At 36.8% G+C, this 60,948-nt stretch overlaps 1 protein-coding gene across 1 annotated transcript; it reads left to right on the plus strand.

Annotated features, from left to right (window-relative positions):
• The first annotated feature begins 17,700 nt into the window (after positions 1-17,700).
• On the plus strand, positions 17,701-57,788 carry LOC149827388 (caffeoylshikimate esterase-like). Its single transcript, XM_090019331.1, has 9 exons — positions 17,701-17,811; positions 18,085-18,275; positions 18,451-18,480; positions 19,434-19,560; positions 19,658-19,804; positions 56,612-56,742; positions 56,827-56,964; positions 57,093-57,191; positions 57,317-57,788. The coding sequence occupies exons 1-9, from the start codon at positions 17,745-17,747 to the stop codon at positions 57,542-57,544; spliced, it is 1,158 nt and encodes a 385-aa protein (XP_089875457.1). The 5' UTR covers positions 17,701-17,744; the 3' UTR covers positions 57,545-57,788.
• Positions 57,789-60,948: the final 3,160 nt, after the last annotated feature.

Genomic DNA, 60,948 nt, shown 5'->3' on the forward strand with positions numbered 1-60,948 from the left:
TGTTTGCTTTGAATAACTGAAACACTTAGAATAGATATCACATGGAAAATCGTGAATTGGGATTTGAAATATTGTATTTGAGAAAGTGAAAATTGATTTCTGAAGTATATAAGAGATTTTTGTGAAAATCGATTTTCAAAAATGTGAAATAACTTTGAAAAACTCGATTTCTTTGAATTCAAACTTTGAAATTAAAAATATAACTTAGAAAATCGAATTTGGAACTTGGGAAATACTTGAAATATCATTGGCAAATCCATATTTTGAGAAAATCGATTTCTTCATATGACTTAGAAAATTTTGAGAAAATGAACTTCTTTGAATTGAGATTTGAATTGGAATGGGCAAATGCATGAAATGAATGAATATGGATTTGAGGAATTGAGAAATACTTTTTGTATTTTTGAGAAATGCAGTGCATTTTGAAGTTAGCCTAAGAGTGTAGGCTGAATGTGGCTAAAGTGAAGATCATAAATCTAGATATCCTTCATATTCTGACTATAGCTATAAATACGAATTCCACCAAGTTTATAAACTTCATAAACGCTAGTGTATGTTCCATTCGTGTAGACCATAGTGAGTTTGAATATGCATGAATCATCATCCATCACACATTAACATTATTTAAAAAAATAAACTATATGCAATGCTGCCTAAGCTAAGCAGGAAATGTAAATTCTTATTCCAAAGTTTAATTTAGTTTACATCACTATTGAAATTTAAATACATGAAAAATAAAGTCTTCAATGTACCTGCAAAACTAGAAAGCTTGGTTAGTGAATATATGTTGGCTTTTCTAGGTTTATCCAGTAATATCTAGAAATTACTGGATTTTGCTAGATATAAGCCTTTTTCATGATTCCCTTAAATAAAAATTGATAAAATATGAAATAAGATTGAATAAATAAGAAAGATAGGATATGAAATTTCTAAATTGGGGTCAAAATGACCAAAATACTTCTGATAGCAAGACTATGGCCTTGAAATTAGGGTTTTCAGAAAGATATTTGGTAAAATGCAAGTTTTGAAATACAAATAATGATAAATCAAACTAAATATGATGTGACATGATTAAAATTATGGAAATTAGGGTTTAGAATTTCGAAATTGAGGTCAAATGACCAAATTGCCCCCAATAGCAAGACTATGGCCTTGAAATCAGGGTTTTCTGAAATAGATTTTGGTAAAACTTAGGTTTTATGCACTAAATGAAATCAAATGAGCATCAAATTAAACCTAAAGTATCCTAATAGGATTATAAATATGATTAAACCCTAAAAATATATGTTTATGCACGAAAATCCAAGAATATCACAAATTTTGTGATTTTTGCAGTGTTTTGGAATTCTTCGGGTGCCCTATTTTGCAATTCAAGCCATTCAAACATCAAACAGATTCTAAAAATCCTCAAAATTGGTACCTGCACTTGTGATAACCCTAATATCAAATTAGAATTATAAAAATATTTTTTTGACATTAAATTAATCCAAAAATAGCATCAAACCCTAAAAATATGCTATTTTTGACCTAGTTCACCAACCAGTCTCAGTCCAAGACCCGAACCAAGGGTCAAACCTCCATGAAAATTTTTGATTTTTGACAGAGACCAAATAGACATAAAAACAGAACTTTTCTTTTTTACAGATATGAAAAAGCACTTAGGATCAAGGAGATCCCCTACCGGCAATCCGGGCCTGAATATTGCAAACCAAACATGAGTTAAAACAAACACTGCAGATTACAAATTCCGGGATAAATATCAATACTATTCCAAAATATCTGATATTTTAACAGTGAATAGTTGACATAAAACTAACAATACTCACTTTTTATAGATCATGAATCAGATCTGTATTTTGGGATTTACGAATAACACAAGTCTGATTAGGGTTTTGGTAAACCCTAACGAGTTTTAAATTAAAAATCAGAGTTTCTGACAGAAGAAAAATAATAAATAGTGATCAAAAATTCTGAAAATTTCACAGTAGATAGATCTAATCAACATGAATCCATAGCAATTTACAGATCTAAAATCGAATATAGGATGAGAAAAATATCATCACAGCAAGTTACCCTCTTGATTTTAACAACGATTTTAAAGTTTTAAAAACCTGACTTGATGTCTAGTTTTTCTGACAGGGTTCCCGAAGTCCAAAATCTCTGATTTTTTTACAGTAGTTCAATCACATATGCATTCATCACATATAAAAAAATCAGAAATTAACAGCACATATTTCAATCCGAAACAGCATGCTCTTTTCTGTTCTAAACTAAAAACACACAGAAATCTAATAAACTTGAGAAAATATGCATTAACTAATGAAAAACAATAAAATAAACCATAAAACAGTAAATAAAAATTATTTCTATGCTGGAAAACGTAAAATAAACATGAATAAATAGATAAATAAATAAAAGCTCAGGAATCAATGGCTGAAATTTGCTTTCACCTTTGAAATCATGGATTTAACCCATTTAGTGGGTAAATCTCACGTTTCGTCGGTTAAGAACATGAAAAACGTACCTCTCATCGATTCTAATGGATTAGAATCATTGAAATCACCCTCAAACTGAGTTAGATCACCTTCTTGGGTCGATTTTGGGGTTCTTGGATGAAATCCATGGTTAAATCCATGAACACAAGAGTTTCCATGGTGAAATCTATTGAAAAATCATAAAAAACTAATAAAATAATATTAAATAAACTCACCTTGGGGCTGCAGCTGCAATGGAGGAAGGTGGAGGTGTTGGAGAGGAGAGAGAGGCCACAAAAATTTGAGAGAAAAAGAACCCTTTTTTGACCTCTTGAAGTCCCCTATTTATAGGTTTTCAAAACCTCCTTAATTAGGGTTAATTAAGGAGTTTTATTTTTTTAGAACTCTTTCTAATAAATCCAATAAAGGGGGCAACGATTTTTTGGAGAATTATGGCCTAGGTGGGACTCTAATTAATCCCTAATTAGCCCCTAACTAAACCTAGAAAACCCCCAAATGTGATGCCACTTGGCATTTTTAACATTTGAGTTTTAAAACACCTTTTAAAAACCTTTAAAAACACTAGTTTTAAAAACTAAACTTCAAAATGGGTTTTCAAAATGATATTAACTCTTCTAAACCCCTAACACTAACCAAGACACTGACTAACCCTAGTCTAGCCCTGACTTACTCGAATATGGCGCCACCCCGAGTGGGCCCTACTTGAGTTTTTCAAAAGGCGATTTTAAAACTTGAAATTGAAGGAGTTTTCAAAAGATTTTCAAAAGTAAGCTTGAAATTAAAAGTTTTGAAATGACATAGGATTCTAACTGGGTCAAAACCCCTCTGGATATGGTTTCAACTGAGTGGGCCCACATCGATTTTTGCAAATTTTGAAATAAACACTGAAGACGGCTTTGAAAAGGGGTTAAAATCAATATTTGAAATTCAAGATTTTTGAAAATAGGGTATCAAGCAAACTGGAACTCCGAGTTAGAGTCCTGAACTCTTAGAACTCTGAGATTTTGGATTTTAAAAGCAAAATGAAAGAGTTTTCGAAAGATTTTATCAAAAACTGACGAAATAAGTCAAAAAAACACAGTCAGGGGTAGACTCCTAACTCGATCGACCTCTAAAATAGAGTCTTGAATTAACTGGACTCTGTAAAATGACCTAAATTTTGAAAACAATAAAAATGAAATAAAAACAGACTTCAAAACAGACTCCTGACTGGACTAGGACTCTAGGACAGAGTTCTGATCGGACTGAAACTCTAGATTTTTGGTATTTTTCTGAAAAACAAATAAAAGAACTCGTCAAAACAGTGAAAACAATAACGAATATTGGAATAAAACAGAGTTCTGATTCAACTGAGACTCTGAGGACAGAGTCCTGATTGAACTAGGACTCTCAGATTTTTGGATTTTCTGAGAAAACAAATGAGAGAATTTTGAAAAACAGTTAAAAACAGGATAAAATCGAAGTTTTGGTTCAGAGTCCTGATCTGATTAGGACTCTGAGAAAGAGTCCTGATTTGATCAGAACTCTAAAAGATTTGGTTTTCTGATAAGCAAATGATGAAATTTGGGCAAAGCTTTTGAAAACTAGTGAAAATGAAGTGAGAAAATCAATTTTGGATAGAGTTCTGCTTTGATCAAGACTCTGGGGTAGAGTCCTGATTTGATCAGGACTCTGAGATAAAATCTCAGAATTTTAAAATTCTTTGATAAAAGTGTAATAGTTTTGGTAGATTGAAAGATTTCTGAAAGATTCTCTCAAAATTAAAATCAGGATCAGAGTCCTGATCCAACTAGGACTCTCTGAACAGAGTCCTGTTTTGACTAAAACTCTGAGTTTCTGACTCATTTTTAAAGATTTTAAAAGATTTGATTGAAAATGGATAAAATAGTTGTAAAAGATTAGAGTCCCAATCAAATTGAAACTCCGAAGAAGAGTCCTGATCCGACTGGACTCTTGAAGAAGAGTCCTGATCCAACTAGGACTCTGAAATTTTGGCCAAAACAGAAGATTTTGAAAGGTTTTCTTCAAAGATAGGTAAAAAGGTAGTGAAAATTAGAGTTGTGATCCGACTACGACTCTGGAAAAAGAGTCCTGATCCAATTAGGACTCTAAGATTTTTGAAGGAATCCAGAAGCGACACCGTCTAAATGGGCCTCATCTGAGAATTAAAATCAATTGAAATTGAGTTTGAAATGAATCCAGATCGTTTTCTAAGGAAGTATTTCAAAATATAAGGTCCTGGGGGTTAGAAAATGACAGAATGTTGAATAAAAACCCAGGTTTTGAAATTGATTTTTGAAAGAAAAAGTTTTAAAACTCAAATCTGAATTAAATATTTTAAAAACATGAGTGTTGGATCTCGAAAATGAGATGCAATGACATGTAATGCTATGTAGTGCAATGAAATGGTATGTCAAATGCATGCAATGATATGCAATGACACATGAAATGTAAGTACTAGATGAGGGTAAAAATTTGGGGTGTTTACACACATACACAGATGTTCTATGTGACAAAAAAAACTTTTTAATTGAGTTTTACACTCTTAGCTTGTTCTTTTTGTAAATGGGTATTACGATTCAAGTATGCAAACATGTATGAGATACGTGGGGGCTACTGGTTTATACATTCTCTTGAAAATTTGTAGAACTGCCAGGTTTGTAGTGATTATTGGATATTTACTTTTATTATGTGCTTGAATGAAAACACGGGCCAGACTTTTATGTATACAACTTTTTTCACATGAACCAGATTTCATGTTTTTACTGTGCTCAAGGTTATATGCATATGGGTTGCAGAATTATGCATCCTACTCGGTATTTAGATTGGTTACGTATGCTCATGCAACTGAACATCATATTGACATAAATGTGCACATCATGAATACGTCATTTTTGAAGTTATTTTGATGTTGTATTAACATGATCACATACATGTTTGGGTGTTATGCATGAGATGGATCATGAAAGAAAAATGAATATTGTAAGCATTTATTTGTATGCATATGCAATTTATTTTATATGCACATTCTTGTTGTTTATGAATGAGTGTGGTCTAGGAACATGTGGTGCTCCAAGATTAGTGTTTATGCATTGCAAAATTCACTCTTGAAATTATTGACTTTCTAAATCAATTACACTGTTAAAATTATAGCGGGATAGGTCTGGTGTTGTGTTTTGCATGTTGATTTGCAAAATGATTCTTTGGTAAAGAATTTGACTTTTTTTAAAAATATAAAAGCGATAAACATCATAATTAATATTTTTATTCTTAAATGTCCCTTTTACAGTGTGGGAATCTTGAATGACAATTTTGAGAAAATCGTGAGGATACTAAAACTCCATATGCATCATGAACTCGATAGGGTGGTTCACCTCCCGGTCACGGTTTTAGAGAGTTTTCAACCACTTTGCCTAGGGTTGGTGTTGTAGACACAACTGTTGTTATTGGTATATCAAGAAAGTGACTATCTCTTATGGGTTACGGATCTCTCTAAGTCACCATCGGATTGGATCAGCAAGATTAATCATAAAAAATCAATAGGAGGGATATGCCATTTTCTTGGGGTCTAGCTTTATTTCTTGGTTTGTTCAAAAGCAAAACAAAGTTTCTTGATCACACACCTAGGCTGAGTATTGGTCCTGAGGAAGCTGCAGCTAAAGTTCTCTAGCTGCATGACCTACCTTCTCAAAGAACTTTGAGTTTCTCTTTTTCATCTACCGGTCTGTGAATTTGATTTTTCACCAGAGAAGCATGTTGGACATTATGGGTTATGGGTCCAACCCACAGTGTAACCCGGTTTGACACCCATTAGTGGGTCACGTTAGTGGCCATGTAATGGGGTTAGTGGGTGGGAGTTACGTGAATGTGGAGAGACCACATTCACGTAACAGCCTAATCTCCCATTACATAAGGGGCTAGCGGCTATGAGGATGATGAGACATTTATAGCATTTACCCTGCCAAAACAGTTCTGCATTCGGATACAGTGGAACAAGGTTTTGCTCACCGTCGACCTAAGGCCTGGGCTCATTGTGGGCGTCGACCGGCTGAGGAGAACGCCAAATTCCCTACACGCACAATGGCGAATTCAGGTACGCTTCCTGTCAGTGTTTATTTTACAGGATTCGTCAACAATGGGTTATGAGCCCACGACCACGCATTTTCGTTGTGCATGGCCATGTAGGCTCTTTCGGCGTTTCACCCCGTTGTCTGAATTTTGGATTCTTCGACAGTATGTCATTGTGGGGTGACATCCTGGCAGACTGTCGCAAACAGTGATGTTTGTGACAGAGAATGGAAATCATTTTTTCCAGCAGACTGTCGTCGTGGGGCGACAACCTTCATCGGCAACTGTCGCCACGGGGGCAACAACAATTTTTCAGCAGCGGTCGGCTCAGGCGACCCTCATTAAAAAAAAAGCAGATCGATGTATACCTGTGGCCGTCGGGCTGCAAGGAGGATCTGTCGTTGTCGGGATCGTCGCTGGAGTCATCGCCTGAGATCCCCTGCACCGTCAGGTTGTAGGGTGGTCGGCCTATGCTGAGGTCACTGGAGGAGTTGCCGGGGTTGAGAACGTCGGGTGGTCGGCGTCTGGGGTTTGAAAACCCCCTTTTATCTTTGTCCGACGTCCATCAGGATCAGCTGGTGCTGGGGCTGTCGTCGAATCAGACGATCGCCATGGGGCGATGCGCCGGCTGGATCGACTGTCGGTCTCCGGTAACCTTGTCGACGTTGTTGCACCAGTCATGCCCTTTTTCCTCTGCTCCTTTAGCCATTGGACTGAAGAGAAATCGGATGTCATCGTGGGGCGACGTCGTTTGCCGATGGCCATCGGCGTAGATGCGTCGCCTGAGGTGGTGAGCTTCGTCGGCTGGACACTGGCGTTGGTCGGCGATGAGCAAGCGACGTGGGTCGCCGAGGGATTTTAGGGCATCCGGAAACGGCAGCCGTCGTCGTTTGGAACTATCGAAACCGGGGGGATGTTGCCGGATTGAAGTCACCGTGGGGTGACGCAGGTCGCCGGCAACCGGCGTCGGTCGTCGTTCGGCGACGTGGGTCGTCGTGGAACCGAAAAGGAAGGAAACCCTTTCAGTTTCCCTAGAAATGCAAATAGAAATCCTGTATTTCTGTTTCATTTTTTTAGGGGACCGGATCGGGTCCGGCGAGGAGACCTGATGATAGACCTGATCCAAACCCATTTTTGGATGGATCGGGTCTGTCGTTGATTCTTGGATCTAACCCGAACCCATAATGGTTCCAAGTCTGGTTCGGATCTGGAAAGAATCGGGTCTCTCTCTCGGATCGGGTTAGAACCAGGTCCATTTAGGACCGGGTTTGACCCAGATCCATTATAAGTCTGATCCGATCCGGGTCTGTTTTGAACCGGGTCTAACCCGGGTTCTATTCAGACTGGGTCCGATCCGTATCAAGTATAGGTCGGGTCAGACCCAAATCCCATTTGAACCGGGTCGGATCCATGTTAAGCAGAATCCGAACACTATTAAGACTGAATCGGATCAGGAACCTGATCTGGAACCGGTTCATAGCCATTTTTGACTGGTTCTTTCTAGTTTTTCACCGGTTCCGAGATGCTAAGACCCTGTTTTCATAAATATATGAAGATACAAGGATTTTTGCATACAGTTATAGGGTTTTATGAACTTTTGTTCATATTTAGTATCGGTTCATAAGGTTTAGAACCGGTTTGGACCCTTTAATGACCGGTTCAGGGCAGTTTCAGACCGGTTCAGAGTGTTTTTAGACTGGTTCCTAGTTGAGAACTCTGGGTTTTACCCATATGAGCATGCTTTTGTTATTTTTCATGCTTTGTAAAGTATTTATTTTAAATAATGCATGACTTATTTATGTTAATTCATGTATTTTGCATTGGTTAAGTTATGCATGATGATTTTAAGCATGAATTATAATTAAATTCATGATAATTAGTTTATATATATTAGTTGAAGCATGGACTTATATTATGTCATGAATATACATGCATTAAAATGTGTGCATGGGCGTGCTTCATAATACGAATAGGATTTTCGGTAAAAGATCTTGATTAACCGATTCTTGTAATCACCAAAGTGATCTGAGTCGTGTTAATTAAGGATTCTTTGGACCGTATTAAGATTCGTAATTATGATTGTGTGTGAATTTATGAAACATCGATTCTACCCAAAGGTAGGTCGTTGTGTTCCAAATTTTTACAGGGTGTGATAGTAGATGTGTATTCCAGCCCATGAAGCATGTTCGTACCCAAAGGTACAGTGCCAAATTGCCTCTACTTACATGATCTGCTAGTTTCACCAACTGAAGTCAATTCCTTGAGAATTAAAGAGACGAAGCAACTATGAGTATTGTCATTTTCACCAAAGTGAAACGATAATGGCTCAACTATGCATGTCTCAGAAAAGATGAAAATAAAGGGTCTCACTTTTACCTTTTCAACACGAGTCTCGTCTGAGCAATAATAGTAATGTCTTTACATTTTTGTTCCTTATTTTATCAGGTTCCGTCCTTATCGACGGTTCTAGTAATATTCCCATTTAAACGGATCAAATTTTTCTGATTGAAAAGAAGTCATATTATTCACTTTGGGCTATATGGATTTAGATCTGACCCTTAGAATTGACGAACCTCCTGCTCTTACAAAGCAGAATACAGCCGATCAGAAAACTGCCTCTAAGAAGTGGGAGCGCTCGAATAGACTTAGTATGTTGCTTTTACAATCTCGAGTGACTAAGAATATTTGAGGCGTCATTCTGCATTGTAGGACTATGAAGAAATTTCTGGGAGCCATTGAGGCTCAGTTTGTCACTTCTAATAAGGCAAGGGTCAGTACGCTCATGTCCAAATTAGTGTCTATAAAATATATTGGTGATAGTCACATCCGACAACACATTTTGGAAATGAGAAATATTGTGACTCAATTGAATGACATGAAGTTCGTCATCTCTGACTCCTTCTTAGTCCATCTGATCTTAACCTCGTTACTTACTGAGTATGAACCCTTTAAAATCTCCTACAACACACATAATGATGAGTGGTCTTTTAATGACCTCTTGGCCAAGTGTGTTGAAGAATAGGAGAGATTGAAGGGTGAGAGGGTGCCAAGTGCACATATGGCCTTTCATAAGGATAAACAGAGGTCGAGGTCAAAGAAAAACTCATTCAAAAGGAAGAATCAGAAGAGAGCTACTCGGGAGAGTTCAAACTCTCAGGCGAAAGCTAAATCCCAGTTAGGAGGCCCTTCTATGAAGTGTTTCTTCTGCAAAAAGAAGGGGAATAAGAAGGTGGACTGTTTGAAGTACAAGAAGTGACTCGAAAATAAAGGTAATATGTCATTCATTTCTCATGAGTGCAATCTAATTTATGTTCCATTGCATAGTTGGTGAATTGATTCTGGTGCCATGGTGCACATTGCCAACTCTTTGCAGGCATTTCTGAACAAAAGGGAACCAACAGAGTATGAAAGAAGCATCTTCTCAGGAAATAAGATGTGTTCGCATGTCAAGACCGTTGGGACCTGCAAAATTGTGTTGGAGTCAGGATTTATATTGGATTTGGTCGATACATTTTATGTGTCATCTTATAGTCGGAACCTAATTTCAATTTCAAAACATGATGAGTTTGACTTTGTATTTAAATTTGAAAAATCTGAACTTATTATTATAAAAAATTCAATAAATATAGGTTCTGCATATATGTGTGATGGTTTGTATCAATTAAGAACCAAATTCCAAATTCGGGAATCTCACTCCATTGAGAACACAATGATTGACAATAAACGTGGCCTAAAGGATGATCAATCCTATTTGCTTTGGCATCGGAGGTTAGGACATATCTCGAAAGAGAGAATCCAAAGACTCGTGAAAGAGAGAATCCTTGGATCCCTTGATTTTACAAATATAGAGTCATGTGTTGACTGCATAAAGGCTAAGCAGTCTAACACATATAAGAAAGACGACAAACACAACAATGGAAAGTTAGAAATAGTGCATATGGATGTTTGTGGCCCTTTTTTACCGTGTTATATGGGTGAAAAATATTTTGTCACCTTTATAGATGATTACTCACGGTATATGTATCTCTACTTATTATTAGAAAAATCAGAGGTCTTTTAGGTTTTTAACGACTTCAAGAAAGAAGTAGAGAAACAAACCGGTGAAGTTATTAAGGTTGTTAGGTCTGATAGAGGTAGCAAATATTATAGTCGTTTCACTGAGATGGGACAAAAGGAAGATCCATTAGCGTGATTTCTAAAAGAAGAAGGCATTTTACCTCAGTATATCATGCTTGATAGTGCTTACCATAATGGTATAGCTGAAAGGAGAAACCGTACGTTTAAAGAAATGGTTCGAGCGATATTGAATCACTTAAACCTTCTTTTGACCTTGTGGGGTGAAGCTTTTAGGCCAACAGTGCATATTCTGAATAAGGTTCCTACGAAAGTTGTTCAAAAGACTCCTTACGAATTATGGACAGGTAGAAAACCTTCTTTATCATATATGCACATATGGGGATGTCCAACAGAAGCTAAATTGTATAACCCACATATAAAAGCTTTTGATCCTAGGACAACTAGTGGTTTCTTCATTGATTATCCAGAAAGATCGAAAGACTAGGTTTTATTGTCCATCTCATACACCACAAATAGTGAAAATAGATAAAGCAAGATTTCTTGAAAATGGTTCTGTTGGGATAGATGTGTCTCAAAATATTGATTTTGAGGAAATGCAGGATTCAGGTTTCACACCTGCTAAAGATAAAAACACGATTTTCTCTATCATTGTTCCTTCGAGTAATGTAAGAGAAAGTTCAGTCAATGAACATCAATCCCAAATAGATCTGGTTGTTGATGAAAATATACAACAACAACAGGATACAAAGGCTCATTTTGAACCACCTGTAGCACCTGTATAAAGGTCCACCAGAATTAGGAAATCTGTTATCCATCCGGATTATGTGGTGTATTTACAAGAGTCAAATGATTTCATAGACATTGATGAGGATCCCTTCACATTTGCAGAAGCCATTGAAAGTGAAAGATCAACACATTAGATTAATGCCATGAAAGAAGAGCTTGACTCTATGACAAAGAACCAAGTGTGAGATCTTGTACCTCGACCTGATGGAGTTAGACTGTTGGTTGTAAATGAGTTTATAAAACCAAAACAGACTCTAAAGGTCATGTGAAGAGGTATAAGGCTAAGCTTGTTGCAAAAGGTTTCACACAGATAGAGAGCATTGATTATAATGAGACTTTTTCTCCTGTCTCAATTAAGGAATCATTGAGAATAATAATGGCCCTCGTAGCTCATTTTGATTTAGAGCTGCATCAGATGGATGCGAAAACTGCCTTTCTGAATGGGGACCTGGATGAGGAGGTATACATGCAACAACCTCCTGGTTTCAGTATAGATGACTCGAATAACTTAGTTTGCAAATTAAATAAATCAATTTATGGACTTAAACAAGCCTCCCGCCAGTGGTATAAGAAGTTCAATCAGGTAATAATGAACTTTGGATTCACTGAAAACATTGTTGATCAGTGTATTTACATTAAGACTAGTGGAAGTAAGTTCATAATTTTAGTTTTATATGTTGACGATATTCTTCTTGCAACTAATGATTTGAGTCTTTTACATGAAACAAAAGATTTTCTTTCCTCCTATTTCGATATGAAAGACATGGGTGAGACCACTTATGTCTTTTGAATCGAGATCTGTCATAACAGAACTAAGGGTGTCATTGGCCTCTCTCAGAAATCTTATATCCTTAAAATTCTTAAAAGATGTGGGATGGAGAATTATTCTCCTTGTTCGGCACCTATAGTGAAAGGGAATAAATTGAGCTTAAAGGACTGTCCTCAGGATGATATTGCGAAGGCTCAAATGGATGTTGTCCCATATGCTTCGGCAGTTGGGAGTTTACAGTACGCGCAAATCTACACTCGACTTGATATAGCATTTGCTGTGGGAATGCTTGGTAGATATCAGTCAAATCCAGGCATTGCGCACTAGAAGGCAACGAAGAAGGTCATGTGCTATTTACAAGGAACAAAAGACTATATGTTGACCTACAGGAAAGCTGACCACCTAGAGATCGTTGGATACTCTGATGCGGACTTAGGAGGGTGTATTGACAGTAGAAAATTCACTACTGGATACATTTTCCTTTTAGCGAGTGGTGTTGTCTCATGGAGAAGTGGAAAACAGTCTACCACTGCTGCTCATACCATGAAGGCGAAATTTATTGCTCTAAACGAGGCTTCGTCACAAACCATTTGGATAAGAAACTTCATTATGGGTCTTAGTATAGTGGACTCTATTGAGAGACCACTAAAGATCTTTTGTGACAATGAAGTAACTGTGTCCTTTTCAAATAACAACAATAGCTCAACATCGTGTCGACACATAGAGTTAAAATATTTTGTTGTTAAAGAAAGAACTGAGAATCATCTGGTATGTATTGATATAATTGGGACAAAGGAAATGACTGCGAATCCTCTTACTAAAGGGCTAGCGCCGGGATTGTATTCTCAACATGTAAAGGGGATGGATCTTTTTTATTCCTTCTAATGTATGACAATACATTATGTGATCACATTTGTGTTTATGTTTTTGTTTCTCTAAGGTTTTGTGTAATTGTTAATTTTACATAAAGAATCTATCATATGGGTTAGAAAGAATAGCAGAATAACAATATTAAGAAAACCAATAGAATAAGTGAGAGACCAACCTATTCATAAAGGTAATTTTCTACATGCCTAAGCACTGAAGGTGAATTGTAGTATAGTACATGGAAATATGACATTTCATAAAGGGGTGTTCATATCCATGACTCGTACGATTCATCCTTGTGATAAAGGGTGGCATATGAACCCACATGAAGAATTAAATCGAGATAACGATATACACCTCGATTTAGTACACTTTTGGTGTCAATGGGTCAAGTGGGAGAATGTTGGACATTATGGATTATGGGTCCAACCCACAGTGTGACCCGGTTTAAAACCCATTAGTGGGTCACATTAGTGGCCACGTAATGGGGTTAGTGGGTGGGAGTTACGTGAATGTGGAGAGATCACATTCACGTAACTGCCTAATCTTCCATTACATAAGGGGTTAGGGGCTATGAGGATGATGACATTCATAACATTTACCCTGCCAAAACAGTTCTGCATTCGGATACAGCGGAACAAGGTCCTGCTCACCGTCGATCTAAGGCCTGGGCTCATTGTGGGCATCGACCGGCTAAGGAGAATGTCGAATTCCCTACACGCACTATGGCGAATTCAGGTACGCTTCCTGCCAATGTTTGTTTTACAGGATTCGCCAACAAAGCAATCATATTGAAATAGATGTTCATTTTGTCTTTGATCATGTCCCTAATGATGCTCTTCAGGTTTGCGACATTATCATTGTTGATCAGTAGCTGATATTATGACCAAGTCTTTAGCTCTACTTGGTTTCTCATCTTGTGAGACAAGCTCAATGTTATTTCCACCATTGGGGTTGAGGAGATCAAAACTAAAGCTACTCAATGAAATCTAAAGGTCAAAGCACAAATTTGAAAACTGTGTGAACATGGTGCTTCCAGAGAGGATTCTAGAAGTACATCGGTAAAAGATTGTGTAAATAAATCTAATATACAACAAATGCAACTTCAAGGAATCCTAATGACCCCAATGTAAGTAGGTGGAATGGAAGTCCATCGTATCTAAAGAAAGGTGGAATGGAAGCCACCATATCCTATCCCATGAAACTTATATCATCCAAGAGAACCTCCCTTTTCATCTAATGTGAGAGGAGAGAGGGTAGTGTCTGTTGTACTTGTAGGCAAGGTTTTAAAACTCGTTGAGTCAACTCTATGACTCGGCTCGGCCCGGCCCTCCAACGAGAGTCAACCCAGCAAGGTAAACTCGTTTTGCGAAAACTCGGCCTTGACTCGGCCTGACTCAGGCGAGTTTTGGGCACTTTTTTCTTTTTTCATTTCTCAAAGGCTGTGGGCAATTTTTTCATATGTAAGTGTTCATTTTTCAAAGAACAAATAGCATAATAACAATAGGCTTATCAACTTAACCATGTTTTTTTCCCTTATGGGATTTAAATGGACATCAGAAGAATATACAAATACTTCCAACAGCTCCAGATTTATAATGTTAGCTTGCTGACATAAAACATTTCATTCTATACTATCTGAAAGTAGATGAAACCCAACCAAAACAAAAGGACCAGTAACACATCAAGATTTTAAAGACATCTTAGCATAATGAAACAAAGCTTACATAAGAATGACCTACTACGCAGAATTTTTGTTAAGTTAACAACCAACCAGAAGGTGTACATTGCAATGTAGCACAAATTCTCTTACTTGAAAAAAGGTAGCTTCGATTCTCTCATTTAAAAAAGTAACTGCTGCAACTAAATGGACTTGCAATAGAACATGAATAAGATCCTAGAAAGCTTAAGGACCATAATAACCATTATGAGATGAATTATAGTTAAGAACATAAAAATCCAACATTTGACAAATAAGACTATACAAAATGAGATTGAACGTTTAGTTGTGAGATATCTTTTATCGTATTATGCCAAATATAGTTTCCTAAGCCTTCACATAGAAGTATCACCATATGATGTGCAGAGTCCATGAAAAAAGCTAGAGAATTACTAATAAATTCTTGAAGAAATACACTGGTAGAGCCCTATATGCTGCACCAAAACATGCCAAAAACAAAGATTTACCAATAATAGGTCCGATGTCAAAACATGAAAGGCAGAACCTGATTATGTAAACCATACTATACAATACAGATAAACAAGATAACTGCTATGAAGAGAAGTTTGATGTAGTTATCCCACTTCTGAGGTAAATTTTATTGAAAGAGAAAAAAGAAAAATGCTTACAGGTTGGGAAGTTTGAGGAAAACTTCTACTGTTTCCAGCTGCTAAGTTATTGTATTGGGCATACTTTACAGGAAAAGCAGCATGTGGCATAAGAGAGTTGAATTCTATCCCTGGCTGAGCATCCATACAGGATTATTTGTAAGAAAATTTGAAAGACTTGTTCATGCTTGTGTAGTTTCTTTAGTAAATGTGAGATTTGAATTAAGAGTAGTTTTACTTGATGTTATTTTACTTATTAATCAATTAAACTAGTAATTAAGTCATTCTACACACCTTTATATATTTAAATGACAATTTATATATTGTCTTTCTTTTAAAATCAAAAGTTAACAAAACCCGGTCCGCGTCACCGAGTTGACCCGCCAAGTCACGAGTCAATAAAGAACGAGTCGAGTCCCGAGTCACTGGGTTTTAAAACCTTGCTTGTAGGTTCACCTTTATACATAAGTTTGTATTTTTGTTGTGTGAACACGCTATCATATAGTTTTTATAAGATCACATCCGTATGATCAGATTTATTGGGAAAACATATATATATATATATATATATATATATATATATATATATATATATATATATATATATATATATATATATATATATATATGTGGTTTTTTGAAAGTGAAAATGGAAGAGAGGGTTATTTAGTAGGAGGACCATCCCCCTTCTCATTCTCATAAATGTGAGAATTTTCCTTGGTCATTTATCGAGAATGACATTTGTGACTATGATTCATCAACAGCCTAGCAAACTCGAGTTTAATTGACCAGATTGATCAGAATTGGATCCACACCATGGGCTTCCTATGACGTTTACCTTCTTCCTGCAGTTTTATTCATTTCTTTCAACATTGATTGCCCTATGTATTTGGCTGGAAAATTAAATAGGAAAAGTGCAATAAGAAAGTATTAATGGCAACATGATGAAGCCTGTCCGTTACAATGTAGATTATGAGGGGCATAGTTGGCTAAGGGATGAACTTTAAAGCAACATATCTTGTCTGGTCAATTAAATAAATATATTTGGTTGGTCCACAGTAAAGGGTGCACATGTAAAAGATGTGTTTGGTAGGGTTTGAATAAACAAATATTGGTCATGATTTGAAAACTAACGACCTGAATTTGGATTCAAACTTGGATTTGGACTTTGACTTGAATTCCGTCTTGGTTGATGCAAGGACAAGTAACGTGACCTATCTGGCTTGTCATGAATGACTATGACTAGACTGATTAGAGGAATAAGAAACGTAAGGGGTAGCGTTGCTAGTCGATCAAGGAACTTGCTAATGAAAAAATGTAATATTTTTATTTTTTTTCAGTTTTATTATTATTTTTTACATAGATGTAATCTGCATATTAAATTTAGTAAAAACTGACCTTTGAATAATGTTTGTCTGACATATATGTCAGATTTTACTTCGGTTAAAAAATCAAATCACAATGTACCAAATTTTCAAACCTAAAAAAACCATATTTTTAAATCAGAAAACTATGATCCAAAGGCTAATTCCTATTATTTTTAGGATAGGTCAGATTTAGTCAAAACAAGCAGCAAAACATAACACTAATATAAACTAAAAGAATTGCACAACATGACTCTTGCTGGCAAGATTGGCCAACTTGGTCGAGTAAGATGCATATGGTGAGTGACTAAAACCTGATATGAACATGGTTTTGAAATTTTGCTACCGAATTCAAAAGATATCCAAATTCAATTACATGTAAACAAAAAAGCTAATTTGGTATGAGTTTATTTCATCATTAGTGTCTAATCCGAACATGAGACAATTTAGCCATCTGAATAGTTGGATCTAGTATCACTCACATCTGATCCAAATCTGAATGGCTTACATCCCTAAAGGCTCCTCTTCCATCCAAATCAAAATGGTTCGATGTTGCTAAACCCATAACCCATGAAAATGGTAGAAAAAAAGGGGCAAACAAAGCCTCGTGGTGTAACCTTGAATCTCTTAAGTCTAGGTCCAGTCAAAGACTTGGTTTGATTTTGACTTCGCAGCCAGACTGCATCAACTTGAGCTCATTGTTGCACTCATTTAAGCAACCAGGTGCTCGTTGATCTCAAACTTTGGTCTTCGGTCAAACCGAGCCGAGTCCATGTTCAGAGAGCTTAACTAGGTCAAACTTCACCGGGCTCGCGATCCACACACCCAAGCTTAGCCAAAATCAAAAGTCTTACCAACTAACACGTGAGACGGTAGCGCACGGCATCACATCTTTTTGACTAAAAAACGTCAAATAAAACGCGCGAGTAAAAAAAAAAGCGTCCGTTCGTGTCTCTGTTCCATCCACGTCCTTCTGCTTCCACGGCGAGAATGTCGTCAAACCACGCCGGAATCTCCAGAATATTCCGGCGATCCCACCCCATGTACACCCGCCCAGGTGCGCTACGACTACGTCCTCTCTCTCTCTCTCTCCTTTTCAAACCCCCCTTTTCCCCTACTTTTCAGAATTCTCACTGCAGTGAAAAGAGAAGTTTTTTTTTTTTGTTTTAAATTAAAAAAATAGTTGTTTGTTTCTTTCTGCTTCTCCTTCTCCTCTTTTCTCGCTTGAACGGGATTGTTTTGCTTCGTTTCGGTTGGATTTGGGGGATGTTTTGGGAGGACGATGGGAGGTTTAGGGAGGGATTGTGGTATGTTGGCATTGGTGTTGCAGTGGCGTTGGTGTGTCTGAAGGAGTTGTGGAGGAGGGGGAGCGGAGCAGGGGAGCCTTCCATGGCGTCCGACGGCGTCGACGATGACCTCAGGAAGGCCTCCGAGATGCCGAAGAACGATGCCTCGACGCGGAGGCTCGTCCGGGAGGCCTTCAAGCATGCCCAGCTCTCCATCGATCACTGCCTCCTCAAGGTGCTCTCTCTCTCTCTCTCTGAATTTGAAAGAAAGTGTAGGGATCGAAAAAGGGAAAAAAAAGAAAGGAATACCATGATTGTGCCAGCAGCCCAATTTCATTAATGTTTTCTTTCTGTTTCTTTGATCTACATGTTGTTCGTAACTATTTTTTTTTGTTCCCCTGTTTTTGCAGACAACTTATCCTGAATTACGCGTTGAGGAGGTATGCCAATTTTATCTTTGGTGTATCATAATTATCGATCCTCTTGCGTCTCTGAAAGATTTTCTTACTTGATCAACGTTTCAAATTTGAATCTTTGATGGTTAAAACTGTAACTGTCAGGAACTATGTGAAGATCAGTCACTTGGTATCCAACAGAGTTTAGAATGCTCTTATAGGTCTTCATTTCAAGCCGAGAATTCAAGAGGCAGGTGTATGTAGATAGAGATGTTTATATAGCCACCGTTTAGTGTGTTAATTCGGCGATTAGCAGAGCAGACTGAGGTTTTAGGTAGCCAAGCGCCTGAAGCTAACATAGTAATGCTGTATAGAAACTTTATTTTCTTAAACAGGTCTGTGGTAGTTTAGTTTCTCAAGATTAGAGTGGTATTTGAATTTCACTGCTGGGAGACCAACATCTTGGATTATCCTTTTTCCTTCTCAGGATTTTCTAAGGAATCCTAATCTTGTTGGTGGTGACAACTCCAATTACAACACTCTTTCTCTTCTTTTTTTGTGCAAACAGGGCAACAACATACGTAAATAGGAGTATCTCTCAATAGATGCAGGAAAAAATATGTGCAGAAGTTCTTCACGACCGATTGAATATAGTAAATTCACAAATTCAGTTGGCTAGCTCACATAATTCATGATATAGTGAAATCAGAATATCATTTACACATGATTCAACTTATTAAGAGAATGTTCTGTCATTGTTTACATATAGTTCTGCAGTCTGAGACTTGGCAAAAGCATTGGATATGTGTATTATCTCTATTCTTACTTCTCAATCTCCGATAATATTCCTATAGGAACTTGATATATAAAAGCATCATCCTAGTTAGTAACTGTTGTAGTTGATAATAGCATTTTATGACTTCCACCATTCTTGTCGTGCATTTGGCGGACTAAGTTTCTCAAACTTTTAATGTGTATATGCTTCCACTTTTGTATAGATGTATGAGACAAACTCTAGAGGAACAGAAATTTTCTCAAAATCTTGGATCCCCTCGTTATCTCCAGTGAAAGCAATGGTTTTTTTCTGCCATGGATATGGAGACACTTGCACATTTTTCTTTGAAGGTTAGAATTTAATTCAATGGTGATACTTATGGTTGAAGTTTTTTCATTAATTATTCAAACCTAGTGCTAATCTATAACTTGTAAACATGGTTTGCAGGAGTTGCAAGAAAGTTAGCTTCATGTGGTTATGGTGTATTTGCAATGGATTATCCTGGATTTGGTCTCTCAGATGGTCTTCATGGATATATTCCTAGTTTTGATAGGCTTGTTGATGATGTCATGGAACATTTTTCTAAAGTCAGAGGTCATGCTTTTCCTTCCTAAAGTGCTTACTTCATAGATATATAGCTTTTGTTTTTTATAGTTGATGCTTCTTTAATTTTTCTTAAATATGAGCGCACAAAATAAATTAGTGGTAACTCATTGCCATGAAAACATGATATGGATCTCTAGTGTTGTTAAATATTTGATGATTAATTGATGGAAAATAAAATCCTGATGTTTCATTTACTTGGACCAATATGGGAGTTTGTATCTCAAACTGTATGATTTCCCTATTAACTTTAAGAATGAGAGATTTGAGAAGCATGCCAGAATTTTAACTTGTTTGAATACGTTCCTGAATTTTTATATTTTGTATATGAAAATTTGGCATGGATTATCATTAGAGGACTCTTTCTATAATACCAATGAAAAGAAAAATTAAGGAATGTCATTTAGATGGTATGATGTTACACATAGACTTGAAAAAGCACCATTAACAAAGTATGAAAATATACATGTTAAAGGAGCTAGCTTAGGCGGCATGGCCAACAAAGACTGAGTAAAACAATAATTGGACTTGTGGATGTAATGAAATACGCGGAAATAAACACAATGTCCTATAATGGACATTCACACATAGAATGCAAAGTGCAAGTCCACAATACACAAAAACCAACAATGACTTGCAAACATAAAAATCTTATAAAAGCAAGAAATGGGCTTCAAGAAGCCTTACATTACAAAAGGGGTCTACCCCTTTATTTATAGGCAAGAGAGTGAGAGAGAGAGAGAGTGAGAGAGAAAGGGAGAAGGAGTGGGCATTGGGGGGCCCAACAAGGAGTCGTTGGGCCCCCAACGATCACATTTGTGATCGTTGGGGGTCTAACGACTCTTTGGTTGGGACCCTCAATGCAACATGCATTTAATGCATGTACAATAAAAATAAAACAGAAAAATAAAAATAATAAAGGGAAAAAGAAAAAGAATAAAAAGATGGAAAAGACTAAAATGCCCCTATTGGGCAGAATTACAGAAATACCCTTTATCGGGTATGATGGGATATTATATATATATGAATTACATATATTTTAACAGTGGAGACATGAAAAACTGTGGCATAACGTGCTTTATCTTTAAATAATGATAGTCATAGGATAAAAATGTAATTAGTTAATAAAAATGGGGGTTGGGTCTGTAGAGAAAGATTCATAATATGTTATAGCGTACATAGTTGTCCTTATATTAGTTGACTGATGTTCTTTAAATCCTTTTTGTACCTTTTTTGTATATCACCCTTAGTATCAAGGGTATAACAGATTTTTGGGTGTAAAAGAGGGGGTCTTATTAATAAAAATGAACAGGAGTGAGTTGTATTCTCTCACTCTCTCATTTTTTCTCATTCTTTCTTCTTCTTCTCTCTCTTCTTCTTCCTCCTTCCATATTCTCCTTTGCAGCTGATTCTAGAGGGAAATAGAGGCACACTTAGACATCTAATCCTCTGAAGATGGTATCAGAGCTTCACTACTGAGCCTAGCATGAGGTCAGCTGCTGACATCATGCCTGTCCAGTAGCAGTTGGATCTAAGGCTGGGACCAAAGGGCTTTTGAAGAACACATTTTTCAAAGATTTATGGTGTTTTTCTGGATTTTTAGGTAAGTATTTATTGTGCTGTTAATTTTCCTCTTCTTTTTTCTATTGCTGCCCATAGTTTGGGATTTTTGGAGTCTAGTGCAAATCAAAGGATATAAACTCGGTTTAGAGCCATTGAAAAGGTTGCTCTTGGTGTGTTAAGACTGTTATGACTGATTGGTAGCAGTTTTTTTGGCATAGTGGCTGAGATTTTCAATGTTATTGAGAAGTATGGGCTGGTGGTAGCCATGACAATCAACTTTCAACTATGAAATCGAGTATGCGAAAACCCTAGAGTGTGTACTAGGGTTATAGATACATGTGTAGGTATCGATCATACTTGGAAGTATGTTAAAAGATATCAGCTGATTCAAGATGATTAAGCCGGGAGTGCAAAATAGTCCTCATGCGGGAGAGTCAACAAGTGAACAAAAAGCCTCTAGTGGAGGGACACCCTCAAGTGAAATGATGAGCTTTCAGATTACGAAATGAAGTTCAATGGAAAAAACTACAAAACATGGTCTTGCTCCATGATGATATCAATTGGGCAAGAAAGAAACTAGGCTTCATTAATGGGGGTGTGAAGCCTTTAGAAAGTGACCCAAGCTTCGCAAATTGGGAAAGTGATAATTACTTTGTGATGGCTTGGCTGCTTCAATCAATGGAGCCATCAATTGCCGAGGCATTCATGAATCTTGATACGACGCAGGAAGTTTGAAAAGCAGTGCTTGATGCATGCTCAAAGAAATTAAATGTGGCAAAGAAGTATGATATTAAGGAGAGGATTCAAAGATGTAATCTAAGTGGATGGCCCATTAATGTTTACTACAATGAACTACGGAAACTATGGGATGATCTTGGTTTTTTCGTGAAGGTCAAGTGCACTGCTTGCTATGTCACATAGGTGTGGGTGCGGATGCGATGATGCGACACTTTAAAAAAAACTTGGGTACGGGGAGGGTATATATATATATATAATTTTTAACAGTTTTAAGTTAACACTACGTGTATGTGTGTGCATATATATATATATATATATAATATAGTTAAAACTGGACTTTGTTAGGGTTAACTGAATCTACTTTTGGACAGAAATGGACCTCAGTGTGGTTGACTTCAACTGACACAAAGGAGACCGTTTCCAAGTAGTGTGGTGCCCTGTTAGAAGAGTCCGTGTTACATAGACTGCTTGTATGAAAGAAATAAAAGAGTTAGAAGAAGAGAAGGTGTTTGACTTTCTTATGGGACTGGATGGAGAGTATGAACACATAAAGTCCTCTCTTTTGGGGATAGAGGGGCTTCTCCCACTTGGTACAAAGAGAGGAAGATCGGAAGAATATAGTTGTGTCAAATGAGTTAAATGTGGAGATGTCTGCCTTTGTTAGAGAGTATCATTCTCCTAGATCATCAAATGAGAGGGGTAGGGGAAGAGGTGGACCTAGTGCTAGAGGTCAATGTAGAGGGTATTCTACCTTTAAGGACAAGGACAAGCTAAAATTCAGACACTGTGGAAAGAGCAGACACACTAAAGATCAATGTTAGGATTTAGTGGGGAAACCAAGTGATAGAAGAAATTGTGCATATAGTGTTTCTACTAGCATGAGTTTGACTAAAGAAAGTGGAGGAGAGGAAATTGCACAACTAAGGATAGAGGAGATAGAGTTAAAGAATGTAGACCAAAGCAAAGAAGTAGCGGCTACATCTACTTTCACATCATTCCATGCTCAACTCAATTTGTCTCTAGCTCTTATATAATTGATTAAGGTGACACTGATCATATGATGGGTATGAAGTCTCTTTTCACTGATTATAGTCCTCCTGACCCTAATAGGAATTTGAGAATTGCAGATGGATCGCTATCTCCAATTCTTGGGAAAGGAACTGTACTTACTCCATGTTTCCCATTTAAATTTGTTCTGCATACTGTTAAAATGTAACATATACATATATAATAATAATATTATATATATTATTATTATATTATATATATTTTTCCATTTTTATTTTTATTCTTCTTTTTATTTTTATGTAATATATATTATCTAGTTCATATAGAACTAGATGATGTATTTTGGTCAAGTTCCGGTTGGAACTTGACCAAAACATTTAGTCATTGGAACTAGTCCAATAGCTAGATTTCTAGCCGCTGGACTAGTCCAACGACTAGAAGGGAGAGCTCCTTATGAGCTCTCCCTCTTGCTCTTGTATAAATAGGGGTGCAGCTCCTCTTGTAAACTCACTTCTTAAAATGCTTTTTAAGCATTTGTCTACATAAATAAAGGTGCATTATTTATTTGTGGTTTTCCATTTTTACTCTTTTATGGGTCTTGCTTAAAGTGTCTTTTAGACACTTCCTTTTTGAGTGATCTGATTGCATTTGTGGAAGACCACCATTTCATTACATGGTATCAAAGCCGCATGATTATTAGATCTTAGAGAAAGTTCATCTCAGTTTTCGTGCCCCTTGTGCAATAGGTGTGTTATCACCTTGTTCTTGCAAAATGTATCGTTACTTGGAGAGAACTGTTTTATCACTTCATTGTTGGCTACAAAACTTCATCATTTGAAGGGCTTCAACATATTTGTATTGTATTTCTTTCCCTTCTCACATCTTTTTTGTTTTTTTTCTTTTATCTTTCTTTCTTTTTTTCACCTCTTGTAAACGATGGATGACAATGATAAAGTCACCATCATCCCTATGAAATTAAGTGACACAAATTATGTAACGTGGGCTTCAATCATGAAGCATCACATATGGGGTAAAGGCTTATGGGGGATCGTGGATGGTTCCGATTCGGAACCCAAACTATCACTTACCAAGAAAGAGGGAGATAAGGAGGTCCCATTATCAAATGAGAAATGTTCTAGTCTTGCCAAGTTTGAACATGCCGATAAGGCATGAGAATATCGTAAAAATATGTATTCCCTTAAAGGCATTGCACATGTGTGCAATCTTCAAGTGAAGGTTTGGATGATGACCCAAGGTGACAAATCAATTCGAGAATATTACAATGGGCTATTCGAACTCTGGGAAGAACTATCTCTTTTGGAACCAAAATGGCACTGTGCCGAAGATATTGAGCTTTACCAAAAGCAACTCGATGCTGAACATTTCTACCAGTTTATAACTGGGTTAAAGCCGAAATTTGAATCCATCAAATTGGCTCTCCTTCACCGGGGAAAAGTTCTCACTATTGTGGAAACTATTGAAGAATTAACAATGGAGGAAAATCATCTCTGGAAAAGTTCCTCTAAAGCTGATGATGATTTCGTCCTAGCAGTATCTAGGCCTGGGAATCATACTCGCACTTATAGGCCACCCTATTTTGGGAGGCAGAATGGCGAGTTTGACAAAAGAAACGTTATTTGTGATCACTGTCATGAACATGGGCATTATAGGCCTCAATGTTCAAAGTTAAAGAAGAGAGATGAAAAGAAGATTGCATCAATTGAAGCCGAGCCAAAAGATCAAGATGCACCCGTTTCCATGGATCAACAAATGGAGATCCTTCAACCGCTTCTCCAAGGGATATCCTCTTTCGCTGAAGCCTCAACTGGAGCAACAGTCACATATGTATTCGGTCCAGGTAACTTTCCTTGGCTTTTAGATTCTGGTGCCTCATTTCATATGACCCCAAATTTCAAATGTTTATCCGAATGTCTTAAAAATAACTCAAATATTTTAAAAGTCTTTACAGCAGATTGAACATCTCTCGAAATAAAAGGAGTTGGATGTTTTGAAAAACCCAAAACTTTTTGTATTCCAAAAGTTCGATATATCCCAAAACTAAATTTAAACCTTTTATTTGTTTATCAAATTTCATGATTGGAGGAGAAGGATTCATGTGGAAGACCCATAATGATTTTCTTTTTTGGTTCATATCGCCGACCCCAATTGTTTTGGGATGAAGGCGTAGTTGTTGTTGTATTTGTTTATCAAATTTCATGAGATGAATCATGACTTTATGCACAAGATTCAAAAGAAAGAAATTGCAGAGGCTTTGAAGAAAATGAAATCAAGAAGGGCAGTTGGCCCAGATGGTATACCTATCGAGGCTTGAAAATGCTTGGGTGAGAAAGGTTTAGAATGGTTGACAAATCTTTTTAACAAGTTTTGGCGGACAAATAAGATGCCTAATGAGTGGAGGAAGAGTACTTTGGTGCCTCTATATAAGAATAAAGGTGATATACAAGATTGCACAAACTATCGTGGTATAAAACTCATGAGTCATACTATGAAACTTTGGGAGAGGGTGATTGAGTATAGGTTGAAGAAGGTTGTCATGATATCAGAGAATCAATTTGATTTTATGCCTGAAAGATCAACTATGGAAGCTATACATCTTCTTAGACAACTTATTGAGAGATATAGAGAGAGGAACAAAGATTTGCATATGGTTTTTATTGATTTGGAGAAGGCATACGATAGAGTACCTAGGGATGTTTTCTGGTGGATAATGATGAAGAAAGGTGTTTCTCTCAAGTACATTAGTATAATTAAAGATATGTACAAAGGAGTAGTAACCAATGTCCGCACTTGTGGAAGGGCGACAACTAATTTTCCTATAACGGTTGGGTTACATCAAGGATCTGCATTAAGCCCTTTTCTATTTGCTATAGTGATGGATGAGCTTACGAGATCAATTCAAGAAAATGTGCCATGGTGTATGTTGTTTGCTGATGATATTGTTTTGATTGATGAGTCTAGAGCTGGGGTTAGTGCTAAGTTAGAATTATGGAGACAGACATTGGAAGCAAGAGGTTTTAAGTTGAGTAAGAGTAAGACAAAATATATGGAATGTCGGTTTAGTAAGCAACGAAGTAGTGAAGCTTGGTGAGCAAGAAATACCGATGGATGATTGTTTCAAATATTTGGGATCTATCATTCAAAAGTATGGAGAAATTGATGGAGATGTAAATCATAGGATAAAGGTTGGCTGGATGAAATGGAAAAGTGCAACTGGAGTGTTGTGCGATCGTAGAATGCCATTGCGGTTGAAGAGAAAGTTTTATAGGACGAAAATTAGGCCCGCTTTACTATATGGTACGAAATGTTGGGCTACCAAGAGACATCATATTCAAAAAATGAGTGTAGCTGAGATGCGTACGCTTAGATGGATGTGTGGAAATACGATAAAAGATAAGATTCAGAATGAGGAGATACGTAAGAAGGTAAGAGTTGCATCCATTGAAAATAAGATGAGAGAGAATCGTTTATGGTGGTTTGGACATATTCGGCGAAGGCCTAATGATGCTCCAATTAGAAGGATGGAGAAATGGGAAAATATATTAGTTAAAAGAGGTCGGGGTAGGCCTAAGAAGACTTGGATAGAGATGATAGGAAAGGATATGAATGCTTTGAACCTCACCGAGGACATGGCATTAGATAGAAATGATTGGAGGAGAAGGATTCATGTGGAAGACCCAGAATGATTTTCTTTTTTGGTTCATATCGCCGACCTCAATTGTTTAGGGATGAAGGCGTAGTTGTTGTTGTTGTATTTGTTTCTCAAATTTCTGACTATGGATGTAATATATCCTTCTCTTCTGATGGTTGCTGGATACAGGATCGCCAGTCAGGGAAGCTAATTGGGGAAGACCATATAAAAGGAGGGCTATATTACATGAAATTTTTGGAACTACCAAAGAATGTATTTTGTTTAAATGTTCAGAAATTGGAAACAGACTTATGGCACAAAAGACTTGGCCATCCTCATATGTCTAAAATCCAATACTTTCCAAGTTTAGGAAAATTTTGTAAATCTGAAAATTTTGCTTGTAAAGACTACATTCTTGGTAAAATGAAAAGATTACCGTTTTCTAGTAGAACCTTTGTTTCTACAAAACCTCTTGAGTTAATACATTCAGATGTTTGGGGACCCGCACCAGTTATTTCTAAAGGTGGTTATGCATATTATGTCATCTTTGTTGATGACTTTTCTAGACATACCTGGATTTATTTTCTTAAACATAAATCCAAAGTTTTTGTTCACTTTCAAATATTTCGTAAAATGGTCACAAACAAATTTCAAAACAATATTTTTATTTTTCACACTGATTCAGGGAGAGAATTTATGTCTGGAGAATTTAAAAACTATCTTATTCATATGGCATTATTCATCAACGATCTTGCCCGAACACCCCTCAACAAAATGGTCTTGCAGAACGCAAACATCGCCACATTATGGAGACCACTCGAACCTTGCTAATAGCAAGTCAAGTACCAAAAGGGTTTTGGGCTGAAGCAACTCTAACTGCCACTTATCTCATCAATAGAATGCCATCTTCTTCTTTAGAAAATATATCTCCAATTGAAAAACCTTATGATTTAGCTCCAGACTACTCCAGATTAAGAGTGTTTGGTTGCAAATGTTTTGTATTTACAAACAAAAATGATAAATTCTCCCCTCGTGCAATCCCATGTGCCTTTTTAGGATATGCTGAAAATAAAAAAGGGTACAAATGCTATGATCTTCAAAATGATAAATTATGTGTCAAGAAATGTGACTTTTCTTGAAAAAGAAAATTTCTTTAAAAGTGAAAAATCCAAAGATTTTATTGAATATTTCTTTTTAATTGATTTAACTTCAAAATCCAACGAAGAGGATTTTGAATGTAACTTTGACAATGATCAAAGTCCTACTATCTCTGAAAATGATAGTGAAGATCAAACCAGTAGGGATGTTGGTTTACAGTATTCAAGAAGAATTGATGAGCAACACCCTCCATGTGCGTTGGAAAGATTTTCTGAAGTTCCTCCTCGCAGGACTTCTAGAATTTCTAGACCTCCAGGAAAATTTCTCTTATGAATCTTTTTCACCCTCGTATAGGGCAGCCCTTGCATTAATTCAATCCTATGTTGAACCTTCCTCATACTTTAAAGCCAAAAATCATGTAGAATGGATTGAAGCTATGAAAACAAAATTAGATGTATTAGAGAGTGTCAACACTTGGTCAATCCAAGACTTGCCTCTTTTAAAGAAACCTATAGGCTGTAGATGGGTCTATAAAGTCAAAACCAAAAGTGATGGGACTCTAGAAAGATATAAGACACGACTCGTGGCCAAAGGTTATACTCAAGAGTATAGCATTGACTACGAAGAAACCTTTGCTCCTGTAGCCCGAATGACCACTGTTTGAACTTTAATTGCTTTAGCTTCTATCAAAAAATGGCCTATATTTCAAATGGATGTCAAAAATGCTTTTTTAAATGGGAGTCTTGTTGAAGAAGTATACATGGAAGCTTCGCTTGGTATCAGTCTTTCTAAGGGTAAAATTCTTTGTCTTGAGAAGACTCTTTATGGCCTTAAACAAGCACCAAAAGCTTGTTATGATAGATTTAGTCATGTTATGACTGATATTGGATTTCGTTCTTGTTTGACTGACACTGCCTTGTTTATTAAGCAATCTGATGCAGGTATTATCATTCTTCTTCTTTATGTGGATGATATGATCATCACTGGAGATGACAAATAAGGAGTTTCCAATATCAAAACTCTTCTTAAAACTCATTTTGAAATGTCTGACCTAGGACTATTATGATATTTTCTAGCAATAGAAGTTGCTTATTCCCCTTGTGGGTATTTGATATCTCAATCTAAATTTGCTTTTGATATTATTTGCAGGTCTGACATTACAGATGATAAGAAAGCATACACTCCAAAAGTAGTAAATGTTAAAATGAAAATTGATGATGGAGAACAGTTTGAGGATCCCACTCCGTTTAGACAACTTGTTGGAGCACTTTCCTACCTTTCTATTACTTGACCAGACATCGCCCATGCTTTACACACAGCGAGCCAGTTTCAGCATGCTCTCACCTCTGTTCACATGTGAGCAGTTTTACGTATTATTAGATATTTAAAGAGTTCTTTCTCACGCAAACTCTTCTTGTCTGCATCGTCACCTTTAGATTTAATTGCTTATACTGATGCTGACTGAGGAGGTGATCCTAATAATAGGCACTCAACCACTGGTTTCTGTGTGTTTTTAGGTGCATCTCTAATCTCGTGGAGGTGCAAGAAACAACAAAAGATTTTTCTTTCCTCCACCGAAGCTAAATATAGAGTCATGACAACCACCACAATGGAAGTTGTTTGGCTTAGGCGACTGCTCGTTGATATGGGAGCTGAAGCAACACAAGCCTCATGAATGTGTTGTGACAACAAGAGTGCAATCTACATTGCAAGCAACCAAACTTTTCATGAACGCACCAAACACATTGAGATGGATTGTCACTATGTCAGAGAGGAGTACTTGCATGGCACCATTGATCTGCCATATGTTACATCAGAATACCAAGCAAATTTCTTCACCAAACCTCTCGCAACTCCCAGTTTCTACTTTTCTTTTAGACAAACTTTCACTCATTGTACCGTAAGTTTGAGGGAGAGTGTAAAATGTAACATATACATATGTATTAATAATATTACTATGTATATTATTATTATTATATTGTATATATTTTTCCATTTTTATTTTTATTTTTATTATTCTTTTTATTTTTTATGTAATATATATTATCTAGTTCATATATAACTAGATAATGTATTTTGGTCAAGTTCAGGTTGAAACTTGATCAAAACATCTAGTCGTTGGAACTAGTCCAACGGCTAGATTTCTAGCTGTTGGACTAGTCCAACGACTAGAAGGGAGAGCTCGTTATGAGCTCTCCCTCTTGCTCTTGTATAAATAGGGGTGCAGCCCCTCTTGTAAACTCACTTCTTAAAATGCTTTTTAAGCATTTGTCTACATAAATAAAGGTGCATTATTTATTTGTGGTTTTCCATTTGTACCCTTTTATGGGTCTTGCTTAAAGTGTCTTTTAGACACTTCCTTTTTGAGTGATCCGATTGCATTCGTGGAAGACCACCATTTCATTACACATACCCCAAAATTTCTTGTGGACCTTTTGTCTATTAGTACCATTACCAAAGGTCTTAATTATTCAGTAACCTTTTACCCTTTTTATTGTACTTTTCAGGACCTTTGGATGTGAACATGAGGATGGAGGCTTATACAAACTTGGGATGTCTTAGAAAGGGCCCACGAGTAGTTAGCATGTGTCATCAGTGATTGATTCAGTTTTGCTGTTGCACTTGAGACTTGGGCATGTGTCCCTCTCAAAGTTGCATATTTTGTATCCTGAGATAGTTAAGGGAGATGGTAGTCAAGTGTTACATTGTGATACATGCCAAAGAGCCAAACGATGTAGAGTGTCTTTTCATACCAGTTAATCGAGTAGTTCAGGTCCTTTTTAATTAGAACACTCGAATGTTTAGGGTCTTGTTCTTGTCATGTCTCTTTTAGATATAAATATTTTGCGACCTTTATAGATGATTTCTCAAGAATGACTACAATTTACATGGTAAAAATCCAAAGATGAAGTGTGCTTTATTTTTTCCATTTATCATAAGATGGTTGAGAACCAATATCAAGCCAAAGTGAAGATATTACGATCTAATAATGGTGAAGGGTATATCTCTCAACGATTATAAGGTTATCTTCACGAGCAAGATATTGAGTCTCAAACCACATGCTCAAATACACTCCAACAAAATGGGGTTGCTGAAAGAAAAAACCGACACCTATTGGAAGTAACTCGCTCCTTGATGCTGCAAATGAGTGTTCCAAAGTCATACTGGCTTGAAGGAGTCCTTACTGCTGCCTATCTCATAAATAGGATGCCCACAAAAGTCTTGAAAGGTAAATCTCCCATCAATGTTTTGAAGCCCAAGGAACCTTTATTGCATGTCACTCCTAGGGTGTACCGGCATGTTTGCTATGTACATCTTCCCAAGGTTGCCAGACTAGGAAGTGGAAGCCGGAAACGATACGGGAAGCGGAAGCGAGACATTTTAAAATTTATAGGAAATAAGAAGCGAAGTATCAATTTGAAAGCGAAACATGAATAGAAAAGGTAGCAATATGAGAACTGAATAGGAATCAAACAATAAACAAATAAAAACTAAAATAAAACTGATTATTCTTATATTTCATAATTTTTTAGTAAAAGAATTAATTTTTTGTTAAAATTTAACAATGATGGTTACTAATTTAGAGAAAGCACATCAGAAGTGAGTGGAAGTGCATGAGGAAGCACATGGAAAACATGAAAAGATGCGTGAGAAAAGCATATAGGAAGCATGAACAATATGTGTGGGAAGCATAGAAGAAGTGTGGGGGAATCAATATTCCCATAAAGTTTCAGAAGCGTGGAGTATCGCGCTTCTGAAGCGAGTTTCTGGGAAGCATGCTTCCCATCTACCTAAGAAGCTTCTGATAACTTTGCATCTTCCTGCTATGTATAGCGACAAACTTGATCCTAGAGCTAGAAAATGCATATTTGTTGGTTATCCACCATCTCAAAAGGGTACAAGTGCTATGATCCCGTTTTGAAGAAGAAATTTGTCTCCATGGATGTAACCTTTTTTGAAGAAATTCCATATTATACCCAAAAGATCAATTAGGGGGAGTTTCTAAATTGGGACAAAGAAAGGTATGAAACTCCCTACCTTCCTAGAGTTCCTCTTGAAAGTGAATTGAGGGAGGACTTGAGATTACAAAGGTTTACACGAGAGAGAGAGAGAGAGAGAGAGAGAGAGAGAGAGAGAGAGAGAGAGAGAGAGAGAGAGAGAGAGAGAGAGAGAGAGAGAGATGTCTTTCTATCCTCCATGTCCACTTCAGAAGAGACTCTTGACTCAGGATCCCAAGGAGATACACAGGTGCAAGAACCTAAGATTTCAATACCTCCAGTAAGTGATCTTGACTTACCTATAGCCTTAGGCAAGGAAAAGTGACAATGTGTCATTTATCCTACGTGCAACTTTGTGTCCTATCAATTATCAGATTTATGTATCAATAGATTTTAGCATATCCAAGACAAGAAGAGCAGATGAAATACACTAGAAGAGGGATTTTATAAATCACATTTTCCTAAAAGTGGGAATATTGTGAGATCATGTATATATATGTGCTTTAGTTACAAAATGCATTCAGTTACAATAATACCCCAGGTCAGTCACATACAAACATTATACAAGGGGTAAAACTGGAACAAAATAAAAAAATATAAAATAACAAGTCTACTTGGATTTGCATCTAATTGTATTATCCCTGATCCGAAACCAAAGTCACATCTCAATAGCCTCCCTTAAGTTGTACATGGTAATCACCATGGACAACTTGGACTTTAAATGCCAAATGCTCCTCTTGGTTAATCCCTTTGTAAACAATTGGGCTAGCTGATCTTTTGTTCCAATAAACCTTGCCTCCAACTCACCATCTTCTATTTTGCTTCTAATGAAGTGTTGATTGATCTCTATATGTTTGGTCTTGCCATGATGCCCAGGATTTAACAAAATTTTAATTGCACTTTGATTATCGCAAAATAGAATAAATCTAGGAATTCTTTCATTTAGATCACATAACAGATGTCTTATCCATGCTAATTCTGAGGACGCTGCAGCCATTGCACGATATTCAGCTTCCATGCTTGATCGTGCAACAACCTTTTGTTTACGGCTGGACCAAGAGATGAGATTTCCGCCCACAAATGCACAATAACCCGTTACTAACCTTCTTTCATCTGGATCATCTGCCCAATTAGCATATGAAAAGGCCATCACCATAAGAATATCTTGACCTTGTACTCTTTTCTTATAATGAAGTCCATCACCAAGTGTTCCCTTTAAGTAACAGAGAATTCTCTTTACAACCTCCATGTGACCTGTTCTTGGCTGATGCATGAATTGGGAGACTTGATTTACAACATAAGCTAACATAAGCTACATCTGACCAAGTAAAAGTCAAGTATTGCATCATACCAACAATACTCCTGTATTTTGTGGGATCCTTATACAACTCTCCATCATTCATGCTAAGTCTCTGGTTGATAGGTCTTGGTTCGATAAATTCAGCAATCTCCCTGTGCTTGGTTTGATAATTCAGCAGGGCAGCCATTGAGTTTGGATATCAAAGAAGTGCCTTTCTTCATACTCTTTTCATCAAAAGAGGACAATTTGTGAGTATTCTCATAGTATATGTTGATGACATAGTGGTTATTGGATATGATGAATAGGAAATCAAAAGATTAAAGCTCCATTTGAAGAAGGCATTTGGCATTAAGGATTTGGGAGTACTTCGATACTTACTTGGAATTGAGGTACTAAGATCAACCAAAGGAATAGTTATTTCACAAAGTATGTGTTAGATCTCTTGAAGGAGACAAGGATGTTAGGATGCAAACCAATAGACACTCCTATGGATCCTAACAATAAACTATGTCAGAACAATGGAGAGCCTTGTGGAGATAAGTTGCAGTGCCAAAGACTTGTGAGAAAGTTTATCTATCTTACCATAATCAGACCCGATATTGCCTATGTTGTAGGGGTATTGAGTAGGTTCATGCATGCCCCAAGCAATCTTCATATGCAAAGTGCATTCTGAGTGTTGAGGTATATAAAAAGGAATCCAGGGAAAGGGATTCTCTATGCCAACCATAATCATTGCAAAGTAGAGATCTACACTGATGCAGATTGCGCTGGGTTCATTGATGATAGAAGATCTACTACTGGATATTATACTTTTATAGGAGGAAATCTTGTTTCATTGAGAAGTAAAAAAAAGGATGTGGTGTCTAGATCTAGTGCTGAAGTTGAGTATAGGGCAATGGCCCTAGGTACTTGTGAAGGAATATGAATCAAGTCAATTTTGTATGAAATAGGTGTTCATGTGGCTGTTCTTATGTCCCTTTATTGTGATAATAATTCAGCTATCCACATTGCAACAAATCCGGTTCATCATGAAAGAACCAAACATATTGCGGTTGATTGCCACTTTATCAGAGAAAAGGTTGAGAATGAAACTTTCAAAATTTCACATGTGAAGACATAAAATCAATTGGCCTACATTCTTACTAAAGAAATTAACATGACAAGGCATGAAGAAACATCTTGCAAGTTGGGAATGATAGATGTATTCACCCCCAACTTAAGAGGGAGTGAAGAGAAAGATACATAATGTGTTATAAAGTACATAGTTGTCCTTATATTAGTTGATTGATGGTCTTTAAATCCTTTTTGTACCTTTTTTGTATATCACCCTTAGTATCAAGGGTATAACAGACTTTTGGTTATAAAAGAGGGTCTTATTAATAAAAATGAATAGGAGTGAGTCGTGTATTCTCTCTCTCCTTTCTTCTCATTCTTTCTTCTTCTTCTTCTTCTTCATCTCTTCTTCCTCCTTTATTCAATTTTTCTAGAGGGAAATAGAGGCACGGCATCTAACCATCTGAAGAGGGTCTAGTGAACCCAATATAGGGATCCATTGTTGAGTTTTTGAGGATGCCTAAGTAGATGTAATAAGTGAGATGTAAGGTGAATAAAGGGCAATAGGAATGAATTTAGGGCTTGGCCATGGAGGGTGTCTTCCCCTAGAAGTGAAGATGAATCTCTCTCTCTCTCTCTCTCTTCTTCCTTTCTCGCCCTTGTGGAATTGGGAATTAGAAAGGGAATCCATTCTCTCTCGTTTTCTCTCACAATGGGGAGGAAAAAGGGATCTACGCAATCGTCCTCTATTTGTCTCATAATGGAGTGGTATTAGAGCACAAAATCTTCGGTGATGAACATGGCATGACGGGAATGGCAGTCGAATGTTAAAATATAGTGTATATATTTTTATATCTAACTGATATACATATATTTATACAATATACATATATCAGGGGTATTTTGGTCATTTCATGACATAATAAAATATAATCCAATAGGGACTGTAGTGTCTTTTTTAAGAGACTTCTATGGTCTTTTATCTTCTATTTGGGCTGAATTGGCTATGTTGGAACCTAAATAAGAAGGTTCGGCAATTGAAATGATAAAATAACAAGTTGAAAGAGAATCTTTTCTCTTTCCTATATGGTCTTCGACCGAAATTTGAGCAAGTTAGGTCCTCTTTGCTTCATAGGACTTCGGCTCCTTCTATAAGTGAGACTCTTCAAATTTGTCAAGAAGAAACAAGATTTGGAATGCACAAGTCTAATGATGAGGTACTTGTCGTATCAAGACCTGAAAGTTTTGTAAACTCTTATAAACTGCCTCACTTTGAGAAAAAATTCAATGGAGAAGGACATAACAGGGGAGGATACAAGGGAGGTAAAATTATTTGTCATTATTGTAAAGAACCGAAACACATAAGACTGGATTGTCTCAAACTAAAAAAGGTGGCTGCGGTAAGTGAATAATCACATGAATTAAAGAAAAGAGGCAACTTCAATGATTTGACAATTGCCCAAATAGCATAGGCCATTCTACAAATAGTAAAAGCCACTCCCTCTACATCCGGTGCCGCCGTCTCCTCTTCTTCTCCTCTGAGTAAGTCCTCTTGGATTTTAGATTTTGGAGCTTCTTTTCATATGACTCATAATGAGTCTTTATAATCTGATTGCACTAATTCATATTTTTCATGTGTATCATCCGCCGATGACACTTATTTGAAAGTTAAAAGTATAGAAAATCTCAACAATGATTAAATTTTTTTTTGTTCCAAATGTTAGGGTTATTTTAAAACTAGATTTAAATCTTTTTTCGGTTTCTCAAATATCCGATTATGGGTGTAAAATATTCTTCTCATCTAAGGCTTGTTGGGTGCAGGATCTTCAGTCAGGGAAGCTATTGGGCATGGCCATAAAAGAGGGGATCTTTACTATATGGATTCCTTATGTCTACCTAAAACCTCTTTTTGTATTCATATTAAAGAAATTAATTTAGATCTTTGGCATAAAAGATTAGGACATCCAAGTATATCCAAACTATCTCTTTTTCCTTTCTTAGAAAAATTTTGTAAGGAAAAAGAATTTGTATGTAAAGATTGTATCCTTGGCAAAATGCAAATGATGCCTTTTGGATCTAGAACTTCTTTGACTAATGAAATCTTTGAATTAGTGCATTCGGATGTATGAGGTCTCGCTCCCGTTAGGTCAAAAGATGGTTATTCATACTATGTTACATTCATAGATGATTTTAGTAGACACACTTGGATTTACTTAGACTAAAATCCGAAGTTTTTCGTGTTTTAAAAATTTTTATAATCTTATTAAAAATCAATTTAAGACAAATATTGAAATCTTCTGCTTCGACTCGGGGGGAGAGTTTCTCTCAAATGATTTTCAATCCTATCTAAAGATTCATGGTATTTTGCATCAAAAATCTTGTCCTAGGACTCCTCAATAAAAATTGGTATCATATTATTGAAACTACTAGGATTCTACTAATTTCAAAAGAAGTTCCAAAAAAGTTTTGGACCGAAGCCGCTCTCACCGTAGTCTATTTAATAAGCAAAATGCCTTCTCAAACTTTGGAAAACAAAATTCCAATTGAAAAACTCTTTAAAATTTCTCCTGATTTGAAAAGATTAAGGATCTTTAGATGTAAATGTTTTGTACTTCTTGAAAAATATAACGAACTCTCTCTTAAAGCTATTAAATGTATTTTTCTTGGATGTGCCAAAAATAAAAAAGGCTATCGATGCTATGATTCTAAAAATGATAAACTTTATGTCTCTAGAAATATAACTTTTCTTGAAAAAGAAAAAGGATTTGATCTTGAAAAACCTAAGGAAGAATCTGAGTATGCCTTCTTGTTTGACTAATTGCCTAAGTCTAATATTGAAAATATCGATAATCATGATAGTGAAAATGTTGGGGCAAATGATGAACCAAGTGAAGAGAGAGAACCAACTCATAACCTTATACAATACTCTAGACAAGATAATGGGGAGTATCCATGTGCTTTTGAGAAGTATATTCAACCAACAAATATTGAAGAAACTAGTGTTAGAAGATTTGAACGAATACATAAACCTCCAAATAGGTTTGTCTCTTATGAATCATTCTCTCCAAACTATAGGGCATGTATTCTAGCAATTCATTTATATCATGAGTCATCCAATTATAAAGAAGCCAAAGACATAAAAGAATTGGTAGAAGCTATGAAAATAAAATTAGATGCATTACACAAGGCCCATACTTGAGAAGTCCAACATCTTCCTAAGGAAAAAAAGACAATAGGATGGAGATGAGTATTTAAAGTCAAAACAAAAATTAACGGGTCCCTAGAAAAATATAAAGCAAGATTAGTTGCAAAATGGTATTCCCAAGAATATGGAATAGATTATGAGGAAACATTTACCCTGGTAGCTCGCATGGCCACAGTTAGAGCTCTAGTTGTAGTAACATCCATTAAAAAATGGCCTATATATCAATCAAATGTTAAGAATGCTTTCTTAAATAAAAATTTAAATGAAGAAGTTTACATAGATCCTCCCCCTGACTATTGAAAATAGAATGTTTCTTCGTCTTTAAAAAGCTTTATATGGGCTTAAACAAGTTCCTAAAGTATGGTATGATTGGTTTTGTGGAATTATGTTGAATTTTTTATTTAAATCCTGTTATAATGACACTGCTCTTTTTGTAAGATCTACAACTACCTCTCTTATTATTCTGCTCTTGTATGTTGATGATATGATCATCACTGAGAATGATCAGAAGAAAATTGAAGAAATTAAGATTATGCTTAAGAAATCTTTTGATATGATTGACGGTTTTTTGAGATATTTTTTAGGAATTGAAGTAGCATATTTGCCAAGAGGGTACATTTTGTCTCAAATAAAGTTTGCAACTGATATTGTTGCGCGTTCGAGAATCACAGATACAAAATATACTGATACTTTTGAAGTGATAAATGCTAAAATGAGAGCTGGAGATGGAGTTTTATAGATGATCCAACTCCTTATAGGCAACTAATCGGATCACTAATATACTTATCTATTACTAGGCCAGACATTGCGCATGCAGTATATACTGCAAATCAATTTCAACATGCACCTACATTAGTTCACATGAGTGTCATGTTAATAATAGTTCGATATATCAAGAAAACTATATCTAAAGGGTTATTCATATCCTCTTCATTATCTTTAAATCTTATTGCTTATACTGATTCTGATTGGAGAGGAGATCTCAATAATCGTCACTCAACTATAGGTTTTTGTGTATTTATAGGTGATTCCCTCATTTCTTGGAGATGCAAAAAACAACAGAAGGTGTATTTATCTTCCACGAAAGCTGAATATAGAGCGATGACTACAATAACTACCGAGGTCATGTGGATGAGATCATTACTTTCAGATATGAGTATTGATGTTTCAGAACCTTCAAAATTATGCTATGATAACAAAAGTGCCGTATATATAGCCAGCAACCACACATCTCATGAACAAATGAAACATATTGAGATAGATAGCCACTATGTTCGAGAAGAATATCTGAATGGGACGATTACTTTACCATATGTTCAGTTCGAGTTTCAGATTGCGGACTTTTTCACCAAAGCTCTTCCTTTACCAAGATTTTTGTATCTTCTTAGCAAACTTTTGGTGATCTCACCCTAAGTTTGAGGGAGAGTGTTAAAATATAGTGTATATATTTTTATATCTAATTGATATACGTATAGTTATACAATGTATGTATATCAGGGGTATTTTGGTCATTTCATGGCATGTAATAAAATACAGTCCAATAGGGACTGTAGTGTCTCTTTTGTTTAGTTTTTTATTCTCTTTTTTTAATGTAAGTCAATGTGACTGTTGGGAGGCCGTCCAAATTGTTGTTGGATTGCCTCCCTTTCATTGTATGTGAGAGCCTCACCACTCCATATATTATATGTTTTTTCAAGCATATTTGCTGAGATAATAAAATCAGTTATTTTTACATTGTGCTCTTGTGGAGTTTTGTGCTTTTGTATATCTCTTTTATGAGATTGTTATCGGTCCATTAGAGACCATATTGTATTTGTGCACTTGTGTAGCCCTTCGTTGGCATTGTGATTGTGCACATCTTGTTTCATTTCATCGGACATGGAAATGCTCCAATCCCAACACCAAGAGTTGCAGACCTCTGTGAGAGATCAACAATAGAGTTTTCAAACATTGCTGATGGAGGGAGTTGCAGGAGGAGATCAGCCTGCTAAAAACCACTCTATAAACCGACCAATTCAGTGCCTCAATGGTGAATCATCAATTATAAGATGTGATCCATCAAATAAAAGAGGATCAAGTTAATTGACACCATAGAGAAACACCGTTGTGCCACGATCTAGAGATATTCAAGTTAGATCAGCCCGAGTCAACTTCCCAAAGTTGTTGGCGACGATCCTCTGAGATGACTTTTTAAGGCAGAGAAATTCTTCAAATACCAACGGATACAAGATGATCAGAAGGTAACCCTTGCTTCCTTTTATTTAGAAGATGATGCCATAGAATGGTTTCGTAGGTATGAACCCCAATTGGGACTACTGATGTGGGAGCAATTCTCTAAAGCCATCGCCACCCAATTTGGCCCATCATCCTATTCCAATTTGAATATGGCTATATCTCAAATTCGGCAGAATGCAGTCTCAAGAGGCATTAATAGGAGCTTTCATCGGCTGATTGAAGGATGACCTAAGGATTAAGGTCCAGGCAATGAGATCCAAGACCCTGCTCGAGTGTTTCGATGCAACTCGAATAGCGGAGGAGAAGATGACAAGAGTGATGGGAAGGTGGGGTCGTAATAGTGAACAAGTATCACCCCAATAGGACAGAAGGGGAAGGGACTTGATATAGAGCAATGGAGGGGTACTGCTCCTATGATGAAAGGGTAGAAGTCCCTAGATGGCCTTATTGCCGTGAAACGCCTAACGCCAGAGCAAATGGTGAATTAGAGACGAAAAGGACTCTGCTATAATTGTGAGGAGCAGTGGACCCCCAATCATAAGTGCAAGATGTTGCAGATTTATATGGTATAAGAGGACTTGTCTGAGGAAGAGGCATAAGAAGATGAAGTTGGAGGGGAGTCCCCGAAAATTTCTTTGCATGCCTTGGCTGGAGTAATCACTAGAAGAATGAGGGTCAATAGCGGCATTTTTTATCGCCGCTATTGCTATATTTCTCACCGCTATTGGCCTATAACAACGAGAAATTTCATCGATAAGTCGCTGTAAAGAAATGACCTTTGTTAACCAATAATGATGACATTTATAGGTCGCTGTTAAAGGTAAATCAACACCAGCGAGATTAGTTGTCAGAACTGGGAACACTAATAGCAGCGAGGTAGCCTATAACGACAAGATTGTTTTAACGAAGACATCTCTGGCTCAACCTATATGTTATAACATTCCTGTGTCGCCGTTATAGCCCATAGCGGCGAGCATTAACTCACCATTATAGGCTATAACAGGGAGAATTAACTCACCGTTATAAGTTGGCTATAACGGCGAGATAGGAATGTCACCATTATAGGCTATAAACCTGCAAATTAAAAACTGCCAATTAGTTTTAATTTTTGTTTTACATTCAAATATACACTTTAACAAAAACTTCAAATATACTAAAATTAACAACTAAAACATACATTCAACAAAAAACAACATTACACTTCAAATATACACTTGAAACATACATCTTCAAACATTAAACACACTTTAAATATACATTTAACAAAAAACTTCAAATACACTTCAAAAAACAAACATATACTTCAAAAATACAAACCCTCTATATCCTCTCTAAGCCTATAACAAAGACACTTCAAATACAAACTCACTACATCATCTCCAAGCCTGCAACAAACACACTTCAAATATAAACCCCTTACACTCAATTTCATCATCTTCAAGCCTGCAACAAACATATACACTTCGAATATTCACATAAATCAAAATTTAATTGTAACAATTGTAACAAAGAGTTCTAGGATGGGGGGTTCTGTCTTTGCGCATCCACGAAGGCATGCATCTCCTCTGTGAGCTTTCTAGTTGCTTCTCTCTCTCGTGCCGTTTCATCTCTTAATTGTTGGACCTCCATTTGCATTGCTTTCAGCTTAGTAGATAGCTATGAAATTCAGGTCTGACTAGAGTAGGATGGTTTGGATGGAGAGAAAAATGCACTCATCCCCTACACATGTTCGCACTGCTTCATGAGAACCTTGGCAAAAACATCTCGTTGCATCATCGACGAGCTTCCTTGTAAAGAAGATGTTGAATTTTCAATCTTCATAGATTACAGCTTCGTCTGCACGTCAATAATTGATTATCAGTAACTAATGATAATGTACAAAATAAAATGAATAAATGTGGCACTACAAGTGTGAGTTACTTACAAAGGTGTCTTCTGCTTCGCTACAAATGAATATTGTGTGATCTAAATTGGTGTGCATCTTTTTGTAGAACGCACTCACCGTCGGTTCTTGCCAGTCTGCAAATAATAAATTAAGAATGTATTAGATTAAACATATTTAGCACTATACAACAACAACTACGCCTTCATCCCAAAACAATTGGGGTCAGCGATATGAACCAAAAAGAAATTCATTTTGGGTCTTCCACATGAATCCTTTTCCTCCAATCATTTCTATCCAACACCATGTCCTCGGTGAGGTTCAAAGCATTCATATCCTTTCCTATCATCTCCATCCAAGTCTTCCTAGGCCTACCCCGACCTCTTTTAACTAATATATTTTCCCATTTCTCCAACCTTCTAACTGGAGCATCATTAGGCCTTCGCCGAATATGTCCAAACCACCGTAAACGATTCTCTCGCATCTTATTTTCAATGGGTGCAACACCTACCTTCTTACGTATCTCTTCGTTCCGAATCTTATCTTTTATTGTATTTCCACACATCCATCTAAGCATCCGCATCTCAGCTACACTCATTTTTTGAATATGATGTCTCTTGGCAGCCCAACATTCCGTACCATATAGTAAAGCGGGTCTAATAGTCGTCCTATAAAACTTTCCCTTCAACCGCAATGGCATTCTACGATCGCACAACACTCCAGTAGCACTTTTCCATTTCATCCACCCAACCTTTATCCTATGATTTACATCTCCATCAATTTCTCCATACTTTTGAATGATGGATCCCAAATATTTGAAATAATCATTCACCGGTATATCTTGCTCACCAAGCTTCACTACACTCCCATCACTACTTCGTTGCTTACTAAACCGACATTCCATATATTCAGTCTTACTCTTACTCAACTTAAAACCTCTAGCTTCCAATGTCTGTCTCCATAATTCTAACTTAGCATTAACCCCAGCTCTAGACTCATCAATCAAAACAATATCATCAGCAAACAACATACACCACGGTACATTTTCTTGAATTGATCTCGTAAGTTCATCCATCACTATCGCAAATAGGAAAGGGCTTAAAGCAGATCCTTGATGTAACCCAACCGTTATCGGAAAATTGGTTGTCACCCCTCCACAAGTGCGGACATTGGTTACTACTCCTTCATACATATCTTTAATTATACTAATGTACTTGAGAGAAACACCTTTCTTCATCATTGTCCACCAGAGAACGTCCCTAGGTACTCTATCGTATGCCTTCTCTAAATCAATAAAAACCATATGCAAATCTTTGTTCATCTCTCTATATCTTTCAATAAGTTGTCTAAGAAGCTGTATAGCTTCCATAGTTGATCTTCCAGGCATAAAACCAAATTGATTCTCCGATATCATGACAACCTTCCTCAACCTAGACTCAATCACCCTCTCCCAAAGTTTCATAGTATGACTCATGAGTTTTATACCACGATAGTTTGTGCAATCTTGTATATCACCCTTATTCTTATATAAAGGCACCAAAGTACTCTTCCTCCACTCATTAGGCATCTTATTTGTTCGCCAAATCAAGTTAAAAAGATTTGTCAACCATTCTAAACCTTTCTCTCCCAAGCATTTCCAAGCCTCGATAGGTATACCATCTGGGCCAACTGCCCTTCTTGATTTCATTTTCTTCAAAGCCTCTGCAATTTCTTTCTTTTGAATCTTGCGCATGAAGTCACGATTTATCTCATGAAAAGGAATGGAGAAGTCTCCAAGATCTTGAGCATGACTATCATTAAATAGCTTATCAAAATAATCTTTCCATCTCTCCTTAATCTCCTCATCTTTGACTAAAACCCTTTGCGTTTCATCTTTGATACATCTAACCATACCCAAATCCTTCGATTTCCTATCTCTCATCTTTGCAAGCCTATAAATATCCTTCTCGCCTTCTTTGGTATCCAACTTGTCATAAACCTCCTTATATACCTTAGCCCTCGCGTTTCGAACAACTTTTTTAGCTTCCTTCTTTGCTATCATATACTTCTCCAAATTCTCATTATCACGACTCTTACTTAGATTTCTATAACACTCTCTTTTAACCTTAATAGCTAATTTGACATCCTCGTTCCACCATGATGTATCCTTACCTAGTGGTGCACCGCCTTTAGACTCACCCAATACCTCCTTAGCTACTTTTCTCATACCACCCGCTATCTTATTCCACATTGATTCTGAATCCTCCTCGAGACACCAATCAACTTCCTTAACTACCTGCTCTACAAACATTCCTTGTTTAGCTCATTTCAGTGTCCACCACTTAATTCTAGGATCTATCCTATGTCTATCCCTTTTGCGGCATTGTCTAATTCTAAGATCTAAAATTAAGACTCTATGTTGTGTAGCTACACTTTCTCCTGGTATAACCTTACAATCGATGCAACAACCCCTATCTCTCTTTCTAAGTAGGAAAAAAATCTATTTGACTCGTATTAACCCCACTTTTAAATGTTACTAGGTGAGACTCCCTCTTCCTAAACCAAGTGTTTGCTAAGATCATATCATAGGACAAACAAAAATCTAAAATCCTTTCTCCACTTTCATTTCTTTCTCCTATACCATAGCCTCCATGGATATTCTCAAATCCATCCCTACTAATGCCTACATGTCCATTAAGGTCACCGCCGATGAAAAGCTTTTCTTCATAAGATGTCTCTTGTACTACTCCATCTAAATCTTCCCAAAATTGATGCTTAATGGAATCATCTAAACCTACTTGAGGTGCATAAACACTAATAATATTAATAATATCCGTACCTAATACTAATTTAATAAGTAAAATTCTATCACCCTTCCTACGGACCTCAACTACATTATCTATAAACTGACGACTCATAACAATCCCTACTCCATTCCTATTCCTATTTATTCCTGTATACCAAATCTTATATCCCCAAGGTTCTATCACTTTAGCTTTCTCACCTACCCATTTGGTCTCTTGAAGACATAAAATATCAATCTTTCTCCTACACATAACATCTACTAACTCTACCAACTTACCAGTTAAAGACCCTATGTTCCAAGTGGCTAACCTAATTTTATGGTCTTGGACTAACTTCTTTACCCCCACCCGTCCAACAAAGTGAGGGAACCCTTGCCTATTTGACACCACACCCGGGCGCCGGTGTGACGCGTCGCTTCTGGGCGACGACCTAGCAACCCTTGCACATTTATCACTGCCTCCGGGCCTAGAGAGTACAGCGCGTCGCTCAGTAGGGAACGCCCCAACGAAATTCTCATATTGGTTCATTTTCATAGGATATGACAGTTTTTATGCTGGCTGTCACAGGCCTACCGCAACCCTCCTCCTTTATCCGGGCTTGGGACCGGCAGTGTATAACTAAACATATTTAGCACTATAATATATAAAAAAAATAAACTTAGCGAATAAGAAACTTACCCTAGTATGATACCTCTGGAGGTACGAAGACGATCCACTAGTATATTGGACCATCTATTTTATTCTATTCGCCGAATTTTTTGTCTCCTGTTGCTAACCAAAGAAAGATCAATTAGTAGAAGAAAATCTAAAAATTTGAACATTTATTTACTTATAAATATACATCCAATTTTTACTGTCCAATAGTCTTCGGTAAAAAATACACAAATCCCTTTCTAAACTTCAGAGTTGACTCCCTCGGGAGGATGTTGTTCTGCTACGTCATTGTTTTGAAACTTATCTCGCACTCTTGAGTATGATAGCTGAAGCTCCTTCTTTACTCACCACTGATGTTCAGGTATATCTTTATCTAAATCAAACTCTTTCTGCACCAAATTATCAAAATATAGTTAGTAACACCCTTTTTATGGATTAATCTGTTTATCAAAATATAGTTAGTCAATATACTTATATAAATTGCCTCACACAACACCATATTCTCGTCATCTGAGACCTTATTCCACGAGCTGTGAGTGAGTATGACTCGCTCCCTGATGATGCATGAAAGCCTCTTAGAGAATACTGAGGAGCCCTCGCCCACTACTCTTTGCGTCCCAAGCTTGATAGTTATTGATGCCATTCATTACTTGATTTGCCTTTGTTGGATTATACATTTTTTGTTCCCACGTTTGCTCTGGGAGGATTCTGCAGTTCCTAATTTGTAGTAAAAAACAAAAAAAAATATAATAGGAATGACAATAATAAATTTTTAATTATAATAAAGAAATACTGGATTAATATTTACCTAAGGCCGTAGTGGACGACTCTGGAGCTACAGTGACCTGTGGTACGTGGGTTCTTACCTTTTCTTCCCTTGAAGTATCATCCACTTGTGATCTGAATTTGATCATTGCTATGTTCACCCTGGTTGGTGGGTGGTGAACCGATCTTGAGGGAGGGAGAACGATCACGTCCTCGTCATGAATATGTTGACATCTGTAGCAAACAATATTAGATTAGACTACACTAAATATAATTGAATCATACAAGAATATTTACTATTATATAAGAACAACATTAAATTTGATATACTAAGATGGCACACAATTATTAAATATAAACAAGGGCCATATGCATTTTTGAACTCGTTTTCAAGAAGAAAAAATAACACAAAGGCAGAAAACAAAGTAATAACACATGCACTTACATTACACTTTCTTTGTGACCGTAGATGTTTTGTCAACTCTTCAATAAGTAGATGTTCAATTGCATTTATATCAATTTCTGTGTCTAGCCATGAGTCCTCTAACTAATTAGAACTTCTTGGCAACATAGGGTATTCCTTCTTTGCTTGTAATGGAGACATGCTCCAGTGTTTACAAATCTCAAAACAACGCATGTGGCATATGAAGGCTCACTTATCAAAAGATCAACCAAATTCATCAAAGAGCAATAAATCACAAAAATTCTAAACTATGTTCAATCCCCATTCAAAACATAAGCACATAGTCACATAAGCATTGTTTTATCTTTTAATATATTTCCAAACCTAATCACATAGGCATAAAGAGTTGTTTTATTATTTAATATGGAAATGTACTTGTCACATAGTTTAGAGTTCGACATCTAACGTGTCTAAGAAATGCTTGGAGTTACTATAAGTTAAAGAATCTCTGTGTTCTCAAAAGAATATCATCAACAAGCTTTGAAACATAAACAATATTTTTCTTGATATTAGGAGCGTGGTTGACATTCGAGAGACTGAGAGAGGATTTTGACATAGGAATAACAGAGTTTCCAATATGAGAAATGTTAAATCATATATAGTAATACATATATATATATGTATAATACTATAACTCTTGATAGGGGTATTATAGTCTTTTCATAGTTGTTTTATTAAACAACTATATTCTTTTTTATTTTATTTCTATTTTTTCCTTTTTTGTTTTGTATTTCACGCCAAAGAGGGGCCCCACAATAGAGTCGTTGGGGCCCCCAATGACTCTTTGGGAGCTCCCTTTTGGCCTCCTTTTTTGAATCCCTTTGAGTGTATAAATAGCGGTGAAACCCCTTGTATTTTTTCTAAGCCTTAGTGTTCTCTCTCTCAATAAAGAGATTTTATATTTTAGTTTGTGCTTTTCTTAAAGCTTGTGTATGTATTGTCCCATAGTGGACTTCGCTATTATCCCCTTTTTGTATTTGTCCATTGTTGGACATTGTGAATGCCTTTTTATCATTCTTTATCTTTCTGTATACTTCGTTACATGGTATCAATGCCATTCGGTTCATAAAAGCCAAGGCGTGATATTCATCTTTACATTCATTGTCTCTATTCTTCACACACTTTGGTGGCATCATGGAATCCAAAATTGACCTATCCTTCAAGCTCAATGGAAAGAACTACATGATGTGGGCATCGACAATGGAGAACAACCTTAAAGGTAAGAAACTTTGGGGCTATGTAATGGGTTATATTCCGGAACCTCAATTAGAGCTCACTAAGATTGAAGGAGACCAAGAAAAGGCTCTTGAAGGAGATGCTCATCTCAAAGCCATTGAAGACCACCAAAGGAAAGTTGAAGATTGGGAAAACAATCACGCCAAGATCCTTGCTTGGTTCATGAATAATGTTGAACTCAAGGTATGTGCAAATATAGCTAAATTCCGTCGAGCCAATGAGGCTTGGTTCTTTATGAAGGGTATGTATACCCAAAAAGACCTTGCAAGAGCATATTTTTTGCAAGAAAAAATTAGAACCACCAAATAAGGTGATTCAAGTATACAAGATTACTGTAATGCATTAAACCCACTATGGGATGAGTTGGCTCTTTTAGAGCCAAAATGGGTTGTTATGGAGGATGTTGAACTAAGACAAAAACAAATGGAACAAGATCGTTTGTTTCAATTTTTGTTTGGACTATGTTCTGAATTTGAGCAAGTGAGGTCATCACTTCTCCATAGATCTATTTTTCCTCCAATAGAAGATGCCATAGCCGAAATCACACAAGAGAAAACTCGGCTTGACATGAGTAAGAATATTGATGAAGTGCTTGCCGTATCCAAACCCGACAATAATGTCAAAACCTATAAACCACCACACTTTGGAAAATAAGGAAACTATAGTAGAGGAAGAAAGATGATTGTATGTCATCATTGTTATTAGTCGGGTCACATCAAACCTGCTTGCCCAAAGCTAAATGGAACATTCAAGCCTAAGGTGGCTTCTCTTGAAGAATCTACCACCAACAAAGAAGATGAAGGCAAGAGTGGAGACCTCAAAGAAACACTTGGTCAAATATCTATGGATCTACAACAAATTCTCAAAGCCACTTCCTCCACATCGGGTGTGGTCATTGCGTCTACATTATCACCTGGTACATATTCTTGGATCTTAGACTCCGGAGCATCCTTTCATATGACCCCTCATAAAAATGTTTTAACCGATGTATGCACCAATTCAAAAGGTTCATGTGTTTCTCTGGCCGATGGGACTTTTTTAAAAATCACAAGCATTGTAACACTTAACTCTAAAAATTCTCGAAACCTTTTTGTTCCAAAAGTAAGAGTTGTTTCAAAGTTAAATTTGAATCTTTTTTCGGTTTCCCAAATTGCCGACCATGGATGTGAAATATCTTTCTCATCTAATGGTTGCTTTGTGCAGGATCTTCAGTTCGAGAAGCGGATTGGGCAAGGCCATAGAAAGGGGGATCTCTACTATATGGATCATCTAAACCTTCCTACAAACTCTTTTTGTACTTATGTCCAAGATAAAAGTATTGAAACTTGGCATAAAAGACTTGGACATCCAAGTTATTAAAAAATGTATCTTTTTTCATTTGAAAACAATTTTTGTAAGGAAAAAGACATTAATTGCAAAGATTGCATTTTTGAGAAAACGAAGTCCATTCCATTTCCAATTAGAACATTTCTTTCTAAAAGACCTTTTAAATTGGTGCACTCAGATGTTTGGGGTCCATCTCCAGTTATGTCTAAAGGTGGTTACTCTTACTATGTCACTTTCATCGATGGCTTCACTAAATATGTTTGGATCTATTTTCTTAGTCATAAATCGAAAGTGTTTTCCTTTTTTAAAGAGTTTCATATAAAAATGAAAAATCAATTTCAAAGTAATATATCCATTCTTAGATCCGATTCCGGTAGAGAATATTTGTCTACCAGATTTCAAAATTATTTAAAACAAAATAGAATTTATCATAAAAAACCGTGCCCTAGAACTCCACAACAAAATGGACTAGCAAAAAAAAATATAGACATATTGAAACCATTAGAACATTGCTTATCTCTAAAAATATTCCATTTTTTTTTTGGGCCGAAGCCATCTTGACCTCAATATATTTAATCAATAGAATACCTTCTTCTAAAATAAAGAATGTCTCTCCATATGCAAAACTTTTCAAATTTTCTCCCGACTTCAATCGCCTTCGCATCTTTGGTTGTAAATGTTTTGTCCTCTTATATAAGAGAGATAAGTTATCCCCAAAGGCGATTAAATGTGTGTTTATGGGCTATGGGGAAAATAAAAAATGCTATATATGCTTTGATTTAAAAAATAACAAACTATATGTGTCAAAAGATGTAACTTTTTTGGAAGATAAGAATGAATTTGAAAACCTTGAAAAACAAAATGAAATTGACTACATGTTTTTACATGACCTTATAGATGATATATGTGATGATTCTATGACTCATCCTGAAAATATAGAGGATACTTGTGATGTATCCAATATTAAAATATCACCATATGGTGGTGATATCAGTAATGAAAATATTAATGTGTATACCCGAAGAGACCAAGAAAGGCCTATTAGTGCCTTGGAGAAATTTTCTCAACTTTCTGAATCTTTAGAAGAAACCCCTGTTAGGAGATCTTCTAGTGAATCAATTTCACCTAATAGGTTTGTGTCATATGAGTCCCTTACACCTAATTATTGTGCTTGTCTGATAACATTACATTCATATTATAAACCTACTCATTATAATCAAGCCAAAACAATACCACATTGGGTTGAAACCATGCAAATAGAATTAGATGCTTTGAAAAAGGCTAATACTTGGAAAATAGTCAAACTGCCGTCACATAAAAAATCTATTGGATGCCGATGGGTATTTAAGGAACCAAAAACAATGGATCCTTAGAAAGATATAAAGCCAGATTAGTGGCTAAGGGATATTCGCAAGAATATGGAATTGACTACGAGGAAACATTCGCCCCTGTAGCCAGAATGACAAGTGTTAGAACCTTAATAGCTATCGCATCAACCAAAAAATGGCCTATATATCAACTCGATGTGAAAAATGCATTTTTGAATGGAAATCTAAATGAAGAAGTATATATGGATCCACCGCTCGGAGTTAACATTGGACAAGGTCAAACCCTCAAACTCTTAAAAGATTTATATGGTCTTAAGCAAGCCCCCAAGGCTTGGTATGATCGGTTTAGTGATATCTTTCATTCCTGTTATACTGACACTGCTCTCTTTGTGAAAAGTATAGGTACTAATATTGTTATCTTATTACTTTATATTGATGACATGATTATCACAGGAAATGATCAAGATAGTATTGTTAATATTAAAAATATGCTAAAAGATAGCTTTGAGATGTCTGATTTAGGTTTTTTTAAATATTTTCTTGGTATTGAAGTTGTATATTCTTTTCAAAGATATATTCTGTCACAGATGAAGCTTGTTGCAGATATATGTACTAAGTCTGGCATTTCAGATGATAAAAAGGTGGAGACTCTAGAAGTCATAAATGCCAAATTAAGGTTGGAGGATGGGGCTCTTCTAGAGGATCCCACATCCTATAGACAACTCATTGGATCTCTCACATATCTGACTATCACCAGACCTGACATCGCTCATGTTGTTCACTCTGCTAGTTAATTTCAGCATGCTCCTACAACTGTACATATGAGTGTCGTGCTCCGGGTCATCCGATACATCAAAAACACCATAACTAAAGGACTATTTCTATCCTTTTCTTCTTCATTAAATTTACTTGCTTATACTAATGCGGATTGGGGAGGTAACCCCAATGATAGAATCTCAACTACTGGCTTTTATGTCTTTTTAGGAGATTTTTTAATTGCTTGGAGATGCAAGAAGCAACATAAAGTCTCATTATCCTCTACTGAAGCTGAATACCGGGCTATGACAACCACTACAATGAAACTTGTTTGGCTTCAAAGTCTTCTAAAAAATATGGGGGTTGACATTACTGGAGCTTCAAAGCTTTGTTGTGGCAACAAAAGTGCCATTTATATTGCCAACAATCACACCTTCCATGAACAAACCAAACATATCGAAATGAACTGCCACTATGTTCGTGATGAGTATCTATGTGGAACAGTTACACTGCCATATGTCATATCAGAATATCAGTTAGTGGATTTTTTCACTAAAGCACTTCCTGCTCCACGCTTCATGTTTCTCCTTGGCAAACTTTCGATCATCTCCCCATAAAGTTTGAGGGGGGGGTGTTAAATCATATGTATTAATACATATATATATATATATATAATACTATAATACCCAATAGGGGTATTATAGTCTTTTTTATAATTATTTTATTAAATAATTATATTCTTTTTTATTTTATTTCTGTTTTTTTTTTGTATTTCACGCCAAAGAGGGGCCCCACAATAGAGTCGTTGGGGCCCCCAACGACCTTTTGGCCTCCTTTTTTGAATCCCTTCGAGTGTATAAATAGGGGTGAAACCCCTTGTATTTTTTCTAAGCCTTAGTGCTCTCTCTCTCAATCAAGAGATTTTATATTTTAGTTTGTGCTTTTCTTAAAGCTTGTGTATGTATTGTCTCATAGTGGACTTGGCTATTATCCCCTTTGTGTATTTGTCCATTGTGAATTCCTTTTTAGCATTCTTTATCTTTCCGCATACTTCGTTACAAGAAATAGAGTGGTGAGATTCATTCCCAGTGACAATACTATTTCTACCAACATAAGGAACTCTTAGGAGCTTACCAACATCACTAGTAACATGAGTCACTGCTCTGGAATCAACATACCAAGTGCTTTGATCATTCTGTTTTAGTTTTAATTCATCTAAGGTTGACAATAACAACTCTTTTACTTCACCACTTGTCTTCGAATTATTTGTCCTTTTTCTTGTCTCTATTGGCAGAGATTTTCCTCTATGTTGAGGGTTAAACCAGCAGTTAGCCTTGATATGTCCCCTTTTGTTGCATAGAAAACATATGGGAATTGTCCTTTGCCTCTACAAATTAGGAGGTATGTTGGGTGTAGGTAATATTCTACAACTTCCTTGTCCATTCCTTCCTTGACCTCCCTTTTCTCGAAAATCATACCTTTCACGTCCTCGACCATAAGTAACCCCTGTGGCAAGCACATCTTGTACTCCAACGTGAACATGAGTCTCTTCAGAAAATTCCTTCAAGGTCATCTCATTATTGAAAAGCTTGGCACGCAGATCTTTAAATGTATGTAAATCTGGTAGACACAATAAAGAAGTAACAATAATATGATAATCAGGTCCCAGCCCACTCAAAGTTTGCGGCACCATATCTTTGTCACTAACTGCACAATCCATGATGGCTAATTGATCTGTAATAGTTTTTATTTTGTTCAAGTATTCCATGATGGTCATGGAATCATTTTTCAGCATTTGAAATTTCTTCTTTAAAAATATTACCCTGGCTTAAGAAACTTGAGAATATGTTTAAACCAGTCTGTCCCATAACTCCATAGCCGAACAGTCATCTGGAATTGCCACAAGCACCTCTTGTGACAGTGTAAAAGTAATATATGCAACCAACGCCTGATCTCGTTTCATCCAAGATACATACTCTGGATTTCTGACACATGTAACAGAAGATTCTCCCTTACCATTCTTGTCTTCTTATGATATGAACTCCGGAGGAACAAGAATAGAATCATCCAGATGTTCAGAAAAATCCTGACTTCTTATGAACGTGATGATCTGTCCAGGTTAAGAAATTGGAGTTGTTCAGTTTCTTAGACACGAGTTGACTAAGAAAACTTGAGGAAATGACAAATTGAGAAGAAAACGAATCTATATTCTAAAGAGGAAGAAAATTGAAATTCAAGAAAGAATGAAAACAAAAGAAGAATGAATTCAGAACAAAAATGCAGTCGCAAATAAAATCTGTTGGATTCAGAAGAGATTCATAACAGAAATTTGATTTCAAATAAAATCTTCTGCCTCCTTTTTTTTTTTAATATTTCAGGCGATCTGTAAACCTGAGGCAATAAACCAGACCTTGCTGTAAAATCTGATCTGAACGATGTTCAACCAGTCTTGAGCACATCACTTTAGAAATGCCATGTTTTTCTGAATCACAATGGAATGAAAAAGGAAATTCAAGGAGATGATCAGCAAAGAAGAGACTGATCAGGAAAACAAAGACGAACAGCAAAGAAGAGACTGATCATGAAAATAAAGAAAAGGAAATTTAAGGAAAACAAGGTTTGACGTGACCCTCTTCTGTTTTGGAATCACGTCTGGATCAGGATCTGATCTGACGTGATTTTTTTTTATTGTGAGATCACGTCTGGATCAGGAAACGACAGAAGAAAGGAAGAGTAATGACTTCAGAGGGACAAGATGACAAAAAAATAGGGTTGAACGATATGAAATAACCCTAGGAGAGAACAGAATTGGGAAAAAGAGTAAAGCCACGATTTCAAGCAAATAACGTGAACAAATCCGAGATTTATAGATAGTCTTACCGAGATCTGATTTGGAATTAAAAGAAGAATGAAAGAAAGGTTTGGTAAAGACGATAAGGAGAAGAAAAAGAAGAGATGAAACGGATAAAAGAAAAAGAATTATCTTAGGAAGAGACATGAATCTCGATTTTGATTATCACAAGGAAGTCGTGATCTCCGAGACTGGATCTGCTGCTCTGATACCATGTTAGAAATCACAGAGTCTAATATTCAATCACATGAATAGAGAGAGAATGAGAGGGAGAATGTATGCTGCTGTAGAAAGCCAAGATTCCACTCACAGGAATCAGCCCATCAGACTTCCCATTATGTATTTGTTTAATACAAAGATTAGGGTACCAAAATACCCTTTTACAATAGACCTAAATTACAATTTAACCATTAATGAATGTGTGGCATAATGAACATGGATTAGATCTGGATCTAAGATCCAAAACCAAATATGAAAGATGGCTTCTTTTCACATAGTCCCCCCATAGTCCTGCTATGGGTCAAATGCAAAAATTCTGTAGCACCATCAGGTGCACCAAGTATAAGACTCTAAGCCTTACATGAAGCATATGAACACGATTCTTCTATAGTTGCCATTCAAAGATGCATAAGCCTCAGCTATAGCAGTCCCAGGAGAACCTTGTGAGAACTTTTCACCCAAAAGTTGCTGCATGTCCCAAGTCTGAATTCAAGAAAGACCTAAAGAATTTACTCAGGACATTTGTGCAAAATATTATATGCACGATTTTCTGTGAATATCTGTACCTCTGCTGATATCAAAATACATATGGAGAAATCAAACCCAAAGAACAGAACGCCAAAGCAATGAAACTTAGTGGTCGTCGGACAGCCGTCGATACACTGGTAAATGAGCCAAACAAACTGAAAAGAGGGTGCTCAAGCTCAGCTCGTTCTTGTGGCAAGCCGAGCCAAGCTCAAGCTTATGGCAAGACTGAGTTAAACGAGCTAAGCTCGAGCTGGCTCATTTAAAATATATATAATTTTTAAAATTGAAAATGATTAAATTTAGATTCTAAACTTACTGAACCAACCTCAAATTGGCTCATTAACAAAATAAATTACGTTGTTTTAAAGCTATAAGCAATAGGATTTGAATTCTAAGCCTATTGCTTACAAGACAAACACTCGAACCATCAACACCATGATATAAGATATATAGAAAATATATTTATTACTAGTTAACGAGTTGAGAAAGCGGAACACCCATTATTTGCATTCAACTTGCCGAGCCTATTTCACAAGTTTAAATGCTGAACACAAGCCGAACAACCCGTTTCCCAGACCTAGCCATGGATAGCATAATTATTTATTTTCACAGCGCACATAACTTCTAATATAGAGCTTTAAATCTGGTGTTTGAGTTGAAGAACAGAACTGGCCTTGACGCGCTATTTAAAGAGAACAAGGGTACATACTATTGGACTTCTTCAACCCTGAAACTGAACTATAAAAAACAGGAAAAAGAAACAGCAAGGAAAATGTTCCTTTGAAACAAATAAAGCATAATTTCTACCAATCATCACCTTCTTGACCGAGGTTCATCCTGGGTGCCATCGATCTGACTACCTTAGCTCAAACCTGATGTTTCTTCTACTTTTCTCAATTGAGCATTGCATTTATTTGCAGTTAAAGAACTGGTGGCAGTCTTGCCTTAACACATCTTTATTATAAAAAAAGAAAAGAAAACGAGAAGCTCAACAATATTGAGCATTATTCTTCTCATTGTTTCTCCCCCTTTCATCATGTACTTCATTTGCTTATTTCTTCAGAGCTTTCCTTTTGAACATTCTAATGGTTTTTTAAAAAAAAATCAATTTATGTTGAAAGACTAATGCTTTTTTTTTTAGTCCAAGACCTTTCCTGGTAAGCTATGTTACCTGGACACTCCTAGAGGTATGGCATATTTGTGTCTAGTTGTGTTCGAGATTGACGTCCACACTAACCACTTCTTGGCATAGCTTGAAAACGATTATCTTCTAACTTCTCTAATCTTCCCCTACCAATCCTCGAACCCTAACTCTTATGATTAGCAGGATGCCATCCTACCACTAGGCCAGGGGATTATCTTCTAACTTCCAAGTGTCAAACACTGTTGGTCATGTTAGACATGGCGTGTCACGTGTTCAACACGCCATCTGTGGTGTATAGACATTTCAAAAATTAGTGTCTGCCGATGCTTTATAAGCTACATTTTTTTTCTTGGGTATTGGTAATGTAATGCACAACAGTGGCCTTTAATCACCTTTGAGCTTTATTTCCTGAAAGTGGTTAGCAATTTTCCATCTGAACTTAAAAGAATTTTGCAATCAGCCTATTTCTTCATTTTTTATGACTTTTTTTTTCCGATTTCGGCATGGCTTCCTCTCTCTCATTCTTTTTCCTCTTTCTATCTCATGCATCACTTCATGCTATGACAAGTGGATTTCTCAGTCTCTAACTGAGAAATGATAACCTTCTTTGTGTGTTTTTATCTGATTTCACCTCCTCCCCCGTCCTCTTCTCACACTTTATCCATCTATCTTTTGTCTCTTTTTGTCTATAAAAGAAGGATTTGTAACTTGATTTTTTGTATTTAATACTTATACCTGCATGTGTGTTTGTGTGGTTGTGCTGCATATCTACATTTTTAAAGTTCAATGTATCTGATACTTTGTAATCATGTCCAACATTGAAACTCGTATCAGTGTCTGGGTAACATAGCTGGTAAGAAACTTGGATGTGTGCAATGGATGTGTACCTTCATGTTGTGCCTGTTGTCTTGATCCTCACATACTACAATTTTCATTCACAATGTTGTGGCAGATTATGCATTTGACTTCCTACCTAGTTTTGCTTTTGTAAGCTTAAACTCTAATATCTTTTGCAGAGAATCCAGAATACCGCAACCTTGCATGGTTTTTGCTTGGGCAGTCTATGGGTGGTGCAGTTGCCTTGAAAATACACTTGAGGCAGTCCCACGCTTGGGATGGTGCTATTCTTATTGCTCCAATGTGCAAAGTAATCAATTTAAGCTATGTATTGCTTTTAGACCTGAATGAGTTGTCAATATGATACATTTATGGCTAAGATGCGTGGTTCTAGATTGCAGATGACATGGTTCCTCATTGGCTGGTCAAGCAGCTGCTGATTGGAATCTCCAACTTTCTCCCAAAGCAAAAATTGGTTCCCATGAAAAATTTAGCAGATATGGCATTCAAAGATGAGAAAAAAAGAAAATTGGTTAGTTAGAATTTGATACTATTATGCGCCTGTATACATGAGCTTCTGAATTAACTTTTTTGCCCAAATATAAGAATATGTCCAGTTTGAATAAGTGATTTAACTATTAAAATTTTAATTAAAACCAGGTTATTTATAATGTGATTTCATACAAAGATAAACCACGCCTCCGAAGTGCTGTTGAGTTGCTCAGGACTACCCAAGAGATTGAACATCATCTGGAAGAAGTCTCTCTCTCTCTCTCTCATACAGACACGCATACACACACACACACACACTACACATGAATATGTACAAATACGCATGTGCAAAAAGATGGACATGATGGGACTGATGACTATTTTTTTGTCAGGTTTCATTGCCACTACTAATATTACATGGTGAGGCAGATGTTGTGACAGATCCCTCTGTGAGCAAGGCTTTATATGAAAAGGCAGTTAGTCAAGACAAGAAGCTTATCCTCTATGCGGGTGCATATCATGCAATACTTGAAGGTGAATCAGATGAGTCTATATTCTGTGTACTACAAGATATTGTTTCGTGGCTTAATCAACACTGCATGGAAAAGGTTCAGAGCTGAGCTTGTGCATCAGATCAGCTGCTTATTTGTCTGTACATTTTAAAAATAATTTTATTTTTCTACAGACTAAAATTCTTGTATTCAGCTAGCTAGCAGCCTGTGCAGATCAAATCAGGCTATTTATTCTGAGTTTTTCTGGTGAGATCAAGATATTCATAGCCCATTGAATGGCAGTATTCATCTGAATTCTTTTTTTGCCTTGTACTGAATGTATATTCAATAATAAATAAATTGTATTTTGGCATGAGGATTTAGATTATTGTAAGCACGAGAAAGGCTACACAATTAGCAGTTGAGTTATTAAATTTGCAATTCTCTAAGGCTCTGTTTGGGAGTCGGAGTTAGTGCGGAGATAAGAGGTGTGATGGGAGTGGAAATGAAAATGGGTATGAGACTCCACTCTCACGCCACTCTTATCTCCCAAATCCACGAGATTCACTGCATCCCCATCTCCCTTCTCATCTCCTTCCCAAATCCCGCTCCGAAAATAGCCTAACTTGGATTAGAATTATGAGATGCATCTTTTGCATTAGAATACCAGTATGGAAATGTCACCTTATGGCCGCTAGTTGTGGAGAACCAGCTGTTTTTTAATGCGTAAAGACGGTCATCAGTTGGTTGAATAGGATAGCTGGATGTTTAGTTTGGACTATCATAATGATAGGTCTCAGTTCGGAAACTGACAGAGGTAGTCCCCAGCTTGCCTATCAGACGGAAAAAAGGTAAAATATAAAAAAGGTCACCCGCAGGGTTATGTTGGGCATGTGCATCTTCTAAAAGTGTGAGCAGCACTAATGGGTATAAAGTGCACCAGCTCTTTAACTATATGCTGCTGTAAGCCTGTGAGAGGAGGCATTGGATCCAAGCTCTGGCAAGGTTGACCACAAGATGACCACTCGATGAGGCCATGGAGCCATTCATGGGATGATTTGGGCGGTGCTATCAGGCCTTCCCCTGACTGCCTTCAGATTGTTAAAGTTCTCGTGGGTGGTTGTTTGGCAGTGTGCAAGCTATTGATTTTGGGTAACCGAATGGGGCACAGTGACAGAATCTAGTTATTTTTCCATGGTATAGGGCTAGACGTGTGTACTTGTGCCAATAGCCATGCAGACTAAACATGTTTTCTAAGGCTGCATTGCCACTTAAGAATGATGGTGGAGTCAGTTATCACTGAACTGTTTGGTGTTTGGACTCTTGAACAGACTGTCAGACTGTCACTTCCCCATCTCTGAATGTAGTTTCAACCGTATGCACATCATGTTTGCTGAGTGGACAAGCTAGCTATAGTTAGAGTTGGAGTTTTCATGGGGGTTGCCGAGTTGATTACGGCGAGTGTCGGGATGTTTGGAGGCCCTTCTCGGATCAAACATGCGACAAGTATGGAGCAGCACTGTAGGGCTGGTTCACTCTCCCAGGGTTCACCACCACGACCCAATTCTGGTGGATTCCTCATCATAAAAAAAAGGGGGAAAAATGTCTTATTTCCCATCTTTGAAATTGTTTCAATGGAAAAAGTACAGTATGCTTGCTGACTAGATAGCTAGGACATAGGCAACATGGTGGCCCAGGAAGAAAGAGTTTAAATGAAATAAAACAAAGGGATTATAGGTATGTGTAACTTCCAGACCATTTATCTTCTAGAACATCCCAGACCCTTCTACAAAACATATTTGCATGTGTTTTTTGTTTAATCTAAATCCGGTGATACTATCTCTATGCTTTACTTAGTAAAAACATGTATTAGTTTAAACAATTTTTATTTTTAAATATGTTTCTAGCTCCACAATAAATCAACATATTACACCAAAAAATTGATTAACTAAAAATCAAGATTTCTTATTCACTTGATTCATTCCAAAGCATAGTTTTTAGTAAATAAATAATGATAAACACATCTACAGGTTTGCATTATGCAAAAAAAATATGCAGGTATGCTTTTTAAAAGGATTTGGGACTACTTCTTCAATAGGCCAGTGCGGCGCGTCCTTCCTTACTGCCGCAAGCCTTCTGCTCACTCGCTTGCCGTTGCGAAAGCTTTGATAACTGAGAGTGCAAGAGAGCGAGAGAATAGAGAGGAATAAAAATCGCAATCATTCGAAAGCAATCACAACGAGGGTGAACAAAAGAAAGCTCTTCGCATTTGCATTCATTCACATTTTTGCCCGAGCGCACGTTACAGTTTAGATCTACGGGCTGACCCTTCAGGGTCACAGTGGAATAGGCTCCCTCCTTCAAGTCATGCGTCGCCCTCGGCGCCATCTGTTTCGTGGTAGGCCTTGACTTCGGCTGGATAGTGGCTCTTCATCTGGAATGTTGTCTCCCACATCAGCTTTGTTGTCTCCTCCCATCACATCAAATACTTTTTCGCTTTGCCCAAGTAATTGACCTTGTGACGAAGGATCTTCTGAGACGCTTTTTGACCCATTGTGTTGTCGGGGCCCTCTGCAGGATAAGAGCGCATTGTGACACGCTACATTTCAGATCTCCCTTGTCCGCATGTAATAGTTTCAGGTTGTACACGTGGAACACCGAGTGCACCTTGAAGTTTGGGGGCAAGTCCAGCTTGTATGCTAGGTTGCCCACTTTCTTGGTGATGGTGAATGGTTCATTGTACTTCCTGATCAGTCTGCCGTATCGTTCACAAAAGATGCATGTGTGATTCAGGTACCAACACTTGGTCTCCAATATGGAACCCAGCAGGACAACAATGCTTGTCCACCCACTTCTTCATCCTTTTGGCCGCTTTGTGCAGAAACGCTTTCGCCAGCTCGTGTCAATCTCGAACAAACTGATAGGCACATGATAGCCTTCCCTTCTCATCCAACTACATGTGCAGTTCCTTCAATTCAATCGGCCTTATGCGATAAGAGATCATGGCATGGGGCTTTGCTTTAGAGGTCAACTCTAACTTGTGGTTGACCTCGCATCTCGGCGGCAGACGCTTCGACAGTTTCAAAGGTATCACTCCTCAAAACTTAGCCAATAGTGGGGCAAGGGTCAACGACACTACTGTTTCCACCTTTCCTTATTCTATGCTCACGACGACTAGAGATGTCTGATATCTCCGCTTGACACTCTTCTTCAATTACATAGTAGATATATATTGAAGACTTAACTCCTAGAGTAAGATACTGCACAATGTATAAAAAGTTTAGCCTCATGATTGTCAACGAGTTGAACTTCGACAACATCATAACATTCTTGTTGTGAAAAAATTTCATGCCCAAAATCATTTTGAAGTCATCTATGGACACCATTGAGAAGTTGGCTTTGTCGGCCCAACTCCAATTTGGATAGCCACATCCCTTTCTTCACCAAAGATTGACTTGGCATCAGAGTTCACCATCTTGATGGTCCTCTGCTTTGGCCCAGGCTTCAAGCACAATCGCTCCGCCTCTTTCCTA

The sequence above is a fragment of the Nuphar pumila genome, chromosome 10 (genome assembly GCF_984573655.1).
Source record: "Nuphar pumila chromosome 10, dmNupPumi1.hap1.1, whole genome shotgun sequence".
NCBI lineage: Eukaryota > Viridiplantae > Streptophyta > Magnoliopsida > Nymphaeales > Nymphaeaceae > Nuphar > Nuphar pumila.

Bases quoted from the DNA above. Each gene is read 5' to 3' on its own strand.
- LOC149827388 (XM_090019331.1), top strand. From the start codon at position 17,745: ATGTCGTCAAACCACGCCGGAATCTCCAGAATATTCCGGCGATCCCAC. The intron at 19,561-19,657 runs GTTAGAATTTAA...CATGGTTTGCAG, and splicing joins TTGCACATTTTTCTTTGAAG to GAGTTGCAAGAAAGTTAGCT. The intron at 56,743-56,826 runs GTAATCAATTTA...GCGTGGTTCTAG, and splicing joins TTATTGCTCCAATGTGCAAA to ATTGCAGATGACATGGTTCC.